The sequence below is a fragment of the Bos grunniens genome, chromosome 17 (genome assembly GCF_055505025.1).
Source record: "Bos grunniens cultivar Pamir isolate PY7600 chromosome 17, Bosgru_T2T1.0, whole genome shotgun sequence".
In the NCBI taxonomy this organism is placed as follows: domain Eukaryota; kingdom Metazoa; phylum Chordata; class Mammalia; order Artiodactyla; family Bovidae; genus Bos; species Bos grunniens.
This window is the reverse complement of record NC_141181.1, coordinates 49,600,105-49,672,193: the sequence shown is the minus strand read 5'-3', so window position 1 is coordinate 49,672,193 and position 72,089 is coordinate 49,600,105.

The window sequence follows — 72,089 nt, the reverse complement described above, 5'->3', positions numbered from 1 at the left end:
CTTCACGGTCCAACTCTCACATCCATACATGACCACAGGAAAAACCACAGCCTTGACTAGACGAACCTTTGTTGGCAAAGTAACGTCTCTGCTTTTGAATATGCCTACTAGGTTGGTCATAACTTTCCTTCCAAGGAGTAAGCATCTTTTAATTTCATGGCTGCAGTCACCATCTGCAGTGATTTTGGAGCCCAGAAAAATAAAGTCTGACACTCTTTCCACTGTTTCCCCATCTATTTCCCATGAAGTGATGGGGCCGGATGCCATGATCTTCATTTTCTGAATGTTGAGTTTTAAGCCCACTTTTTCACTCTTCACTTTCACTCTCATCAAGAGGCTTTTTAGTTCCTCTTCACTTTCTGCCATAAGGGTGGTGTCATCTGCATATCTGAGGTTATTGATATTTCTCCCGGCAATCTTGATTCCAGCCTGTGCTTCTTCCAGTCCAGCGTTTCTCATGATGTACTCTGCATATAAGTTAAATAAGCAGGGTGACAATATACAGCCTTGACGATCTCCTTTTCCTATTTGGAACCAGTCTGTTGTTCCATGTCCAGTTCTAATTGATGCTTCCTGACCTGCATACAAATTTCTCAAGAGGCAGATCAGGTGGTCTGGTATTCCCATCTCTTTCAGAATTTTCCACAGTTTATTGTGATCCACACAGTCAAAGGCTTTGGCATAGTCAATAAAGCAGAAATAGATGTTTTTTTTGAACTCTCTTGCTTTTTCTATGATCCAGCGGATGTTGGCAATTTGATCTCTGGTTCCTCTACCTTTTCTAAAACCAGCTTGAACATCAGGAAGTTCACGGTTCACATATTGCTGAAGCCTGGCTTGGAGAATTTTGAGCATTACTTTACTAGCGTGTGAGATGAGTGCAATTGTGCAGTAGTTTGAGCATTCTTTGGCATTGCCTTTCTTTGGGATTGGAATGAAAACTGACCTTTTCAGAGGACAGTTAAACTCTTTTTGGAAGCCACATCTTCACCCAAAATGAGTCAGCAATAGAGCAAGAGGGCTAGTTATTTCTAGAGTTGGGAGAGTCCATATTTGTTTAGAGAAATATTTAAAGTGCAAATAATACACCTGAAATGAATTCAACATTGTAAATCAATTATGTTTCCATTAAAATTTTTAAAAAAGGAAACTAAAAACAAATCTGTTCAGTATCAAGTTTAAAAATATTGCAAATAAAAAGTGTGCACCTGAGAAAATCCCCCATCATGCTTCACTTCTTGCATCACCCATCCGGACCCTCAGGCTCTCTTTATTCCTGGTGTCTGCATTCTCTACCAAAAATAGACCTGGATACCATCTCCAGCCAAGGAGAAGACATACATCGTTCCAAACTCCCTGATCGCAGGGACCTCCACATATAGTGGAGGACACAGATCAAGTCAAGGTCAATGCCATGCCTTGCCTTCCTATCCTAAATAACTCAGTGAAGTGAACTTTAGGAAAATTGTTTTATCTAAATAAAACAACTTGTCAGAACAAGTTAAGAATGGCAGCTATCTCTTTTCAAATGTCTGGTTGAAATGGTGTGTCCCTTGTTTCAACTCTACAGGGTTCCTTGCAAAATCTGATAATTTGGCTGAAAGGTTTATTTCATTACATTTACTGATGAGTGTGAAGGAAGAAAATTGAAGTTAGGTAAAACTGAAATCCCTTTTATTGTTAATTGCAGACATTTGTTTGTTTCCTTTCTCCCTTCTTTCCTCCCTTCCTTGCTTCCTTCTTTCCTCCCTTCCTTCCTTCCTCCCTCCCTGCCTCTTTTTTTTTTTTTTTTTTGTAAATCTGTATTTGTTTAATTGGTATTTTTTAAAGGTCAAGCAAGAGTGTCATGACTTTGAGAAATTTATCAGACTCATGGCCATTTTTTCGTCATTAAAAATACATTTAGTAAAAGCTGTTGCTATTTACCAGAAGGAAAGACTGCAAGAGAGAGAAGCAAGCACGTTTCGGAGAAAAGGGTGAAATCAAGGCCTTAGAAAGGTGTGTCTCTGTGAGGGACAAGATGATTTTCTCTAAAGATGGTCAAGTCCTCATCCTCAGAACCTGTGAATACGCTACTTTATTTGGGAAATGGGACTTTGCAAGTTGATTCAATTAAGAATCATGATATTCAATTATCTTGAGATGATTCATGGTTTATCCAGGTAGTACCAGTACAATCACAGAAGTCCCAATTAGAGGGAGGTGGGTGATCTGCCTCTTGAGAAATTTGTATGCAGGTCAGGAAGCAACAGTTTGAACTGGACGTGGAACAACAGACTGGTTCCAAATAGGAAAAGCAGTACGTCAAGGCTGTATATTGTCACCCTGTTTATTTAACTTATATGCAGAGTACATCAAGAGAAATGCTGGACTGGAAGAAGAACAGGCTGGAATCAAGATTGCCAGGAGAAATATCAATAACCTCAGATATGTAGATGATACCACCCTTATGGCAGAAAGTGAAGAGGAACTCAAAAGCCTCTTGATGAAAGTGAAAGTGGAGAGTAAAAAAGTTGGCTTAAAGCTCAACATTCAGAAAACAAAGATCATGACATCCAGTCCCATCACTTCATGGGAAATAGATGGGGAAACAGTGGAAAGAGTGTCAGACTTTATTTTTCTGGGCTCCAAAATCACTGCAGATGGTGACTGCAGCCATGAAATTAAAAGATGCTTACTCCTCGGAAGGAAAGTTATGACCAACCTAGATAGCATATTCGAAAGCAGAGACATTACTTTGCCAACAAAGGTTCGTCAAGGCTGTGGTTTTTCCTGTGGTCATGTATGGATGTGAGAGTTGGACTGTGAAGAAGGCTGAGCACCAAAGAATTGATGCTTTTGAACTGTGGTGTTGGAGAAGACTCTTGAGAGTCCCTTGGACTGCAAGGAGATCCAACCAGTCCATTCTGAAGGAGATCAGCCCTGGGATTTCTTTGGAAGAAATGATGCTAAAGCTGAAACTCCAGTACTTTGGCCACCTCATGCAAAGAGTTGACTCATTGGAAAAGACTCTGATGCTGGGAGGAATTGGGGGGCAAGAGGAGAAGGGGACGACAGAGGATGAGATGGCTGGATGGCATCACTGACGCGATGGACGTGAGTCTGAGTGAACTCCGGGAGTTGGTGATGGACAGGGAGGCCTGGTGTGCTTCGATTTATGGGGTCGCAAAGAGTTGGACACGACTGAGTGACTGATCTGATCTGATCTGATCTGGGAGGTCAGAGTCAATGATGTGACAATGAAAGCAGAGGTCATAAAGAAGATAGAACAAAGGCCAAGGTATGCTGGTCCATAGAAGCTGGAAAAGGCACGGAAAGGGTTCTACCCTAGAGCTCCACATGGAACACAGCCCTGCTGCACCATGATTTTAGGGCTTCAAGATAATAAATGTGTGGATTTTTAAGCTGCTGAGTTTATGGTGGTTGGTTATAGAAGCAAGAGAAAATGAACTCAAGGCCTATCCACCTTGCTGTCTGAATGCCAGAAAGCAGAATTCGGGCTCACACGTCATATTGGCAGAAGGAGCAGAAGTATGGCCATGAACAGCATGTTTATGTAACGAGATAACAACAAAAGCTGTCTTCAGTAACTTTCCTGGAAGGTCCAATGTTGAGACTCCCCGTTTCCAATGCAGGGGGTGCAGGTTTGATCCCTGGTCAGGGAAGTAAGATCCAATATGCCACAGTGCACAGCCAAAAATTAAAACAAAAACAAAAACCTTGTCTTCATGCAGTCCTTCCCATGAATCAAGGCACCATAACAGTGCATTGCTCACAGTGGCTCATTTAGTCCCAACAGTAAATGCGAACTAGATCTTAGCATCATTCCCACTTGCCAGATAAACAAAGTGAGGCCCAGAGACTCCAAGCACATAGCTTCAAGCCACACAGCCGGCAGAACTGAGTCATCACTCAGTTTGCGTGGTTCCAGATCCCATGATCTTCACCACTGCCCTGAACTGTCTCTTCTAGGAGACTGGGTTTCCTAGAACCCAGTCTGGTTTCTTAAAATTCAGGCTAAGAGAATCAAAAGGCCTGTTTGAATGAAGGAAAGGTCTGAATTATAGGGACTTGTGCCTTTTAGATGTCAAATCTGAACTTGCATGAAGATTTAACCATGATATATATTCAAGCAGAAGAACCTAGGATGCTTTTGGAAAGAAAGATGAGCAGAACCACTCTCTCTTGTAATTATTATTATTGTTGTTACTGTCATTTATATGCAAATAAAATGCCATTATTTTTAAAAATTATTTATTTATTTTATTTTGGCTGCACTGGGTCCTTGTTGAGGCTTGCAGCCTTAGTTGCCCTGGGACAGATGGAATTTTAGTTTCCTGACCAGGGATCAAACCCAAGATCCCTGAGTTGGAAGGCTAATTCGTAACCAGTGGACCACCTAGGAAGTCCCTATGATGCCATTTTTAAAAGTGCTACCACCTTAATTTAAATAGCCACAATCCTCTTTATTTCCTGGCTCTCCAAAGGCTTTCATCTTGGACAAGACAAAGGTTTTGTTGATCCCCAATTAAATTAGTCATTCCCAGATTCTGCCTCAATAATGGAATCCAAATTAATGGAGTTTTATGGACTTTGAAAAATAATGAAGGGCGATTGTTGGCTTGAAGTTAGGCTTGTAGATGTATGGATGATTTGGACCCCCTGCAAATGACTTTGTAAATATTTTAAAAATATTTTACTGCTCCTGGCTATAAAGATCCCTCTTGCTATTATGTTAAAATCTATTGAAATTAATGTTTAATTACACTGGAACTGCCTTTGTGATTTAAGGTAAAATTAAACTTTCACTATGTATCTAAATCTCTTTAAGATTCTAGCCTTAATCTTATCTCTTCTCTCCTCACTAATTTCAGCACATAACTCAGGGGTAAGCTGATGTTGGATTGGGGTGAGACATTGCTTACTTTTATGGGGTGTTTTCATTCATGTAGATGTCACTGTGTGTGCTATTTGTGGCTAGATTTGATAACATACAAGAAAGCCTTTGTTTGAGCCGTGTTCCGCCAGGGTAAAAGATTCCCTTTGCTGTACACTGGAAACTAACACAACAACTGTAAGTCAATTATACGCCAATATAAAATAAAAAGTGAGAGGAAAAAAAATAACTAAATCAGCACTTGCCCTTGGTGGTCCAGTGGATAAGATTGTGCTTCCACTGCAAGGGGTAAGGGTTTGATCCTCAGTTGGGGAACTAAGATCTCACCTGCCACAGGCTATGACCAAAAAAAAAAAAAAAAAGAACTGAATCAACATTCTCATCAAGATCTTAATTAGCCTCCCTAATCAATTACCAGGCTTCCCAGCTGACGCTAGTGGTAAAGAACCTGCCTGCCAATGCAGGGAGACTTAAGAGATGTGGGTTTGATCCCTGCGGGTTTGATCCCTGAGTCAGGAAGATCCCCTGGAGAATGAAATGGCTACCCACTCCAGTATTCCTGCCTGGAGAATCCCATGGAGAGAGGAGCCTGGTGGGTTATAATCCATGGGACTGGATTACACACAATCTGACATGACTCTCAGCTCTGCCTGTTTTTTTTTGTTTGTTTTTGAGAGCCTAATGCCACAGTTTCTGACTTCCTTCTTTATCCAAGGATGGGGAGAAGGGGATCTCTAAAGCATAAGGGGGGATGTAATTTTTGCAGAGCCCCTCCCAGCCACTCAGCTTCTGCCTGGAGACCCCTCCCACTTAATCACTTATTCATCAGCCTCCTCTTCCGCTGGGGCTGCAGCCCTGGCAAGTCTGAGTCTGAATGAAATATCCAAATGAAATATGGATGTTTCACCATACCTGGATGAAATATCCAAAGTTTAATTCCCCACTCTCATCGCCAAGAAGGTTGCCATTTGGCTCACATAGGTGAAATTGACCTTTCACATAATTTTGTCAGCTGATTCATGTGGTGCCAAGGTGTCAACCCTGAACGTGTTTTCAGTAAAAGTTGGCTTGGGTTCAAGAAACAGAGAGAACTTCTGGTCTCTGGGGTGGCTTGAGGAGGAAGTGCAAAGGTCACCTTCCCTATCTGTCTTTCTGTATATCTAACAAATAAACTAGCAAAATTTGCTGGAAGCCATTCTTTGAGTTTTCAAAGGATGGTAGCATCTTGTCACATAGATCTTTGTTCTGCACTTCAAAAACCGATAGAGAATAATCCTTTTTCACCATGTTCCCTCAATTCCAGACAATCATGAAGTCTGGAAAATTTTCAGGTCACGTGTGCTGTGGGTACCACACACCTGTCTGACTCCTCAACATCATCAAAGTATCTGGGCTAAATAAGTGCATCAGTCCTCTTGGAGAATTTGGAGCAGTTTCTTTCCACTCAAGATTTAGGGACATCAGCTTCTTGTTATTTTTTTTCCTCACAATTTGATTATATTCTGTTTTTCTCAATTGAATTCAGATAATTTCTTAAAAATGATTAATTAGCACCAACCTCATGCCTGGCTGGAGCCCCACAGTTCAGGTGAAGAGACGGCTATTGCGAGAGGGAAAGCTCTCACGCTTGTGAAATCCACTGTTTGCAGTTGGCACTGGCATTTCCCTTCTCTGGGCTGAATTTCCCTGAAAAGTGAAAGTGAAAGTCACTCTGTGTCTGACTCTTTGCGACCCTGAAGCTATCCTATATTTCTAGTAATTTCTCTTTGGAGGCTCCTCTGGGGAAGACTGAATGTCTAATAAATTAACCAGCCTTGATGTGACGACATGTCCTCAAATCGCTGTAGACTGTCAACCACCAGGACCGCTGCCATGGGCTTTTCTTGACCATTTGTCATTGTCTATAATTAATTACAGCTCTTTAAACCCAGGCATCCATTAGAGAGATAATGCATAATAAAAGCCTTTTATGTTGGATCCTCTATTTTATTGTGAGTTTCTCCCCTTCTCTTCCACCAGAGAGTTCCTGAAAAGTGTCTCAGTGTGCAAATTCTAATTATCGTTCTTAGGTCTTGTAAGATACTTTTTCCTCCTGTATGGGGATTCTTTTTTTTTTTTTTTTTTTGAGTTTCTTGATTATTATCTATTATTCCAACACAAAAGGAAACAATTAGATGAACACTGACCTTGGCTTGAGCAGAACATTATCATTGGGATAAATGCCAGAATGCCTACAGGGACCATCGAAGAAAGAGATGTTTTATTTTCAAGTGCAAAGTTGAGTATAAAAAATGAGAACAAGAAAGAAGAAAGTCCTTGCTGTTCAATTATGTAGCTGGAACAGGGCCAATTCTAGGGAATGGCTTTCTTAATAGGGGGTTCTCCTAATGACTGAGAGTTTGGTTCTAACTTTCTTCTTTCTTTCATTCTCTTTTTATTTAAGTATAATTGATTTAAATGTGTTAATTTCTGCTATACAGCAAGGTAACTCAGTGATACACATATATATGTATATATATGTATTCTTTTTCATGTTATTTTCAATAATGATTTATCAAAAGATATTAAACATAGTTCCCTGAATATAAATTGAATATAGTGGGACCTTTTTGCTTATCTCTCTTAAATATAATAGTTTGAATATGCTAATCCCAGACTCCCAATCCTTCCCTCCCGCTTGCTCTCCCCCTTGGCAACGACAAGATACTTTGATGATGTTGAGGAGTCAGACAGGTGTGTGGTACCCATAGCACACGTGACCTGAAAATTTTCCAGGCTTCATGATTGTCTGGAATTGAGACATGATTGTCTGTTCTCATTGTCTGTGACTCTGTTTCTGTTTCGTGGATAACTTCATTTGTCTCATATTTTAGATTCCACACGTGAGTGATATCATACAATATTTGTCTTTCTCTTTCTGACTTACTTCATTTCATACGATCATCTATAGATCCATCCTTGTTGCTGCAAATGGCATCATTTCATTCTTCTTATGGCTGAGTAGTATTTCATTGTATATATGTACCATATATATTATCCATTCATCTGTATGTAGACATTTATATTGTTTCCGTGTCTTGGCTATTGTGGATGGTGTTACTGTGAATGTAAGTGTGCATGCATCTCTAACTTTCTTGTGAACTGTAGTTTTGATGCAGCAGCAAACTTAGATGAAGCTGTTTGCTCTTGAAAAGTCACTGTTTTGATATTTGAAGAGAGTCGCACAGGACACTAAATAAAGTAAAAGAGAATTGATTTGAGTAAATGAAGTTCTTACTTCAACAAAGATGAAAATCTAAGTTTTTGCTTTGCTTATCTCAACCTCAGCTTCCCTTCTCTGTAGTGTGAAGAGGGCTGGATAAGATCCAGGCAGGTCTCCCAAGAGTTTAGTGGGAAACATGCATGAAAATTGTCCTAGCCAGATCAAAGCCTTCCACAATCGATGCTGGGAGACCATGAATATTGTATCCCTGTCTTGGAGTTTCAGCAGGTGTAATAAAGGTGTTAATGATTCTGCAGAGACATAGAGAACAGACTCTGGGTTGCCAAGCGGGAGTGGGGTGGGAGAGAGAATAATTGGAAGTTTGGGATTAGCAGATGCAAACTATTATATAGAGAATGGATAAACAGCAGTGTCCTATTGTATTGCACAAGGAACTATATTCCATATCCTGTGATAAACCATAGTGAAAAAGAATATGAAAAAGAATCTATACATATCAGTTCAGTTCAGTCGCTCAGTCATGTCCAACTCTTTGCGACCATGTATCACCACGGTGGAAAAGAATATGAAAAGAATGTATATATATATCTATCTGAATCACTTTGCTGTACACCAGAAATTAATACATTTTAGTTCAATTATACTTAAATGAAAAATAAATTAAAAAAGTAATGATTCTGAAAAGTCCTGCAGTAAAGAAACATGTTTAAATTTGCCTGAGTTTTCCATCCATTCATCCATGTCTTTCTCAAATATTTCCCAAGATGTTTCTTATAAAAAAGGAGGAGTGTGAATGGAACAATGCCTAAAGTATAGTTATTCAAATAAACTAGACACATGAGTGTCTCACACTTATCTGAGCAAAGTGTCACAACTCTGGAGAAGCCCTCATCACACAGGCTAATTCTAAAACCTGGTCTTGACTCAGATGGTCACAGAGCTGAGTGGCTATTGCTGGATGCCAGAAAGAGAGACAGTCTTTCTGCAAAAATAACCAGAAGATTTTTTTTTTTTAACCAGAAGGCTTTTAATCCTTGAATAACTGAACCACAGTAAATGAGGTAAAAGAGCCAGTCTTATTTGTAGGAGAATACATAAGACATTTTTTTCTAATAATTACCATTCACTTAAATGAATTAAACATTTGGATAAAAAATCCATAAAAAACTTGGAGCCAAGAGTGGAAAATTAAAATTCTTTTAAAAAAGTCCTCTCTCTGGTAATAGCCTTTAAGTCATTTTTATCCATCTTTGTGATCTGAAAAAAAAAATGTATCTTCATCCCATGCTGGACTTTTAGTGAGTTCAGTTCAGTTTCTCAGTCATGTCAGACTCTTTGTGACCACATGTATTGCAGCACGCCAGGCTTCCCTGTCCATCACTAACTCCCAGAGCTTGCTCAAGCTCATGTCCATCGAGTCAGTGGTGCCACTGACTCGTCCTCTGTCGTCCCCTTCTCCTCCTGCCTTCAGTCTTTCCAAGCATCAGGGTCTTTTCAAATGAGTTAGTTCTTCACATCAGGTGGCCAAAGTATTGGAGTTTCAGCTTCAGCATCAGTCCTTCCAATGAATATTCAGGACTGATTTCCTTTGGGATTGACTGGTTTGACCACCTTGCAGTCCAAGGGACTCTCAAGAGTCTTCTCCAACACCACAGTTCAAAAACATCAATTCTTCGGCGCTCAGCTTTCTTTATAGTCCAACTCTCACATCCATACATGACCACTGGAAAAACCATAGCTTTGACTTTTAGGGGCCATATTCTTTTAAGATGAAATTCTAATTTTAGATGTCTCCTGAATGATGGATCATTGTGGTAACTTTCAAATTGCCCTACATTTGAATCGAATTTTCTCTTCTGTCTTCATGGGTATTCTCTGTCATTGATCTCATGGGAACATATGTGTATGAATCCCTTTTGATTTAGGGGTTTGTAGAATATAAAATATTGAGCCTCTGGGCTTTGTACTATTTCTTTTCCAGGCATCATAATATCTAGACAAAAAATAATACTGAAAGGACCCCACAGAGATCCTGACTGAGTGGGCAGTGATGCAATGTAGCTATTATTTACCCAGGAGATATGCATAGATCTATTCTGTGTTCACCTATTAATGTTGAATTTATGTTGCTGAACATAAAGTCATAAAACGTCCCAGTTGCACTGTTTTATCAAAGAGGTGTTTCTTTATCGGTCTCTCATGAGTGATTTAAACTTCAAATTGGCATCAATTCATGGCAGAAGTGGGATGGGGCACTCAGTAACTGGAACTTAATTGTATCATTTGGTCCATTAGATGGCATTATCTGAAATGATTTCCTGGATCCTTCCAAGGCATGCATCAAGAGGGAACTCTACAGTCATACATTTGGGAAATGATTTAAACAGCTCTAAATGTCTCTAGATCTTTCTTGTCAGTTAGAAAATCAGTAATTGTGTTTTGCAGTGAAGCAGCTGTTCTTGTTCTGGTGTTAAGAAGTCACTTGCAAAGGATGACTGTTCGATTAGAATGTGAGAGCTTCTTTTGATGACCTCTCCTGGCAGGGATGCCATGTACAAAAGTTCAGGCTGTTGACTGAGTAAGAACACCCAGATGACAAGGCAAGAGAGGGCTGAGATTTAGTCCTCATTCAATGTGATCTTTTAAGGGTGGCTTCAAATTTCTTTCCATTCCTCCTATTGAGAGGTGCAGTCTGTGGTGCAATAGTTTATGAAAGTGACTCCTGGCCTAGGGATGAAGAGACTGCCTAGTAGTTGAAGAGGAGCTTCAACTATTTGTTTGAAGCACTTGCTCTTGTTGGTTGAGTGAGGGCTGCTCCCAGGTATGTTAGAGTCACAACACAAACTCCTTGATTTAGGGCATGAGTCAGCAAACATTTTCTCTAAAGGGCCAGATATTACGTGGGCCGAATACCATTTTTGTTGCTTCTTCTCCTCCCCACTCCCATCATACCTTTTTTCCTCCTCTGCAATCATAGATATTTTCTCTCCACTTTTCCCTGCCCTTTCTTCTTCTTTTCTTATTTTTTTTCTTTCTACGTGGATACAACTAGAGATTACCATGCTAAGTGAAGTAAGTCAGATGGCAGAAAGACAAATAGCATATGGTATCACTTATAGGTGGAATTGAAAATATGACGCAAATGAACCCATCTATGAAGTAGAAACAGACTCACAGACTTAGGAGAACAGACTTGTGATTGCCTGGGGTGGGGAGAGGGTGGGAGGGAAGGATGGACGGGGAGTTTGGGATTAGCAGATACAAACTCTTATATAAAGAATGGATAAACAGCAAGGTCCTATTGTACAGCACAGGGAACTACATTCAATATCCTATGATAAACTGTAATGGAAAAAAATATAACAAAAAGAATGCATATGTATAACTGAATCACTTTGCTATGCAACAGAAATTAACACAACATTGTAGATCAACTGTACTTGGTTTAAAAATATTAAAGAAAAAAAGGAAGTCACAACAGGAAAAGTCACAGCACTCTAAGAATGTTTTCTTATGCAGATACACACACATGGAAAGGTTTCAATGCACACAGATAGCTGAAAACCATTTTTTCCTGCAATAATGACAAAACTACTGTGACCAACCATTTGATACATTATGATACAGTTCTCTACCTCATGCTTTACATGTTTCATCTCATGGAGACCACCTCATGGCAGCCTTCTGGAATAAGATATTCCTATTATTGTCATTTTGTAGACGAGAAAATTCAGGCTTAGAGAGGGAAAGTGAATTCCTCAAGGTCTCAGAGGACCTAAGTGATGGAGCAAAGAGACACACCCCTTGTCAAAATCCAAAACCTGTTCAACCTGGATATCCACTAAAATGGGTCCAAAATGCCACTTTCCTGCTCATAACACACAGTGTGGAAGTAGAAGGTTAAAGCCAATCCACTCTATAGGGCATTTTTAGACTGAATTTGATTGTATCTTAGAAAATGTTATTACCATCTGGATGAACAACATTTATATGGTGTTTCAAATTCCAGTGATAATTAGGGAGTTTGGGATCAACGTGTACACACTGCTATATTTAAAATGGATAACCAACAAGGACCCACTGTGTAGCACAGGGACTCTGCTCAAAGTTATGTGGCAACTGGGATGGGAGGGGAGTTTAGGGGAGAATGGATACATGTATATGTATGGCTGCGTCCCTTCTCTGTTCCCCTCAAACTATCACAACTTTGTTAATTGGCTATACCTCAATATAAAATAAAAAGTTTAAAAAATTCTTCTTGGTGCATGAGAGGTAGTAAGTAGTTAGAACCATTGAACTGACAGTTTCAATTGGGAGAAAGGATCAGTTATTAAGGGCTAGAGATTGTAGGAGAGAAACATTTTGGTATTCACACATTCTGTGCTAATGCAACTGAGGATTTGCTCTTTACAGCTTAACAGAGAATAAAACAAATCACCCATAAAATGCAAAGGAAACATTTTCTCTAACAAGAAGTTTATTGAATATGCAAACAATTGAATATATAATAGGACTGACAATAAAATGAGTTTGGTGCATTCTCTTGAAAGAGGGTTTATCAGGTTTTGATAGAAATTTTGGCAGGAGGGTGTGTGTGTGTGTGTTCAAGTGAAATCCCTTTTTACTTCTACTCTAGAATGGTAATAATTATTAACTACTTGGTATACACCCTTCTTCGGAGAAGGCAATGGCACCCCACTCCAGTACTCTTGCCTGGAAAATCCCATGGACAGAGGAGCCTGGTAGGCTGCAGTCCATGGGGTCGCTCAGAGTCAGACACGACTGAGCGACTTCACTTTCACTTTTCACTTTCATGCATTGGAGAAGGAAATGGCAACCCACTCCAGTGTTCTTGCCTGGAGAATCCCAGGGACGGGGGTTGGGGGGGGCCCTCGTGGGCTGCCGTCTCTGGGGTCGCACAGAGTCAGACACGACTGAAGCAACTTAGCAGCAGTAGCAGCAGCATACGCCCTTCTTGATAATTTTTTCCATATGAAGTTTTTGCTTTCACATAAATGAGATCGCTGTTACTATTTGATATGTTTGGTTCATATTTTAACATATGATGAACAACACTCCAGATAAGTACAGAACTATCTAATTCATCCCTTTAAAAATTACTTTATATATATATATAGGTCATTACAGACTATTGAGTATCATTCCCTATGCCATAAATCAGTTCCTTATTAGTTATCTATTTTATATATCGTAGTGTATATATGTCAATTCCAATCTCCCAGTTTATTCCCCCCACCTTTCCTTGTTGCTAACCATAAGTGGTTTTAAAGGTTCTGTTTTATCAAATTCTGTAACTTCTGTTTTTCCTAGTTCATACTACACACCATTGACATCTTCATACATGGAGGTTGTGATTAAGACAAATTGTGATGGCCAGAATTTGGAGAATCCTGGGATGATTTTTTTGCTGTCCACTGTTAAGATGATACACATTTCATGTTGCTTACATCTTCTTTTCAATTCTTCCCTTTTCCCCTTTTCTAACTCTCCATGATTGTCTTTTTTATTTTCATCTTCCTTATTGGTTGGGAAACTTTCCATTGTATGGCTATTATTTCAGCTGTTGAAATTTCACTCTGTTGGGCTCAATTGTTCGTGGTCTTCCTGACGGTAATTTACTTATTACCAACACTCCCCCAAAGGATCCCTTAATTCCTGAAGGAGCAGGAACAGTCAACATCTGAGACTACACTTTCCCAAAATCTGTCTGTTCTTTGTTTTTTAAAGAAATTATTTATTTACTTTTTAAAAAAACATTGACTGGATCAGGACTTGGCTGTGGCATGTGGAATCTTTGCTGCATCATGTGAACTTTCATTGCAGCAAATGGACTCTAGCTGTGGTGCCTGATCTTGGTAGTTGTGGTACACAAGCACAGTTGCCCTGGGGCATGTGGGATCTTAGCTTCCCACCCAGAGATAGAACCCGTGCCCCCTGCATTGCAAGGTGGACTCTTAACCATCGAACCAGGGAAATGCCCCATCTTAGTTCTTTCTCCTTCCCACACCCATTTCTGTTCTTTCTCTCTTTCAAAGGTCCGCACCTTTCACAAGACTGAGAATCATCCGCAGTGGAGAGTCCTAAACATTATCACATAGGAATTACCTTGCTAAACTTCGATCGGGTGCTACATGCCCACAGTTTCCCATGGTCAGGAGTTGGGCCTGAGGACTTGTGTTTCTATGCAGTTCCCCAGTGATTCCTATTGCTCTGGGGCCACTCTGAGAGCCACTAAGTTAGACCTTCAACATGATCTCTGGAGATTATCAGCCTTAAAGAAGCTTTTTCTTAATTTTATTTTTTAATTTCTATTTTATATTGGAGTATTTTAACTTAAAACCTACCTAGTGGCTCAGACAGAGAAGGCGATGGCACCCCACTCCAGTACTCTTGCCTGGAAAATCCCATGGACGGAGGAGCCTGGTAGGCTGCAGTCCGTGGGGTCGTGAAGAGTCGGACACGACTGAGCGACTTCACTTTCACTGTTCACTTTCATGCATTGGAGAAGGAAATGGCAACCCATTCCAGTGTTCTTGCCTGGAGAATCCCAGGGAAGGAGGAGCCTGGTGGGCTGCCATCTCTGGGGTCGCTCAGAGTCGGACATGACTGAAGTGACTTAGCATCAGCAGCAGCAGTGGCTCAAACGGTAAAGAATCTGCTTGCTGTGTGGGAGCTATGGGTTCGATTCCTGGGTCAGGAAGATCCCCCTGGAGAAGGAAATGGCACCCCAATCCAGTATTCTTGCCTGGAGAATCCCATGGACAGAGGAGGCTGGTGGGCTACAATCCATAGGGTCACAAAGAGTTGGACACAACTGAGCAACTAACTCTTTCACTTTCTTTTTTAGTTGACTTACAGTGTTGTGTTCTCTCTGCTGTACAGCAAGGTGATTCAGTTATACATCTATATATATACACTCTTTTTAAAATATTCTCTTCCATGATGGTTCAGCCCAGGATATTGAATATAGTTCCCTGTGCTAAACACTAGGACCTTCTTGTTTATCCATTCTGTATATAAAAGCTTACATCTGCTAACCCCAGCGTCCTGCTCTGTCCTCCCCCAAACCCCTTCCCACCCTGGTAACCACCACACCTGTTCTCGATGTCCCTGAGTCTGTTTCTGTTTTATAGACAGATTCATTTTTGCCACATTCTAGATTCCACATACAAGTGGTATCACATAGTGTTTGCCTTTCTCTTTCCAACTGACTTCACTTCGTATGATAATCTGTAGTTGCATCCATGTTGCTGCCAATGACATTATTTCATTTTTCCTTATGGCTGAGCAGTATTCCTTTGTATATAGGTACCTCACCTTTTATATCTAGTTATCTGTTGGTGGACATCTAGGTTGCTTCCATGTCTTGGCTACTGTGAATAATGCTGCTATGAACATTGAGGTGCATGCATCTTTTTGGATTGTAGTTTTGTCTGAATATATGCCCAGGAATGGGATTTCTGGATCATATGGCAACTCTATGTTTCGTTTTCTGAGAAAGCTCTATACTGTTTTCAGTATATACAGTGGCTGCACGGTATATACAATATATATACAGTCTCTGTCCCAGTTTACATCCCCACCAACAGTGTAGGATGGAGAAGGCAATGGCACCCCACTCCAGTACTCTTGCCTGGAAAATCCCATGGACAGAGGAGCCTGGTGGGCTGCAGTCCATGGGGTGGCTAAGACAGTGTAGGAGAATTCTCTTTTCTTTATATCCCCTCCTGCATTTATTATTTGTAGACTCTTTAATGATGACCATTATGACTGCTATGAGATGATCCCTCATTTTAGTTTTGATTTGCATTTCTCTAATAATTAGCAATATTGAGCATCTACTCATGGGCCTGTTGGCCATGTCCAGACAATTTTTAGTGCTCTCTTACCTGGGAATCGAATGTCTTTCACCATCCTACCTGTATCTCCCATTTGCAGAGGCACCTGGTACCACCAGTTTGGGAGTGGGAGGGAGGGGGTGCGTTTGTAGACTAAATTACACTGTATTGTGTCATAGTTTACACCCCGCTGGCATGTGACTCCGTCATCGCTCTCCGTCTCAGTGTTCAACACCCTCCCAAGTTGCATTCCTGTTTTCTCCTCTTTCATTTTTTGTCCTTGTGCGTTGATATCTTAAAAACAAAGTCAACTTACTGGTATTTTAATGGCATTTGAGGAACAAACAAACAACTCCTTGCATTCATACTGTCATCTTTACCAAACATGGACTTTTTGAATTTAGGGAGGAAAATAGCCTGATTAATTTAATTTCCATAGGCAATGTTCTAACTGAGTGCGAAATTCCAAATGTGGTTATTGTTCAGTTCATTTCAGCGTTATTTTCAATCCCTTGAACTTACTGTTGGTCTCTCAATGAGTCCTGAGTGCTAATTTCTCTCCCTTTTAGTCCCTTCTATTAAATAACACAAAGACATAAAAAGTCAACCATTTCTATTCATGATGGCAAAGTCACTTTTTCCCCAAGTTGTACACAGTTTGTATGAAAGCCAAGGTTTTTGTGAAAAATGATAAAAACGTATTTTAAAAAGACCAAGCAAGAAAATAGGGACCTATTCTGTTCTCTGTCTGCTTAGACTTGCTGCAGAAATGGCTCCTCTACCCTTCAATCCGCAAATAAACTTCTATATCTTAAGGTGCCCCCATAACTTTTTTTGCTGTGGTCCACTGGGACGGAGGCAAAGATTAGAGCATGTTTAAAATGTTTATGTCTGTTTTTGAATTTGCATTGATTGAAGGGGATTCTAGATCAATCTGGCTTCCCAGGTGGCGCTAGTGGTAAAGAACCCACCTACCAATACAGGAAACATAAGAGATTCGAGTTTGATCCATAGGTCGGGAAGATCCGATGGAGAAGAGCGTGGCCACAAACTCCACTATTCTTGCCTGGAGAATCCCATGGACAGAGGAGCCTGGTGGGCTATGGTCCATAGGGTTGCAAAGAGTTGGACATGACTAAAGCAACTTTAGCGTGCACTGGACCAATCTGCTGCTGCTGCTGCTGCTAAATCACTTCAGTCGTGTCCGACTCTGTGCGACCCCATAGATGGCAGCCCACCAGGCTCCCCCGTCCCTGGGATTCTCCAGGCAAGAATACTGGAGTGGGTTGCCATTTCCTTCTCCAATGCATGAAAGTGAAAAGTGAAAGTGAAGTCGCTCAGTCGTGCCCGACTCTTAGCTACTCCATGGACTTCAGCCCACCAGGCTCCTCCGTCCATGGGATTTTCCAGGCAAGAGTACTGGAGTGGGGTGCCATTGCCTTCTCCAACATATACATTAGATATAGATATATTCTTTTTAATATATTTTCCATTATGGTTATCATATATTCTTTTTAATATTATTTTCCATTATGGTTTATCACAAGATATTGAATATAGTTCCCTGTGCTATACAAAAGGATTTTGTTGTTTATCCATTATATATATAATAGAAAAAACTAACTTTCTATCTTGACATTTCAAATGGCTATTGTGTATTGTAATTTCCTTGGCCTGTTTTTTATGTCTTACTACTTCTATTACTATTTACTACTATATTCCTATTAGCTGTTTCTCAGTTCATGTAAAATAATACATTCCCTGCAAGATGGTAGATTTTTTATATAATTTGAAAGCTGAATGCTAAGTGAATTACACCTAACAGATAATATTCTTCTGTTTACAAGTTTAAAATAACATTAGAAAAATACTTGCTTGTTGTCTTTTCAGAATATACACTTCAGTTGTTAACATCTTTTATAAAAGATTAGAAGTGAGAGAGAGAAAAAAAAATTAAGGTAAAGCAGGGAAATTTTACTCTTAGATGTAGATAATCTACTCTGTGGCTTGCAGACTAGGCATCTTGTATTTTATATTCAGTATTTGATTTTCCTGAAGCCACACAATATTTCACTCCATCGACCTTACCCTTTCTCTAATGTTATAACCTTAACATCATTTTTTCTGAGAATTACCTTTCGTATTAGCTAGAAAGGCAAAGCTTTATTTTCAGTTTTACAGTGATTGTGGACCTAGAGTTAAAAGAAATACCAGATGACTGTTGCTGTTCAGTTGCTAAGTCATGTCCAACTCTTTGTGATGCCATGGACTGTAGCTTACCAGGCTCCTCTCTCCATGGGATTTCCCAGGCATTAATACTGGAGTGGGTTGCCATTTTCTTCTCCAGCGGAATCTTCCCAACCCAGAGATTGAGCCCACACCTCCTGCACTAAGCCATCAGGGAAGCCCACCAGATGACTAAGAGGGGCTAATAAAATCATACAGACAAATTGCCGTCAATCTGGATGACAGGGGCCAAATATGTGATGAGCAATCCTCAGATTGCAGGGTCCACCAGCATTATCTGTGTTGGTGATATCAGACATCTGGGTATTTGCAAGCATCCTCACACTGGAATGGGTAAATTAAACCAAGCATCTGGTTGTTTGGATGAAATTTACACTATTCATATGGTACATATTTTAAGAGCATCATAGAGACCAACTCCAACCCTGCTCACTTTTCTGGTTTTTAGAAGCAGCAAGAACTGTACTACTGAAAATTAGATGGCATTTTAAAACTTGTAGTGGTGGATATCTTACTACACTCTAGACACCTAGGCCTTATCATTCCAAAACTCTTTTCTGAATTTCAGTTTTGGTACTTAATCCATCCTGGGCTGGCTGAAATTTTTATTCTAAACTTCTCATACAGAAAAAAAAAAGAACATTCTTATAGCAATACCTGGGGTTTCCCTGGTGGCTCAGATAGTAAAGAATCTGCCTGCAATGCAGGAGACCTAGTTTCGATCCTTGGGTTGGGAAGATCCCCTGGAGAAGAGAATGGCAACCTACTCCAGTATCCTTGCCTGGGAAGTCCCAAGGACAGAGGAGACTGGCGGGCTACAGTCCATGAGGTTGCAAAGAACTGGACACAGCTGAGTGACTAACACCTTCATTTTCGCTTTCAAAGCAATACACAGCGCTTTGAAGTTCCGCCTGGGATGTCTCTGTTCTGGGCTTTTAATAAAGTTCTTTTTTTCTTCCACTGGGAATCTGTTTCTTTCTGTTTTAAATATGTGCTTTAAAAGTTAATCATTTAATTGGCTGCACCAGGTCTTAGTTGTGACACACAGGGTCTTTGGTTGCAGCATGTGGGATCTAATTCCCCGACAAGGATGGAGCCCAGGCCCCTGCATCAGGAGCTCCAGTGGGGTCTTAGTCACTGGACCATCAGGAAAGTCCTGAGAATCTGTTTCTAGAAAGAATCCCTCCTGTTTCTGGGCAATGTTTTCTATTTATTAACATGCTTTGAAATGCAGCTGCTGCTGCTAAGTCACTTCGGTCGTGTCCCACTCTGTGTGACCCCAGAGACGGCAGCCCACCAGGCTCCCCTGTCCCTGGGATTCTCCAGGCAAGAACACTGGAGTGGGTTGCCATTTCCTTCTCCAATGCATGAATATGATCAGATGCTAAATCATGACATCTGAGAACCCTTCCAAACACATCTTCCTCTAGTGCCAAGAAAGGGGGGTGGGGAGACAGTGGCGGCAAAGCTGAAGCTGATGGCCTTGGAGACGAGATGATTGATTCCACAGCCAGAACTCTGGCTTTTGTCTCCCAGAAACTCTAGTTTGTGTGTGAGCTGAAATCGGAGCTGTATTTCCTCAATCCCACCCTCAGGACCTAAATATCCTTCCCTTTTCAGTGACTCTATTTGCTCCCACACTGCTCCTCATTTCTCATTTTCCAACCAGGATCCCAATGTGCTACTGAGTCCACCTGAATGTTTTTGCAGACCACAGCCATGGCCCAAGTTGGATGAGGAAGAAAGTCACTTCTGGGTTCAAAACAAACCAAACAAACCAAAAATCAATACAACAACACACTACAGCTATCTGTAGAATGCTATGGTAGCTGTATAGTCAAAAGGATTGTTGGATGACATAAGAAAAGGATGGGACTTTGTCACTGTTGAAATGGGTGATCCCGTCACATATCTATACTTGTGTTATATTCTCTTTCAGCATCACAGCTTTATTTCAGCTGTTTTGCAAGGTATTCTCCCAAAGGGAGCTCTGTGTTTTTGGTATCTGAAGCAGAGCTCAATGGAGAAATGCCTGTGTGTGTGTGTGTGAGTTTGTGTGTGTGAAATGTCATGTGTGTGTGTGTGTGCTCAAGCTGTATTCAACTCTTTGGGACCCTATGGACTGTAACCAGCCAGGCCCTCTGTCCATAGGATTCTCCAGGCAAGAATACTGCAATAGGTTGCTATTCCCTTCTCCAGGGGATCTTCCCAACCCAGAGATTAAACTCGAGTCTCCCATGTCTCCTGCATTGCAGGAAGATTCTTTAACTGCTGAGCCATCAGGGAAGCCCGTGAAATGTCATGGGAAACATCAACTTTTTATATATTTACTTATTTTTATTTTTTTGTACACACAGTGCTGGTCTGTGGTGCCACTTTCTAAATCTGTTTGTCCCTTTTTATATGACTTCGTGTGGACACGTTTTATTTTTTTAATGCAGTCTTTCTTTTTTATTGTTTTGTGTTTACTTTTGGTTGCACTGGGTCTTCGCTGCTGCACGTGGGCTTTCTCCAGTTGCTGTGAGCCGGGACTACTCTTTGCTGGACAGGCTCTAGGCACATGGGCTTCCAGAGTTGCAGCTCATGGGCTTTGTTGCTCAGTGGCATGTGGAGTCCACCCAGACCAGGGATTGAACCCATGTCCCCTGCATTGGCAGCCGGATTCTTAACCACTGGACCACCAGGGAAGTTGACTAGCTTTAAAAAAAACCTGTTTAAAAAAAGAATCTTTTGCCCACTTATTCTGCTTTGCACTGTTACCAATGCTCCCTGCTCTCAGCCTGCTCCTTGGTTGGGTCTCCTGCTACCAAGCTTGTTTCTTACCTAAGAAAACAGATCACCTCTTCTTCTAGGCTTGAAAGAAGGGAAGCTTGTTTGTCGTGGTCACCCTCCGCCTAGCACATGGATGTGCTACAGCAAAGCCTCATTCAGTGTTTGTTTCGTGAGACAGTGAAGTTGTTGCCATCAGGGTAAAGTAGGAAGAAATCCTTCATAGTATCCAAAGGACTTCCATTTTCCTAAAGCATGTGAACAGAAACACACAGACTCAGTGGGTCTATGATGTCTGCTAAGAAGCTGTAAAAACACCCTCCTAATCTAGAAAAATGGTATGGATGAACCTGTTTCCAAGGCATGAATGGAGACACTGCCATGGGGGATGGGCTTATGACGTACTGGGGGATGGGTTGGGTGGATCAAAGCAATGACATACATACACTGTCATGCGTGAAACAGACAGCTGGTGGGGAGCTGCTGCACAGCACAGGGAGCTCAGTTCGGGGCTCTCTGATGACCTAGAGGGGTGGGATGGGGGGTTGTGGGAGGGAGGCTCAAGAGGAAGGAATATATGTATACCTACAGCTGATTCACACTGTTGTACAGCAGAAACTAACACACCATTATAAAGCAACTATACTTCAAATAAAACCTTAAAAACAAACACCCTGCTAATAGTTGGTCCTGATCATTTGTGAATACAGCACCGCACGTCAGAGACATCCGTGTTGTTTGCTCAGAAATGTGTATCCATTCATTTGGGAAATTCTCCAGCCCTCTCTTCTAGACAAGTCTTCTTCTAGATGGGTCCATGTGGATTAACCTCAGGGAAATCTTCATCACGCATGTCACTTAGGCTTTGCTGTGGACACGATGCTGAGAAGGCTTGCAGGCATGTATTCTCACTAGGTGGCTTCTCACGTACTTGGCTTTATAGCGCATGCTTGGTTACCTGTCTTTTCCAAAAATTCTAGGAGTGTGCTCAGCCTCCCCTGCAGCTGTTGGCATGCATTCACCTCTTGAAATGAACGGGTCCTTTCAATGGTCAGCTGGCTGACACAGGTGTGAAGGCTGCGGTGTATTTAAGAGACAAATGCTGGGGTTCTTTTTCCTGTTTCCTAGGCACCATTTCTTCCAGAAATAAAGGACTCACAAAAGGACTCACAATAGGAGGAGGAAGTTGGCAGATCATTTTGCTCACTTCTTTCAATGTATTGGATGCTTGCTCTTTGATATGGCAAGATGTAGTACAGAAAATAGACCCAGGTAACTTGCAAGGCAAAGACGCTACAGAATGGCGATGGGCAGAGCTAAAAAGAAAGCTCTTTTCCAAATAGTTTTGCCTGATGAAATTTTAAGGATTTATTTTCTTCATTTTAATTGTGCAGCCTTCAGACATCTCCTCAAAATGACCAAAGGACCCCTGACCCACCCCAAAGTCTTTGCCTTTGAAAACATACTGGGAACATTTGAATCACTTTTATCTGAAAGCGAGTTCTAGTCATAAGTGTTTCTGACTACTTAGTTCTCCTAAAGCCTACAATGTTATTTATACCCTCTAAGATATTCACCTGAGACATTTGAAAATATAAAACCCTTCATAGGAAAACCAGGCTATTAATATTACCACATTATAAATTCTAGTTTCCCAAACTGGCATTTTTTAAATACCTGAGGCATGATTTTACACAGCAGTTTAGGTGATGCCTCAGCTTCGTGTTTGATTTATTTTTCTTTGAGATTAAAGGTGACAGAAGACAGCGATGAGAGGGTGTTTTTAAAATATCTCCTCTGTGCAGCTCATTCACTGTGGATTGACAACTCAGAGAACGAAGAAAAACATAAAGTCAAAAGGGCTGATTATGCAGATGCTGTACACACACTTAAGAGAATATCAGGCAGGAGAGGCTGTGATTATGCGGGACATGTCTGGGAAGAGAGTGCAGGCAAAGCAAAGAAACGATTTTACTGGGTCAAGGAAGTTCCCTGGTGGTCCAGTGGCTAAGACTCCTTGCTCTCAAAGCAGGGAACCCAAGTTCAACTTCTGGTTGAGGAACCAGATTCCACATGCCACAATTAAGACCCAGTACAACCAAATAAATAAAATAAATATTTTAAAAAATCATAAAAATATTGGGCCAATATAGGGTATTTCAGATATGTCAAAACTGTAGACTTTGAAAGTTTGGAAAGGAAAATAATGATTTTTATTAAAGGTAAGAGACAAAGAAGATAAAGTTAGTATTTAATGGTGATATTTTATTGTTGAATTTCTTTGATGGCTATGACTTCCCTGATGCCTTTATGGTCTGATTTTAGGATTATGTGGTGCTGTCTGGGCATATAATGTCTACTTGGGCTGAATAAAGGGCAGGATGCAGCATGGTCAGTGCGGAGGAGGGAGAGAATCTGGGATTTCAGGAGTATGGTCCAACCTCAGCCACTTCTAACTGTGTTATAAATGGAATTAATGATCACAGCCCTAGACTTCTATGGTGGTCCAGTGGTTAAGAATCCACCTGCCAATGCAGGGGACACGGGTTCAGTCTCTGGTCCGAGAAGATCCCACATGCTGTGGGGCAACTGAGCCTGTGTGCTACCCCTACTGAGCCCCCATGCCTAGAGCCCATGCTCTGCAGCAAGAGAAGCCTCTGCACTGAGAAGCCCAAGCATCACAGCTAGAGAGTAGCTCCCGATCTCCACGACTAGGGAAAGCCCAAGCACAGCAATGGAGAACCAGTGCAATCAAAAATAAATCAGCAGAATTAATGATCCCAGCCTTGAGAAACTTACAGGAAAGCTGGAGCACAATTATTTAATAGATAAAAGTAGAAATAGTGAATAGCAATAATTCATTGTAAACATGGCTTGAAATATTAAAGTGTTGTATCCATCAAAGGGAGCACTATTACTGAAGTCAGATCTGACTTTTCCCAAAGCTCATCTGTCTTCTCCACAGCTCCTAGTAAATAGCCAGTACCTGTTGGCTGGGTAAATACATGTAAATACATATTTGCATGTGTGTAGATAGATGGATAAATTGATCATTAGACTTTCCTCCACCTAAGGAATACTAAAATATCCTCTCTGTATATCTGTAAAGAAAAGGATTACTATTTTTATAAAGCTTAAAAAACACATAGTCACCCAAGAGTTTCCTTTTTAGGTTACAAAGTTGCGTCTTCTTGAGAAAGGCAAATACCATATAACATCGCTTATATTTGGAATCTAAAATATGACAGAAATGAACCTACCTGTGAAACAGAAACAGACTCAGGGACACAGAGAGCAGACTGGTGGCTGCCAAGGGGGAGGGGGTTGGGGAGGGATGGAGTGGGAGGTTGGGCGAGCAGAGGTGAACTTTTATATATAGACTAGATAAATGACAAGGTCCTACTGGATAGCACAGGGAACTATGTTCAAATATTCTATGATGAAATATAATGGAATAGACTAGAAAAAAGAACGCATATATACATGTACAGCTGAATCACTTTGCTGTACTGCAGCAATGAACACAGTGTATATCAACCATGCTTCAGTTTCTTAAAAAAGGGGAAAAAATAAAAAAGCCAAAATTATTTAATCTTTTTCTTCTTCACTGAGATGTTCACAATCCATATCCAGTCTGAATATACAAAGCATCCACATAAAGCAGCTGACTGTGCTTCTGATTATAATATTTTTGTTATTATTATAATTGCTTTTTAAAATAAAAGTAGATAGCCATGGTAAACGATGACTGTGGAGAAAAGTTCTTGAGGATTTTAATGAAAACTCTCCCCTAGGATAACAAGCCAAATTCCAGGCTGCTATCTGGTACTCAAGAGTTATATTTGTTAAATTAAAACTTTAAAAAATTAAGTGTGTAATATTGACTGGGGTTTTTCTTTATGTGGGGCGGATCCAAGGGATTCACAGAGTTGGAAGGAAGCAGGGTATGTTGGATGAGGCATGTGCTTGGCTGCTCCGAAGGCTAAAACCTTGAAAAAGATTCCACTTCAGGAAACATCTAGAAAAGAATAATCTTGTCCATGGAACAGAACAGAATGATATTCAGCTATCTTGTTCTTGTGCTAAAGGAGTATCTCGATGGTTCACAGGCATGGATGAGTGTCAGCATCACAAGAGTTTCATTGACAACACCCATTGTTATTTCCAGCATAAGAAATTGAGGGACTATTAGAAAAGAGAATTTGTACAGAGAAGAGAAACAAAGGAGGAAACTCCCATGCATTACAGTAAGTGCCCTACATACAAACGAGTTCTAGTCCGAGAGCGCATTCATAAGTCATTTGCTTGTAAGGCCACCAAAGTTAGCCCAGGTACCCGGCTAACACAATTGGCTATATAGTACTGTATTGCAATAGGTTTATAACACTTTTCATACAAATATGACATGAAAAACAAACAAAAAATAAACCATTTTTAATCTTACAGTACAGGACCTTGAAAAAGTATGGTACAACAACTGGCATCGAGTGAACAGGCAAGAAGAGTTACTGACCGGACGAGGGAGATGAGGTGGGAGATAGTAGATCAACAGCACCGTGAGATGGAGGGCAAGCTGTAATGTCACTCACACCTGATGTTGATGGCTCAGGTTCTGGCTCCTTGCTGGAACCAGATGCACAATCACATCTTTGAAAGTTCACACTTTGAAGGTGTGTATAGAGGGGAGTTACTGTACCTTTCTCTACCCTTAGCTCAAAGCACACAGCCCCTCCCTGGGGATCAGCATTATTTTTATAACAAGACTCTTACCAACCATCAGGGTGAAACATGACAAAGGAATCTGGCCTCTCTGGGCTTATTTGCTATTTAAATATCCACATTACCTACCATTATGTAAACAAACTCCAACCTCACAATGTTAGTTGGAAAGAGGAAAACAGCTAATTTGCCAATACGACTGACTTGCAATTTATTGTTATGCTCCATGAATTAAAACAGAAGCTTATCGGTAGATAACTAATAAGAACCTCCTGTATAGCATAGGAAATGCTATTCAATACAATGTAATGGCCTTTATGGGAAAAAAATAGAAAAAAAAAGGAGTAGGCATGTGTAAATATGTAACTAATCACTTTGCTGTACATCTGAAACTAACACAACATTGTAAATAACCTATACTCCAATAACGGAGAAGGAAATGGCAGCCCACTCCAGTATGCTTGCCTGGGAAATCTCAAGGACAGAGGAACCTGGCAGATACAGTCCATGGGGTTGCAAGAGTCAGACGGAACTTAGTGAATACACCACCACCATATTTCATTACAATATTTTTAAAAAGCAGAAGCCTATCAGATGACAGCAATTACTATTTAGTAAGAATGAAATTTTTTGTTTGGCAACTGGACCTCCATGCTTGGATCCACAGCCCTGACCTCAGGACACCAAGTTTCTGCAGCTGGTGGAGTTGGAGGTGCCCAGTCTTTGTGGTGGTCAGATACAGAAACACCTGCTGAGCCCCTGCCCAAGGACCTAGGTCATGGAAAGCCATTGAAAAAGACCCACTCCCCTGCCCGCCCAGCCCATATTTTTGCAATGAATCCTGTATTATCTGTCAACCTGAGACCATTGCATACTGTGAACCCATTTTGATTTCTGTCGTGGCAACAATGACCACATGGAAACAAATGACTGAATACAGCAGCCTGCAAATTGAAAGAAGCATTGAGTATAGTTCAAGGAGCAACGCTTGAAAAATTAACTATTAAATGCTGGTGTTGCATTTTTGTTTTTAAAAAGGATATTATTTTCTAAATATTATGGTTAAATATCCAGTTGTTTTTAAATATAAAAAGCATTTTAAAAGTTTGGAGTTGTTGGATTCAAATATTGCCGACAGAAAACATTTTCTGTCTTTCGGTTACTGAAAAATGATATTTCTCCAAAAATGCTGTGAATGTTCGCTGAGAATTAAGTGACTGTTTTCTTCTGAATTCTGACAGCCAAATACTTGAAAGATATTTACAGGAAACTTCAAAGCAGTGCAGCGCCCCCTAGTGGGATAACGAGTTAGTACATCTCTTCCTGCAGATGGGTTTGAGGAAGTTATTTCAACCCATGAACCCCAAAGATGCACCAAAAAACTTCAACCATAATAACCAAATACCCAAGGTTCCAAATTCCTTTTCCTGTATATTAAATAAAATTTAAATGTCCACCAAAATATTGCATGAGGCTCAAGCTGCCTGAAATCAAGCTTATTATTTTTGGCTGAAATAAATGTAAATTCCACTTGAAGCTTTCTGGGACTCCAGTATGCCTTTTGTGATTCCTCTGAACTCTGCTCATTTCTGTATAATATCTTTAATTCTTTTATCATAGTAAAAGTGTTTCTGGCAACGTTCTGTCACTGGGGAACAGTAAATGAAGTTAGAATTATTAAAATGAGTAATTAGAGGCAAATTCACTTTTATGTGTTTGGCAAACCTTGCCATTTGATAAAATTAAATACCTTGTCACATCTGAAATCAACTATAATTATAAACGATGGATTATTTGCAAGAAAGCAACACAAAAGTACCTTCTAGGCTGCTTCCAAACTTAGAGTACATGCATTAACAATATTGACCAATTATATATGAAATCTGTTCAGTGCGTCAGCACTGCTGGTGGCTTGGGATTTATTAGACTAAGTAATGTAAAATAGAATGAAAGAGATCAAGTCGTTTTTTATGAAATAATGGTGCCCATTAGGTCAGGTACTCTAAGTCAAAGTGGGACATTTCCTCTTTGTGGACATTCTCTGAGTTGTGCGTGGTATGTTTAAACTCTCATGATGCATTCACCCTTAAGCCTTAAATTAAAATAGCCATTCAGAACGATCAGACAGATTTGAAAAAGCAGATATCTCCAAGTGTAGAGAGAGAGTTTGGGAAGATTGGGAAAGGTCCCTAGGTGTCTGCAACTATCAGGTACTGTCTACCACTGGTGTGCTAGTGTGGGTCTCCTGAGAGTGGAGACCAAGATGGGACTGATTAGGGAAAACGCTTGAGGAACGATTGGCAGGAAGCCCGGGAAAATGGGAAAAGCCTTCAAATCTGCAAATCCAGTTGTTTGCGGGGTTGGGGAGGGTGTGCAGGAAGGGAGGAAGAGTGGGTAGAAGCATCTAAAATTCCAGGATGTTTGGAACATTCATAAAGGTCAACGGGAAACCCTCAAGCCAAAGATGATATTACAGGAACTCTGGCCTCCAGGGCAGCCTGCCTTGAGCTGGAAAGAACACTATTTGCCTCTTATCTTAAGCCAAGCGAGAGATAAAATTCTGAAAGTTTGCTCTGGAAGTTGTAGGGGCACAGGGCCTGGCACCAAAGCCACTTCTGAAAATGCCTGCAGGGGGCAATGCCGTGCTGGAACAGTCCACCTGGGATCACAGCAGACAGGCGCCCATGCAGGGAAGTAACTGCATCCTCACAGCTTGGAGCCAGCAGTTGGATATTCACCTGCAGTGTGAAGAGACCCAGGCAAGGAGGGCAGCTAAGTGTCTTGGGACTGGGTGGGGGTTGGGGATTCACCTAAGGAACATAGCCTGGATTGAGGATGCCCAGTAAGAGAAAGGCAATGGGGAATTTTCTCAGTGTGGGAAAACAATAGATGTTCAATGAATGTTTGCAGTGGTAAATTTATCTTGTTATGGTGTGTCAGTCACAAAAGCAGAAAGCACAGGTATTGCAAACGGAGGGAATTTAATTCAGGGAACTCGTTACAGGGGTGATGGAAGACCTTAAAGTCTTCCCAGAGATTAACAACTGACAGAAGAGAGACCGAGGGAGGCGATAATATCATTACAGCTAGAAGCCTGGGTCTTAGGCTATGCTATGAAATTCAGTTTCATAGCAGGTTGGCAGGGTTGGAGGAGTGGGGAGGGAGTGAGAAATGAACCCATTAGGTCATTAGACACTAACCCATTAACCCATTAGGTCAAGAGACACTCAGTTACTATCTGAGATGCTGCCCGGTAGTAGAGAGAGGACAAGGGAAAACCCCTGATTTCAGACTTCCTTCCACCCTCGCATCTTCTGCCAGGGTCTGTGTTGGACACATCTGGGCAGAAACAAGAGAGTCTGGGAAATGCAGTTCCCTGTGGTTTGGGTGAAGAGCAGAAGGGTGAGGATGGATCTGAAACCAAGCAGACTTGTGAGCAGTCCACACAACCTTTTAACAACAACAAGTGTCCGGAAACTTGTAGACAAAAAAGAAAAAGACCAGATGACAGTGACACAGGCTGCTGTTGGCAGCTGGCAAAAGGATACCATTCTCCACAGAGGGAGAATTTCATGGCCTTGATGTTCGGATCAGGATCCTAGAAAACTCAGTTCAGTTCAGTCGCTCAGTCGTGTCCGACTCTTTGCGACCCCATGAACCACAGCACACCAGGCCTCCCTGTCCATCACCAGCTCTCGGAGTTTACCTAGAAAACGAGACCATTTTTAATTTAGAACTTTTATAACAGTTCTGTGTATGAGAGATTTTGCATAATGTCGACTTATTGGAAAGGCAGGGGGAGGAGGCAGTTTTCCTTTTTGTTTAGTTTATACATAATTAAAACTCTTACTCTAGTGACAGTTTTCAAATTTGGCACAGCATCTTTTAATCTATTTAATATCAGAGAAGCTTTGAGGCTCTACTCTCTGGGAATTATGTAAACTTAGAAAAGCAAACAAAGCCCCAGTTTTACAGAGTCCCAACACAATTCTAGAGAGGAAAATATTATTATGCTCTTTATAGAGACACTGTCTTTGGGACAAAAATGAGCTCCAGAAATTTCTCTAAATTCTTCCAGTCCAGTTCCTTATTTGTTCCTTTGGACCAAGTCTTTGGATGGTTACATGATCCTTGTTTGGAGCTTTCTGTGGAAGGACATGACTTTCTGAATCACATGATAGGTGCTAAGATAGCAAACATTCTTGACAATTTGATAATGCTTGAAGTCAATATGCTTTTAAAAAAGAAATTGACAAGTATTTAGAGGAAAGGCAGAGTACATCTGTAGGTGGAAGAGTGATAAAAGACAGCCATTTCTCTCTTTTTACTTTTATAGTTCAGAATTGGGAAAGAAGTATGTCAAGGCTGTATACTGTCACCCTCCTTATTTAACTTCTATGCAGAGCACATCATGTGAAGTGCCGGGCTGGATGAAGCACAAGCAGGAATCAAGACTGCAATGAGAAATACCAATAACCTCAGATATGCAGATGACACCACCCTTATGGCAGAAAGTGAAGAGGAACTAAAGAGCCTCTCGATGAAGGTGAAAGAGGAGAGTGAAAGCCTGGCTTAAAACTTAACTTTCAAAAAACAAAGATCACGGTATCTGGTCCCATCACTTCATGGCAAATAGCTGCGGAAACAATGGAAACAGTTATAGACTTTATTTTCTTGGGCTCCAAAATCACTGCAGATGGCAACTGCAACCATGAAACTAAAAGATGCTTGCTCCTTGGAAGAAAAGCTATGACAAACCTAGACAGTGTATTAAAAAGCAGAGACATTACTTTGCTGACAAAGGTCCATCTAGTCAAAGCTATTGTTTTTCTGGTAGTCATGTATGGATGTAAGAGTTGGACTGAGGGCTGAAGAATTGATGCTTTTGAACTGTGGTGTTGGAGAAGACTCTTGACAGTCCCTTGGACTCCAAGGAGTCAAACCAGTCAATCCTAAAGGAAATCAGTCCTGAATATTCATTGGAGGGACTGATGCTGAGGCTGAAACACTAATACTTTGGCCACCTGATGTGAAGCGCTGACTCATTAAAAAAGACCCTGATGCTGGGAAAGATTGAAGGCAGGAGGAGAAGGGGATGACAGATGAGATAGTTGGATGGTATCACAGACTCAATGGACATAAAGTTTGAGCAAGCTCTGGAAGATGGTGAAGGACAGGGAGGCCTGGCATGCTGCAGTCCGTGGGGTCACAAAGAGTTGGCCATGACTGAACAACTGAACAACAACTTTTATCTCCCTGAGCAATTCAGCTCTGGTCCCCAGTTTGCATATGGAATTCAACAACAAAAATATCAACAATAGCAATGCCCTCATGGCTGCTCAGAAACACCCTCTTGGAAGGTCTTTATAGACACTGCTTCTGCTCTGCAGCTCTTTTTCTAAAATGGATTTCGTTAAAGAGCCTTTCACAGATGTCCTGATGTTTTCTGTTCCCATAACATGCAGGCACCCAGCAGTGTCCTGTTGGAGAACTTAAACTAGTCTCAGTCCAATGGGTGGAAAAGTGTGGGTGAGTGATGGAAATGAAACAAAGGGAGGAGCTGAGAGTCAAGGCTTGTGTTCCAGGAAGAGGCTGAGAGCAAGGAGAGACATAGGAGACTCTAAGAGCATTTGGAGAAACAGGTGGATGACGGTTCAGATAGGAGCCTGGGAGATGTGGAAGTGAACCTAGAGATGTCCTGCTAGATGGCGGGGGTGGTGGAAGTGGAAGGGAAGAGTCTAGAAGCCAGTGGGAAAGTGGAACATACGGGTGAAAGCAGTTTTGGGGACAGGGGGTGGCTGGGCATCCTTTTGGTGAACATTTTATTACGATTTTATTATCAACTCTTTCAGAGAGGAAACAAACTTACTGATAACACCTGAAAACTCACCACTTAGGCTCTATTTTCAAAATCAATTTCAGGCATTAATTTACTACCCCCACACAAACTTGGGCTTCCCTGGCGGCTCAGACAGTAAAGAATCTGTCTGCAATGCAAGAGACCCTGGTTGGGTCCCTGGGTCGAGAAGATCCCCTGGAGAAGGGAATGGCAACCCACTCCAGTATTTGTGCCTGGAGAATCCCTAGAGACAGAGGAGCCTGGCGGGCTACAGTCCATGGGGATGCAAAGAGTCAGACATGACTGAGGAACTAGGTACAGCACAGCCCAGAGGAGGCAGAAAAAGGGAGAGAAGGTGGAGGGGGAGACAAGGAGGGAGCCCCATGGTGTTTAGTGGGTTTTACTAGATGTTCTATGTCATTAATTTCACATCTGCAGTGACTGACAGTTTTTCTTGGGTTTTCCAATATTTATCCTTCTGTATTCTCCAAGCCTCTCTTGTTTTGCTTTGTTTGCTTATTGCATTGTTTAGGTATGCTTGCAAAATGTTGAATATTATGACAGAGGAAATTGCCTAAGGTTTTTTTTCTAGATTTCTGACATACTCTAATCAGAGTGAAGAAATTTATATTATTTCTAGCTCATTGAGGATATATGACTCATTGATGTTTTATTTTGCATTTTCTTTGCTTTGAGGGAATGTATAGAATTGAAACAAACACATTTTGGTAATCTAGTGACACGATTTTACCCTTTTTCTCCTCTTCCGGTATTTTTACATCAATAGATTTGACTGACGTTGTTACATTCTTGCATCTCTGAGAGAAGTCACCTTTGGCCCCAAGGAATAACTTTTAATACACTAAAGGATTTGATTTTCTGATAGGAGTTCACCCTTGTTACCTATTTTATAGATAAAAAGGATTACTCCCTCGCAGTCTTCTCAGATCATTGATTTTTCCACACTTTGTTGAGTGTGTTTTGTAATCTGTGTTGACCCGGGAAACCCCATTCGTACATTCCTTTTTGAGATAATCCCTTCTCCTGTTGACATAGACTGTTCTCAGGGGAATCCTTCTCCCCCAAGGACATGGTTTTCTCTGAAGCCTTAAGGCCATGGCTGACTAGCTCCTGCATCTATTCACTAGTCAGTTTGTAGACAAGGTGATGTATATCTTGCCTCTCCTCAGTTATTCTTCCAGAACAATGCTCCCACCCCTCCTAAAATATTCCAGCTTTAACACTCCAGGTAAACCACCCTTTCCCCTTCTTTGTTGTGGATGCCTGCAGACACTGTTTCATTCCTCCACAGTTCTGGAAGTTTTACCGCTAGCTCGCTTTCATGGTCTTTGACAGCCTTCCTTCATAATCAAGATTCAGAGCATTCAGCTCTTCAAGGAGGCTTTCTCATTAGACAGTAAGTCCCCCACCTATGAACCTTCAAGTTGCAAATTTTCAAAGATGCAAACGTGGGTTCACATGTCCAATCACATAAGGTTAGTCCACATGCCTGGTGTATGCCGTCACGTGTGTGCATCCTCTACAAGTGGGTACGCTTTTGTGTACTCTTTTGTGTACAAGTATGTATAGAGAACAGTACTACAGTATCTTTATTTCAAGCCCAGGCTGTGAGAAGCAAGAGAAAGAGCAGCCGTGGTGCAGTTAGTACTGTGCTGTACTTTTCAAGGTACATGCTGTAAGATTAAAAATGCTTTCTATTTTTTATTTTTTATGTATTATTTGTGTGAAAAATTGATAAACCTATTACAATACAGTACTGCATAGCCGATTGTGTTACTTGGGTCCCTAGGCTAACTTTGTTGGACTTACAAACAAATTGGACTCACACTGTCTTGGAATGGAACTTGTTTGTATGTATGTAGGGGACACAAACTGTAGTTGGTGTATGGAGTATGATAAACCTCTAAGTTCATAGAAAGATAGCCAGCCTTTATTAAATTGTTACTGTTTACTAGTGAAGTGTCATGGCTGACACACCATCAAATATCAAATTCTCGTACATGTCTGGGCAGTTCAGTGACTCCACTGATCAACTTGGCTATCCTAATCCCCATACCACAATCCTAATGACTTCAAAGAGGTAATGCATCCTGATTGTTGGCATAAAGTCTCCCCATTTTGGTTGTTTTCATTAAAATAATCATCTCAGTTGTTCTGGTCTTGGCAGAGTTGATTCCTGGGCTCAGTCTTGATGCCAAGATAATATTATTGAAGCTAATTTCTGTGAGCATTAGAATATATGAGAAGCATGACAGTCTCCTAGCAGAGGCGTACCATGTGGTTGGGTACCAGCCAGGGGTTTGGAGTCAGCCCCAGCCCTGCATTTCATCAGCAGGAAAATGCTGAACCCATGAAAATAAGTCTAATCATAGGATCGACCACATCTGTTACTTTCAAGCTTGAGATAACATCTGTTAAATTGTCCATGGAACATAGTAGATGTTTAATAAGTGATAGCTGATTTTATAATGATCTCTAAAATTCTGATAATCTTAGTAGTACCATACAGAAATATTAATTAGGATTAAAATAGCTAATGTAAATAAAGACCCAGTGTAAAGTAAAGCCTATCAAATATTAATTTTTGATAACTCAGGCTAATTTCTTTCATTAATTCTCTTTCCTTTGATTTTCTTCTTTTCTTTCTCTCTGCAAATCCATGTCATAAAAATAAGACACGATTTGGGGAAGAAAAGTATTCAAATGAACTTATACTGCCCTTTGAGAAAAAAAGGTAAATACATTTTTGGATAGGAGTAATCTTTCCCCAAATTTTAATCAATCAAATTCTTGGGGGTAGAGTTATTGTCAATAGTGTTGGCAGTTACAGAATTTTCTTTGAAAGTTTAAGACAAGTCTGTATTATTATGATAAAGAAGAGAAACACACAGAACCCGGAACTACTCATCTGGAAGAAAATAAATGAAGGCTGTGACTTCTCTGCGGTAATATTTTCTGATCTTTCTTCTACTAAACTTAAAAAAATAAAAATTGATTAGCATCTTGATTAGCGTCTACCATTAAATATGACTGCCACTTCAAATCTAAATAACTAAAAATATTTCAGAAATTAAAATGCCTCAAATAGAGATTGATCAATACTTTGAAATTTCTGCATTTCTTTCTGTAATTGACACTCCATTTTAGAGTTTCAGAAATTCTACCAGCTTTGAACAAAGCTTTAAAAGGAAATATGGATCAATTGGGAACAACATGCTTGGCTTATTTCATAAGGAAGATAGACTAGCTACAAATTGGTTATGTGATGTGGCATGTTATAAAATCCTTGTCAATATCTCTGTCTATATGAAATCATAAGATGGGATGATCCAATGGGGAATGCTGGAAAAGTCAATATGGTGAATGGGCTCTGCACATGTTTTACACTTATGCACACAGATAACCTCAGTTGCATACAACATGTGCACATATAAATGAGATTGTGCGTGCTTATTATCCTGTACGAGAAAATCACTTTCCTGAAGGAGAGAATGCAATTGATGTGAAACTGATTTGGGGAAACTTAAACCTCAAGTTGAGCTCCAGATGCCTTCCCTGATATAGATGAGTTGACTTTCATGTGTTGATGATATTCAGGGTTGGATTGATTGCCAGAAAGGTTAACTGTGAGTAAATATGATAACAGTTTGCTACACAAACTGTGTATGCACTTTAGTGAGCGGGGGGTCGCAGGACCAGGTGATTTTTAGAATTTGCTTTGATTTTATCTTCTTTGTAAGAGGAAATTTACTTTTAAAAAGTAGATTTAAAGTTTCATTGAGATTAATTTTATTTTTATTGTTAATATTGGATTAAAAAGAACTTCTGTTTCTAGCCAAGATGAAATAACAGGGTCTGAATTGGCCTTCCTTGTTTAGACAACTTAAATAAATGAAGAAAATATATACAAGAAACGGGAGTTTTGGACATTGGGCAGTGATCACTGAGAGAGGAGAAATGACAAAGGACTTGGATTCAGAATATGTGAGAACTCCTCCCAAGTAATATAAAGTCATATAGTCTCACAAAAAAATTAAAAAGATGTGAAATAAAAGCTTGTAATGAAGCTAAACATCATTATCCACAAAGGAAATGCAAATTAAAACCACAATAAGATACACAACCGGAGAAGGCGATGGCACCCCACTCCAGTACTCTTGCCTGGAAAACCCCATGGACGGAGGAGTCTGGTAGGCTGCAGTCCATGGGGTCCCTGAGGGTCGGACATGACTGAGCAACTTCACTCGCACTAAGATACACAACACTCCTACTATAATAATCAAAATTTAAAAGATTGACTGCAGGAACTTCCCTTGTAGTCCCATGGCTAAGACTCTCCCAATGTGGGGGGTACAGTTCAATCCCTGGTCAGGGAACTAGATCCCCCATGGCCCACCTAAGATACCACATGCCCCAACTAAAGATCCTGTATGCCACAACAAACACGGAAAGTCCCACGTGCCACTACTAAGACTGGGCACAAGTAAATAAATACTTTTTAAAAAGATTGACTGCACATTATTGGTGAGGCTGCAGAGCAACTGGAGAGTTTCCCTGGTGGCTCAGTGATAAAGAATCTGCCTGCCAAAGCAGGAGACGCAGGGTTCAATCCTTGGGTCAGGGAAGATCCCCTGGAGAAGGAAATAGCAACCCACTCCAGGATTCTTGCCTGGAGAATCCCCTGGACAGAAGATCCTGGCTGGCTTTGGTCTATAAGGTCACAAAGAGTCAGACACAATTGAACAGCTGAGTGTGCACACACACACACACAGCAACTGGAAATTTCATATGTTCCTAGTGGTGATATTAAAAATATACTCTCTTTGGGCTGCTTTGGAAACAGTTTGGCAGTTTCTTAAGAGTTAAGTATACACTTTCCTATGACTTAACCATCATACTTCGAAGTATTTACCCAAGGGAAATGAACGCACATGACTCTACAACACATTCTGTGTGATTGCTTATAGAAGATTTATTTGCAACAGCTGAAAACTGGAAACATCTCAAACGTCTATCAATAGGTCAACAGATAAATTGTAGTATATCCATCCATACAATGGACTTCCACTCCACAGTAAAAAGGAATAAAAATTTGCTACACCAAACCACATGAATGGATATCCAAACTAATATGCTGAGTGAAAGAAAGCAGACAAAAATGACTACATACTGCCAGGTTCCATTTATGTAAAAGTATGCAAATGTAAACAAATCTACAGTGAGAGAAGCCACTCATTGGTTGCCAGAAGCAGGAGGGAAGAAGTACAGAGGGACATAAGGAAGCTTTGGGGAATCATGGACATATTTATTTTTCTTGATTGTGATAATGTTTGATGGGTATAAATAAAAATTGCAAATTGTCAAAAAATTTCAAATTGTACACTTTGAAATTGTCAAAAAATTTCAAATTGTACACTTTATATATGAGTTATTATATGTGAATTATAAATCAACAATGCTATAAAAAAGAGGCAGTTTGGAAGGTTGATAAAGCATCATTTAGATGGGAGAAAATAAATTAGTCTATGTAAAATCACGTGTAATTAGGTAACTAAGTTGCTTATCTGCCATGCCAAAGTGACAAAACATGAGAAATTAAAAGTACTGCTTTCCGTAAGCAATTCACTTAGTAGCCTATCAGATTCAAATTTTTGATAGTCTGCACATTGCTTAAAGGAAAACAAAGTAAGGATTAATCATGCAATTTTTAGCTGAGGGTTGAGCTGATGAGTTTAATTTCCCAATTTATTTTTTGGAAACATGATTTGCATATATGAATACATAGACAGTTGTATTTTTCATATTGCCTTTAGTGTTATTTATACAGAGATAATATAATAAGAGATGCATTACTCATTTCTTCAGTCTCTGGGTGGTAGCAACTCTGATGTCTGGTGATGGTTTAGGTATCAGATGTTAGACTTGGGGTGGTGAAAATTTTTTGATAGAATAAGGGTCTCATTAGTGACTTTGTATGTATTCTGTTAACACAGAGGTTTTCTGCAAAGCAAAAATGATTTAGGTTTACTGTAAAAATTTTTTTATTGGAGTATAGCTGCTTTACAATGTTGTGTTAGTTTCTACTGTACAGTAAAGTGAATCAGCCATACGTATACATATATATATAGTGCCTCTTTTTTTGAATTTCCTTCCCATTTAGGACACGGTAGAGCATTAAGTAGAGTTCCCTGTGCTAAACAGTAGGTTTCTTTTAGTTATCTATTTTATACATCAGATCAGATCAGATCAGATCAGTCGCTCAGTCGTGTCCAACTCTTTGTGACCCCATGAATTGCAGCACGCCAGGCCTCCCTGTCCATCACCAACTCCCAGAGTTCACTAAGACTCATGTCCATCGAGTCAGTGATGCCACCCAGCCATCTCATCCTCTGTCGTCCCCTTCTCCTCTTGCCCCCAATCCCTCCAAGCATCAGAGTCTTTTCCAATGAGTCAACTCTTCGCATGAGGTGGCCAAAGTACTGGAGTTTGAGCTTTAGCATCATTCCTTCCAAAGAACACCCAGGACTGATCTCCTTTAGAATGGACTGGTTGGATCTCCTTGCAGTCCAAGGGACTCTCAAGAGTCTTCTCCAACACCACAGTTCAAAAGCATCAATTCTTCAGCGCTCAGCCTTCTCCACAGTCCAACTCTCACATCCATACATGACCACAGCAAAAACCATAGCCTTGACTAGACGAACCTTTGTTGGCAGAGTAATGTCTCTGCTTTTGAATATGCTATCTATGTTGGTCATAACTTTCCTTCCAAGGAGTAAGCATCTTTTAATTTCATGGCTGCACTCACCATCTGCAGTGATTTTGGAGCCCAGAAAAATAAAGTCTGACACTGTTTCCACTGTTTCCCCATCTATTTCCCATGAAGTGATGGGACTGGATGCCATGATCTCCGTTTTCTGAATGTTGAGCTTTTTTTTTTTTTTTTTTGAATGTTGAGCTTTAAGCCAACTTTTTCACTCTCCACTTTCACTTTCATCAAGAGGCTTTTTAGTTCCTCTTCATTTTCTGCCATAAGGGTGGTGTCATCTGCATATCTGAGGTGATTGATATTTCTCCTGGCAATCTTGATTCCAGCTTGTGTTTCCTCCAGCCCAGCATTTCTCATGATGTACTCTGCATATAAGTTAAATAAACAGGGTGACAATATACAGCCTTGATGTACTCCTTTTCCTATTTGGAACCAGTCTGTTGTTCCATGTCCAGTTCTAACTGATGCTTCCTGACCTACATACAAATTTCTCAAGAGGTAGATCAGATGGTCTGGTATTCCCATCTCTTTCAGAATTTTCCACAGTTGATTGTGATCCACACAGTCAAAGGCTTTGGCATAGTCAATAAAGCAGAAATAGATGCTTTTCTGGAACTCTCTTGCTTTTTCCATGATCCAGTGGATGTTGGCAATTTGATTTCTGGTTCCTCTGCCTTTTCTAAAACCAGCTTGAACATCAGGAAGTTCATGGTTCACATATTGCTGAAACCTGGCTTGGAGAATTTTGAGCATTACTTTACTAGCGTGTGAGATGAGTGCAATTGTGCAGTAGTTTGAGCATTCTTTGGCATTGCCTTTCTTTGGGACTGGAATGAAAACTGACATTTTCCAGTCCTGTGACCACTGCTGAGTTTTCCAAATTTGCTGGCATGTTGAGTGCAGCACTTTCACAGCATCATCTTTCAGGATTTGGAATAGCTCAACTGGAATTCCATCACCTCCACTAGCTTTGTTCATAGTGATGCTTTCTAAGGCCCACTTGACTTCACATTCCAGGATGTCTGGCTCTAGGTGAATCATCACACCATTGTGATTATCTGGGTCATGAAGATCTTTTTTGTACAGTTCTTCTGTGTGTTCTTGCCATCTCTTCTTCATATCTTCTGCTTCTGTTAGGTCCATACCATTTCTGTCCTTTATCGAGCCCATCTTTGCATGAAATATTCCTTTGGTATCTCTGATTTTCTTGAAGAGATCTCTAGTCTTTCCCATTCTGTTGTTTTCCTCTATTTCTTTGCATTGATAGCTGAAGAAGGCTTTCTTATCTCTTCTTGCTATTCTTTGGAACTCTGCATTCAGATGTTTATATCTTTTCTTTTCTCCTTTGCTTTTCGCTTCTCTTCTTTTCACAGCTATTTGTAAGGCCTCCCCAGACTGCCATTTTGCTTTTTTGCATTTCTTTTCCATGGGGATGGTCTTGATCCCTGTCTCCTGTACAATGTCACGAACCTCATTCCATAGTTCATCAGGCACTCTATCTATCAGATCTAGGCCCTTAAATCTATTTCTCACTTCCACTGTATAATCATAAGGTATTTGATTTAGGTCATACCTGAATGGTCTAGTGGTTTTCCCTGCTTTCTTCAATTTAAGTCTGAATTTGGCAATAAGGAGTTCATGGTCTGAGCCACAGTCAGCTCCTGGTCTTGTTTTTGCTGACTGTATAGAGCTTCTCCATCTTTGGCTGCAAAGAACATAATCAATCTGATTTCAGTGTTGACCATCTGGTGATGTCTATGTATAGAGTCTTCTCTTGTGTTGTTGGAAGAGGGTGTTTGTTATGACCAGTGCATTTTCCTGGCAAATCTCTATTAGTCTTTGCCCTGCTTCATTCTGTACTCCAAGGCCAAATTTGCCTTGGTGTTTCTTGACTTCCTACTTTTGCATTCCAGTCCCCTATAATGAAAAGGACATCTTTTTTGGGTGTTAGTTCTAAAAGGTCTTGTAGGTCTTCATCGAACCGTTCAACTTCAGCTTCTTCAGCGTTACTGGTTGGGGCATAGACTTGGATTACCGTGATATTGAATGGTTTGCCTTGGAAACGAACAGAGATCATTCTGTCGTTTTTGAGATTGCATCCAAGTACAGCATTTCAGACTTTTTTGTTGACCATGATGGGCACTCCATTTCTTCTGAGGGATTCCTGCCCACAGTAGTAGATATAATGGTCATCTGAGTTAAATTCACCCATTCCAGTCCATTTCAGTTCGCTGATTCCTAGAATGTCGACATTCACTCTTGCCATCTCTCGTTTGACCACTTCCAATTTGCCTTGATTCATGGACCTGACATTCCAGGTTCCTATGCAATATTGCTCTTTACAGCATGGGACGGATAAATATGTCAGTCGCTACCTCCCAGTTCATCTCATTTCCTCTTCTGCCCTTGGCGTCCATATGCTTTCTCCCTACATCTGTGTCTCTATTTCTGTTTTGCAAATAGATTCATCTGTACCATTTCCTAGATTCCACATATATACATTAATATTGGAGAAGGCAATGGCAACCCACTCCAGTACTCTTGCCTGGAAAATCCCATGGACAGAGGAGCCTGGTAGGCTGCAGTCCATGGGGTCACTCAGAGTCGGACACGACTGAACGACTTCACTTTCACTTTTCATTTCCATGCATTGGAGAAGGAAATGGCAACCCACTCCAGTGTTCTTGCCTGGAGAATCCCAGGGACAGCGGAGCCTGGTGGGCTGCTGTCTATGGGGTCACACAGAGTCAGACACGACTGAAGCAACTTAGCAGCAGCAGCATGTTAATATTAGGTATTTGTTTTTCTCTTCTTAATTCTTCATTCTATATGACACAATGAGATATCTTTCACTGCACACTGGTTAGAATGGCCATCATCAAAACAGTAAATGCTAGAGAAGGTGAGGAATAAAAGGGAATCCTCTTACACCATTGGTGGGAAAGTGGATTGGCGCAGCCACTATGGAGAACAGTGTGGAGGTTCCTCCAAAAACTAAAAACAGAACTACCATATGATCCAGCAATCCCACTTCTGAGCATATGCCTGGAGAAAGTCAGAATTCTAAAAGATACATGCACCCCAGTGTCCATTGCAGCACTATTTACAATAGCCAGGACATGGAAACAACCTAAATGTGCATCTACAGAGGCTTAGATAAAGAAAATATGGCACATATGCGCAATGGAATATTACTCAGCCATAAAAAGGAACAAACTGTGCCATTTGCAGAGATAAGGGTGAACCTAGAGACTGTCATATAGAGTGACTTAAACTTACTTTTACAGCATCAGTAAAGATGTTTAGTCACTATTGTCTTTGCATGATATTGTAAATCTGGGTCCGTAACATACGTGGTAAGCCCAACATGTTTACCCCTCTTGTATCCATAACTAGATATGAATAGTCAATCGTGATACTCTGACCCAAAACTTTGCTCTCCAAATCCCTCTTATCACATTGCCTAAAACAAAAAAGAACTATAGGGAGGGTATGCACAGGGGCTGAGCCCAGTTCACCACTTCAACTCTTCTGCAGAAGAAAGACTTCTGCAGACATCAACTGCTCTGCTCTTGTGTAGCTTGGCATAAAACATGTAATATCTGCCAATATCATGACACTTATTAAGAATAACAATGACAGTGTATTCCCTTTTATATAAATTCCTTTTTTATATACAAATGTAGTATATGCTTATTGTGATCCACACAGTCAAAGGCTTTGGCATAGTCAATAAAGCAGAAATAGATGTTTTTCTGGAACTCTCTTGCTTTTTCCATGATCCAGTGGATGTTGGCAATTTGATCTCTGGTTCCTCTGCCTTTTCTAAAACAGCTTGAACATCTAGAAGTTCATGGTTCATGTATTGCTGAAGCCTAGCTTGGAGAATTTTGAGCATTACTTTACTAGCGTGTGAGATGAGTGCAATTAGTTTGAGCATTCTTTGGCATTGCCTTTCTTTGGGATTGGAATGAAAACTGACCTTTTCCAGTCCTGTGGCCACTGCTGAGTTTTCCAAATTTGCTGGCATATTGAGTGTAGGACTTTCACAACATCATCTTTCAGGATTTGTAATAGCTCAACTGGAATTCCATCACCTCCACTAGCTTTGTTCGTAGTGATGCTTCCTAAGACCCACTTGATTTCACAGTCCAGGATATTTGGCTCTAGGTGAGTGATCACACCATCATGATTATCTGGGTCGTGAAGATCTTTTTTGTACAGTTCTTCTGTATATTCTTGCCACCTCTTCTTCATATCTTCTGCTTCTGTTAGGTCCATACCATTTCTGTCCTTTATCGAGCCCATCTTTGCATGAAATATTCCCTTGGTATCTTTAATTTTCTTGAAGAGATCTCTAGTCTTTCCCATCACTGCAGATGGTGATTGCAGCCATGAAATTAAAAGATGCTTACTCCTTGGAAGGAAAGTTATGACCAACCTAGATAGCATATTCAAAAGCAGAGACATTACTTTGCCAACCAAGGTCCGTCTAGTCAAGGCTATGGTTTTTCCAGTGGTCATGTATGGATGTGAGAGTTGGACTGTGAAGAAAGCTGAGCGCTGAAGAATTGATGCTTTTGAACTGTGGTGTTGAAGACTCTTGAGAGTCCCTTGGACTGTAAGGAGATCCAACCAGTCTATTTTAAAGGAGATCAGTCCTGGGTATTCATTGGAGAGACTGATGCTAAAGCTGAAACTCCAATACTTTGGCCACCTCATGCGAAGAGTTGACTCATTGGAAAAGACCCTGATGCTGGGAGGGATTGGGGGCAGGAGGAGAAGGGGACGACAGAGGATGAGATGGCTGGATGGCATCACCAACTCGATGGACATGAGTTTAAGTAAACTCCGGGAGTTGGTGATGGACAGGGAGGCCTGGTGTGCTGGGATTCACGGGGTCGCAAAGAGTCAGATATGACTGAGCAACTGAACTGAACTGAACTGAGTATATACTTATCAGGGAAAATTTGGAAAATACCAAAAATTTCAGAGAAAAATAATGATTGTACCTAATCCCACCACCAAGATAAAACATTAGATCCATTTTCAAGGGATGTTTTTTGAAATGCATGTATTTAATTTCTAGAGGCCAACTTTGGGTCATTCTTTCCATATCTCTACATACACGCACACTTTCCAATACCTTCTTGGACATTGAAATATAGCTATAATAGCTAATTTAATAGCCTTGCTCTACTTCTATCACCCGTCTTATTCCTGTGTCTATTTCTGTTGATCAATTTCCTTCTACTGGATCATGTTTTCCCATTTCTTTATATGATGAGAAATGTGAGTGTAGCCGGTTGTTAGCTGACCATGAATTCATGAATGATACTAATCACCTCCCCCCCACCCACATGAAATGTAGATCAGTTGTACCAGATCAACTTGGCCCAAATTGCCAGCCTATAAAATTGTGAGCAAGCTAATGATTGTGTGTTTAAGCAAGTAAAGATTTTGTTGGTTATCAAAAGCTAATTGTTACATCTAGTAAGTATTTATGGAAATGATGAATAAATATATGATAATGTCTCATAACTTGGAGAGACAAATTAGGGCAGGGGATCAAGATACAGACTAATATAAATAAACAATAAATGCTGAAGAGGGTATAGAGAAGAGGGAACCCTCTTGCACTGTTGGTGGAAGTATAAATTGATACAGCCACTGTGGAGAACAGTATGGAGGTTCCTTAAAAAACTAAAAATAGAACTACCATATATGATCCAGAAATCCCACTACTGGGCATATACCCTGAGAAAACCGTAATTCAAAAGGATACCTGCACCTTAGTGTTCACTGCGATGGTGTTTACAGTAGCCAGGACATAGAAGCCACCTAAATGTCCATCACTAATGAATGGATAAAGAAGATGTAGTACAAATATGCAATGTTGTACAAATATACAATCAGCTATGAAAAGGAACTTTCCTGGTGGCTCAGATGGTAAAGAATCTGCCTCTAATGCAGGACACCCAGGTTCAATCCCTGGGTCAGGAAGATCCCCTGGAGACGAGAATGGCAACCCACTCCAGTATTCTTGTCGGGAGAATTCCATGGACAGAGGAGCCTGGCCAGCTACAGTCCATGGTGTCACAAAGAGTTGGACGTGACTGAACAACTAACTTTTTGACTTTTGATAAAAAGGCATGGAATTTGGGTCATTTGTAGAGATGTAGATGGACCTAGAGTCTGTCATACATAGTGAAGCAAGTCAGAAAGAGAAAAATAAATGTATTAATGCATATACGTGGAATCGATAAAAGTGGTGCAGATGAGCGTGTTTGCAGGGCAGGAATAGAGACACAGAGAATGAAGGTGTGGATGTGGGTGGGGGGAAGGGGAGAGTAGGATGTTTTGGGAGACTGGGATTGACATATGTACACTGCCACATGTAAAATAGATAGCTGGTGGAAAGCTTCTGTGTAGCAAAGGGAGCTCAGCTCGGTGTTCTGTGAAGACCTAGAGAGGTAGGATGGGAGGATGCAGGTGAGAGAGAGGTCCAAGAGGGACGGGACATATGTATACACATAGCTGATTCACTTCATTGTACAGCGGAAAATAACATTGCAAGGCAATTGTACTCCAACAAGATAAAATAGATACAAGACAAAGTATACTGTAGAGCCCAGGGAGTGAGACCTATTATCTTATATTAATAATAATCTACAATGGAATATAGTCTGCAAAAGTACTGAGTCACTGTGCCCTACACCTGAAATGAATATCATATTGTAAATCAACTATACTTCAATAAAGACTCATAATAATAAATACTTCAGCTAATAAAAAAATAAAAAGACATTAGTCCAATGATTTGAAAAAAATACGTGACTAAGTTCCTTGACAGATTGAAAATGGGTGTCGTTTTCCACAAACGTGGCAGGTACCCAGCCTCCCAGGTTCCCTTGGTCTTTCCCACGTGTGTCTCCCTGGGTCTCTCTTCACGGCTTCTGTGTCTTTGCTGATGACTGTCCCCTCTCTGACTCAACCCACATTTAGAGTAGAATGAGACCACTTGGTTCTCTCCTTCTGCAGCTGGGGTAACTCCAGTCTCCTGGGGTGGGGCTCAGATCAGACAGACTAGGGGTTCACAGTTCCCACCTACTGCTGCCACAGTCTGTCCGCTTTGAGCTGTATTCATCTCACTTTCATTCTTGTGTGTGTGCTAAGCTGCTTCAGTTGTGTTTGCGACCCTGTAGACTGTAGCCTGCAAGGCTCCTCTGTCCATGGGATTCTCCGGGCCAGAATACCGGAGAGGGTTGCCATGCCGTCCTCCAAGGGATCTTCACAACCCAGGGATCAGACTGCGTGTCTGACGTCTCCTGCATCTTCTGCATTGGGGGGCAGGCTCTGTACCACTAGTGCCTTCTGAAGAGCCCCACTTCCATCCTTAACTGACCACAATAAAAATTGAAATAAAAGATTGTCATTGTTGATCAGTTTCATATTGCTTGTCCTTAAAAATATAAACAGATGAGTGTTTTCTAAGACTACTACACTAAACTAATTTGCTTTTCACTTATGAGTCTTAGCTTTTTCCTCTTCCAGAGTTAAGTCTCCTAGAAGAATTTGGAAAACATAGATTTTCTATGTCAGCATTAATTGTTCCATTCAGATTTGTCTTGCAAAAATTATAGTGTCACTAATCATTATATTAATAAGAATTAACAAATTAAGCATAAAAGTTCTCTGGAACATTTATACTGAGCTCTGGGGACTGAGTTCTTTTTTCTTCCTCAAATGGGATACATGGTGGATTTTATCAAATATTTACTTAATTTTAGATCAATAAATGCAATTTGGCTTCACTGAACCACATATCTGAGGAAAATGTCACTGCTCCAAGCTGAACTTTACCAGTGAAATTTGCAAGTAATGATCGAATGATATGCAAATTGTCATCAGGCAATTTAGTCAAAAGATTGGTGATGGAGTGGGAATATTACAGGTGCAGAAATTATCTGCTGTGAAACACACATCACTATTTTAAAAAGTAATTTCAGCAACTTGGAGAAATGAATACAAATTCCATTTTTTGATTATTGAGATGGAAGGTGTTAAAATAGGAAATAAGTCTAAGGCACTTAAGCGCCAATAAAAACTTTCTTCCTAGAAATTATCCTAAACTGATAGCCCAATTTTCCTTAGTACAACCTGGAAAACACTAGAGATTTGAGTTAATGAGTTATAAAAATGTGTGTGTGAGATTTCAGCCTGTAATCTGCTTGGAATGGAAAGTGTTGAGAGCACAGTGGTTAAGCAGGCATTGGGTTTGAGACTTGAGTGAGTAGTAGCGTGTGTTTCGATACTTATTAATCTCCCTCAGCTTCCACTTCCCAATCTGTAAAATGGAACTAACGTTTACCTTTTCTGTGGCAATGTCATGAAACAACATGAAGTCTCTACAAGTATAATGCCTGACACATAAGAAAAAATGTTTTGTAACATAAATGCTGCTATTGTTATTATTGAAGCTGGGAACAGTGAAACAAATCAATGTTTATATGCAATAAAAAACACGATAATGTCCATAATAAAAATAAGGTAAACAGTACACAGGAGCATAAAGCAGGGGAGGGGAAACTGAGTTTAGAATTCCTTTATCTTATAGCCTTTCTGTTCTTGTCTCCACAGATAGTCATTAAATTGTGTGTCTCTCTCTATGCATGTGTGTGTGTGTGCACACTCTCCATAGTTACCCAGTGCTTGTCTAAGTATATATAATTCTTTAAAAAATATCACTACATAAGGAATCACACTCTTCCTTTAGTTCTGATGCTCACTTTTTCTTGCTCAATTATAAATCTTAAAGAGTATTTCATACCAACACATATACGTATACTTCCATGGCTTTTTCTGAATCTTGTTCTCCATATTTTATTTCTAAGGAGGAAAGATCTCTACAGGTCATGATTTTCGTTTCTGCTAATTACATGACAGTGTACTAGGACGTCCACAGATAAGGTAGTTTTGACATTCAGATAACCATTCTTTGCAATAATCCCAGCTGGACTTACAAAAACCAGATAAGGAAAGCCACCCAGCTTCTTAAGATTCCAATAGAAATAATGGGGCATATTTTAAATCAAACGGTCATAAACTTTTTGTTTGAAATGTATTTCCTGTTTTAGCACTGTCGGGAAAGTCAATTACCTTTCTGAGATCTCATGCTATTTACTAGAGTTAAGATTGCAATTCCTGAAAGTCAGCTGGATACAGTGAATTTGAATTTGCTGTTCATAATGAATTTTTTAATCTACTAATCATGTAGCTTAGAACTTAGCCTTTTGTGTGTATTTTGGAGTCAGTGAAGAATAAATCTGGCAAAATATCTCCACATTTAAACTTTGCTATAATACAGGAACAAAGAAACTTACTTTATTTTTTAAAATTAATTTTTATTGGAGTATAGTTGATTTACAATGTTGTGTTAATTTCAAGTGCACAGTAGAGTAAGTCAGTTACAGTAAGTCCTCTACATATAAACCTTCAAGTTGCGAACTTTCAAAGGTGGGAATATATGAACTAGATCCCACATGCTACAGCTAGGAATTCCCATGCCACAGCTAAAGATCCTTCATGCCACAGCTAAGACTTAGCACAGCCAAATAAGTAAATATTAAAAAGCAAACAAACACATATAAACTATGAAAAATCCCAGGGCCTCAGTTTGTTCATTACCTGTTTAATCTTACTTCACAATATTATTAGGAGAGGAGGACCTAAATAAGAGATATGAACACTCTCATTCGTTAGGGAAAAAAATTTGGATAATAAAATTCACATACAAAAACTTTTATGTTTTGACACATGCAGAGGGAAATGAACGTGCAGACAAATTCCACAAAAGCTCAGAGGGGCCAGGAAACATTGCTCCCATGTTTGGATGGAAAGATAAGGCAACGGAATCAGCTTCCACTGGGTAAAACTGGCTTCCTCTATTTCACTCAAGTCAAACTCCCCATGTGTACAGTAATGGAGAGTAAAAAGTAGAGTAAATGTTGGAGTCGGGCCAGGACTTAAATCCGAGCTCTGGCGTAAAGAACATCTGCTTGTTGAGACAACTCAACAAGATGTGTTAGTGCAATGTAGAGCTCTAATCCTTAGATAGCAACTCTGGAAAGGGGGAAGGCAACCCTGGAGGGGCTGAGATGGACTTCCCGCCATCCTTGAAGAACGGGGACTCGGGAGAGAAGTGCCGGTGAGATGTAGAACAAAAACGATTATTTTGGAAAATTCTTCCAAACCTGAGTATATAAACTGTGATCCAAACCCATCCTACAAGTGAGAACTTGAAATAGCCTCCATGACCATAAGGTGTTTTTTCTTTCTTTTTTTTTTAACTAACTAAGGTAAAATTGACTACTATTATTTTAAATTTATTTTATTGTTTTATTTATTATTATTATTAATTTTACAGATTTTTTTCCTATGATCCCAGTTTCCTTAAGTACAGTAAGTCCCTACATATGAACATTCAAGGTGCAGACTTTTAAGGATGCGAATGTGCATTCCATCAGCATCAGGTGAGAAGTTGCCCCTTGCCCTCTGTCTCCTATCACTGACAATCCTCCAGCTGTACATCTCCCACCTACTCCCCCTCCTCCATCAGTAACTCTTCTTGCTTGCTCACTCGATGCCAGCCCCTGTGTGCCAGATGTGGTACTGTACTTTTCAAGGTCCTGTATTGTGTGATTAAAACTCCTTTTTTTTGTATTTCTTGTATTTGTTTTTTATGTATTATTTGTGTGAAAAGTGTTATAAACCTATTTACAGTACAGTCCTATGTTGCTGATTGTCTTAGCTGAGCACCTAAGCTAACTTCATGGGGCTTAGGAACAGATTGGACTTACGAATGCACTCTTGGAATGGAACTTGTTCCTATGTGGGGGACTTACTGTATCTGAAATAATCCTTCCTTTGTTGCTGTGCTATTAGCACCTCAAGCTTTAGAATAAATGGGACATTATTTGTTTATAGGAGGTAAAATGTGACCATCAACAAAATAAAAAACAACTTCTGCGTGGAACTAAATCCTTCCTTTCATGGCCTCCTTTCCTTATGTCCACTGGGTCATTTAGTAGGCAGCTTGTTGATTGCCTTAAGCCCCAATCTCCCAATACCTCTTTCTAAAACACACTCCAAGGTAGGGTTAAGTGAAGTTAATGTAATTGCATTTTTATTATTGTTATGATTGCTGCTTCCATAAAGCCAATCTAAGTACCCTGTTTGTTATAATTATAGTCTTGTAATAAAAGAACATCTTAAGGGAAGCAAACCCTGTCGCCCATCTAAGCTCAGATGGAATTTTATGTTAGAAATTAGCATCTCCAGGCTTTATCTCAAATTGAGCTGTAAGAACACCAAACATTCAAGGACCAAAGTCCTGGCATTAATCAAGGCCAACTTTGTTCTTTTTCTGAACCTTGCAGTGAGGGTTTTTTCTCACCCTTGCAATGAGGCTCCAAATTCCCACATTCTTATTAAAATTGTCCTCTCAAAAGCCATTGCAGGTGAGAATGTAGCAGCCAAATCCAGTGGTTCAGTGTCTCTACAATGATCAAAGTTTTCTAGACATTTTAATTTGCATTGTCTCCACCGGGATTATAAGGATTAGACTGTGAATGGCCAGCTGTAAACAGAGGGAGTCAAGAGTAAAATGTATTTCCTTGACTCTGCCCCTGTTCTCTCAGTAATGTAGTTACACCTTTTCAGGAATAAATAAATACACTACTACAATAAATAATCGTGTTTTGCCAAAACTCTTCACTATGGACCCATTCCTGGGTGGCCCTGCAGGGCATGGCTCATAGCTTCACTGAGTTATGTAAGCCACTTTGCCAGGATGCTTGCTCTTTGGAAGGAAAGTTATGACAGACGTGGACAATATATTAAAAAACAGAACATCACTTTGCCAGCAAAGGTCTGTATGGTCAAAACCATGGTTTTTCCAGTAGTCATGTATGGATGTGAGAGTTGGACCATAAAGAAAGCTGAGCACCAAAAAATTGATGGTTTTGAACTGTAGTGTTGGAAAAGACTCTTGAGAGTCCCTTGGACTGCAAGGAGATCAAACCAGTCAATCCTAAAGGAAATCAGTCCTGAATATTCATTGAAAAGACTGATGCTGAAGCTGAAACTCTAATATTTTGGTCACCTGACGCAAACAGCCAGCTCATTGGAAAAGACCCTCATGCTGGGAAAGATTGAGGGCAGAAGGAGAAGGGATGGCAGAGGATGAAATGGTTAGACAGCATCACTAACTCAACAGACATGAATTTGAGGAAACTCTGGGACATAGTGGAAGACAGAGGGGCCTGGCATGCTATAGTCCTTGGGGTCAGGACACAACTGGATGACTGAACAACAATAAATAATACTAACCTCTTATATGGTATCATTACTTTATCCCTGAAAATCTCCTACCAGTGATGTATTTACTTTCTATCACTTTTCTGTACCTGGGATCCTGAAACTGCTGTAACCTTGATTATCAAGCAATGGAACTGAAACAGATGATGGTTCTCAACCATCCAACAATTTCTGGATGCAGAATGTTATCTGTATTTCATAGATATAGATTTGGAGACCAAGTGGTGTGAATTAACTTTTTCAGAATCAAGCATCTGACGCAGCATAGAAGCGAAGACATGGAGGGGCTTAGAGAGTGAACCAGGTCTTATATGACAGTTATTTCACTGGAGATATTGGAGACGTGGGCTTGATCCCTGGGTCAGGAATATCCCCTGGTGAAGGAAATGGCAACCCACTCCAGTATTCTTGCCTGGGAAGTCCCATGGGTAGAGGAGCCTAGCAGGTTACACTGCTGCTGCTGCTGCAGCTAAGTCGCTTCAGTCATGTCCGACCCTGTGCGACCCCAGAGACGGCAGCCCACCAGGCTCCCCCGTCCCTGGGATTCTCCAGGCAAGAACACTGGAGTGGGTTGCCATTTCCTTCTCCAATGCAGGAAAATCAAAAGTGAAAGTGAAGTCGCTCAGTTGTGCCCGACTTGTAGCGACCCCATGGACTGCAGCCCACCAGGCTCCTCCGTCCATGGGATTTTCCAGGCAAGAGCACTGGAGCAGGTTGCCATTGCCTTCTCCGAGGTTAGAGTCTATGGGATCACAAAAGAGTCGGACATGAATTAGTGAGTAAACAACAATGACAGCAGAATGAACCAGGGTTTAACTCTTATGACAGTTTCTCTTACACCTGAGATCCACTTATGCCCTTTGTTCCACTGCATGAGTCCCCCAACCTATGTGTCTTGAGGGAGATCGGACGTCAGCAGAATCAGCAAGCCCCAAAGTTCTAGACCTCTCTCTTTAGAAGTGCTCCCTGGGTGGTGCAAATTCTACATTCCACCAGTAAACCGCGTCCTTTCCTATAATTCACCATTTAACTAACTATTGGTAAACAGTAAGTGCTTTTCAAAGCCTGAGGAAAGTAAACAAACTGTAAATAATGGATTTATTAGTTTAATTAGTTAATTCTCTCACAGGTTCTAGTGGGAATCCAGGAAGCCAAATGAAGCTGATTATAAATGTGTGGTTGACGAATAAAAGGCCAAGATGGTCAATTAATTAAAAGGCCCCAAGGACAAGCAGTAGCTGGGGATTTCCTTCATCTTGGAGGAGGAGGGAACAGCTGTCGTGGTGGGCGGTATATCTTCCTTTCCAGCCTGGAACCAGGTAGGTGCTATGGATAAATGTTTCTTGTTTGCTTGCTTGTTTTTTAATTTGACCATGCCCCATGGCATGTGCGATTTTAGTTCCAGACCAGGGATCAAGCCTGAGGCCCCTGCATTGGAATCATGGAGTCTTAACCACTGGACCACCAAGGAAGTCCTTGGATAAATGTTTTTAGGAAAACTCCCTTTCTTCTTTCTGTCAACTCACAGAATCCTCTATTCCATTTCTAATCCTGCTGATCACCAAATGTTGAGACCAACCGAGGTGTTGTGGGGTCTTCCTGGGATTACACCCCACCCTATGTCTCCCACCTCTTGTTTATAGAAAAGCTTTAGCCTCCTTGGCCTTCTCTGAGTTCCAAAGAGCAAATTTAATTAGAGAAGAAAATGCAGAAACAAAGGAAAACAGTCTAGCAAAACAAAATAATAATAGTTTAGCCTTGAAAGAAAGTCAAGCACTTTTAGCTCCTCCTCAAGAGGTGACTCAGTTGGTAAAGGATCAGCCCGCAATGCAGGAGACTAAGGTTCAATCCCTGGGTTGGGAAGATCCTCTGGAGGAGGACATGGCAACCTACTCCAGTATTCTTACCTGGAGAATCCCATGGACAGAGGAGCCCGGCAGGCTATAGTCCACAGGGTCGCTAAAGATTCGAGCACAACTGAGCGACTCATAAGAGTTATAGATAATATCCTGAGCCATATCTTTGAGCTGTTTCACAGATACTGAAACCCCCACCAGGTAGAAGAAGTTAACTGTATGCTGACCATCAGCACATAGACCCCAGACCTGTACAAGCAGAAAGTTAATGATTGAAATTCCTAGAACATTACCCTGTTACCAGAACTAAGCACCCTGAGGGAATTCAGGGTGGAAAAATGGGATACTGACCCCAGAGAGCTGAGGTGCATATCAAAGGAATGGTTTCAATGAGCCCAGACTTCCCATACATAGAAAAAGCACATTAACTTACTAACTTGAGAAATCTGTTTATTTTTTAAATAAAATTAACAATAATCATTTGATGTTCCAACTACCTGGCCTTCATTGCAAAATGTCCTGTGTATCCTGGCTCCTCCCTTACTTCTTTGGAGCTGTTCTTCAGAGCTGGCTGAGAGACTGTCTCCTGGGTTTAAGTCCTCAGCTTATCTGTCAAATAAAACATAATTCTCAACCTTTAGGTTGTGCTTTTTTTTCAGTCCATAGTTCCACCTCCAAGACTTTATATACATACATACATATTATATACTTATGCATATACACACATGTATATGGATGTAGAGATTTGTGTATGTGTCTTTATGTATGTAGGTACATCTTGGACATATGTACCAAGAGTCATGACATAAGCATAGGTGTAGCTGGACCACAGGTAGTTGGAAAGAGATGCAGAAAGAGGCAGATAGAGGTACATAGGCAGATAGAGACGCCTTGCTTGGTTTGTCTCCTCAGGTCCTATCCACACACCTCCTATCTATTGGCCCCCCCAAAATTCTTATTAAACAAACATACAGACACTAGATTTTCCTGCATGGAGAGCTGCTTATGTATTCATGACTGTGAGCTCGCTTCAGGGAAGGGAAATGTATCTATGCTTTTCTTTCCTGGTACCTGGCCTGTTGACCCTGGAAACTTACTTGTGTTTGATGAATATTTATGAAAACTGCCACTTTAATTAAAATATAAAAGCCTCAAGCTAAATTAATTGGACTGAAGTTTTCAAAAAAAGCCCACAGCCCACTTGCATTCTAGAAGATAACAAGTGAGGGGCAGAGGTTGTCTTTGTTCAGAGCCACAGAGAATAATTCAGGAGGTAGAGATTTCAGGAAGGGACACACCTTGAAAGCACGAGTTAAAAAACACACTCTCCGTCATGACTTGCTGGCCTGAATCACTAGGGAATAGGACTGGATCTAAGGGAGCATCCTCATAGTCCCCGCTAAGGAGGAAGCTGTGTTGCCCAAAGGCCAATGCCCGCATCCCATGGGCACACACAGGGCATCACCTCTGCTTTCAATCAATTACCCTGAAACTCAGAGGACACACAGACCTTCACCAACTTACCTTTCCAAACATCTGTTGCTGATGGGGAAACAAGGTACAAGTTTTGGTTAAGAACTGATTAAAAAGCCAATTTGGGGGAATATTGTTTTTCTCCAGTCTCTTATGGTCGTTATGTTGATTTTTTAAAAGATTTATTTTTATGTCTTTATTGGATTTTTTACAATATTTTTTCTGTTTTCTGTTTTGGTTTTTTGGCCACGGGGTATGTGGGATCTTAGCTACTCAACCAGGTACTGAACCCTCACCCCCTTGCTTAGAAGGGTGAATTCTTCTTTATTTTTAAATCAAGTTGAGAGTTGTATTTTTTTTAAACTTTTTATTTTGTATTGGGATGTAGTCAATTAGCAAACAATGTTGTGATACTGTCAGGTGGACAGCAAAGGGATTTAGCCATACATATACATGTATTCATTCTCTCCCAAACTCCCCTGCCATGCAGGCTGCCACATAACACTGAGCAGAGTCTTCTGTGCTATACAGTAGGTCCTTGTTGGTTATCCATTTTAAATACAGCAGTGTGTGCATGTCCATCCCAGACTCCCTATCCCTTCCCCCATCCTTCCCTCCAGCGACCATAAGCTTGTTCTCTTAAGTCTGTGAGTCTCTTAATGTTTTGCTAGTAAGTTCATTTGTATCATTTCTTTTTAGATTCCACATATAAGGGATGCCATACAGTATTTCTCAGAAGGTGGAACACCAGGGGAGTCCCTTGTTGATTTTCTTAAATCTTATTTTCTCACCAGAGTGCTTAACTGTATCTCCCTCCTCAAAGCCTCTTATGTCCTGGGTGCTGAGGAGGGGTCACCTGTCACACAGGACTTTCTAGACATTCTCTCCTGGATCACACCTCTGAGAAGGTTAAAGTGACCTAGGGGGTCCCCTCTATTTTCTGTCCAAATTTACATTTCAAGATGGCAGGTTGGGTCATCAGCACCTTGCTGATCTGGGGAAAGCAGAGTCACCCTAATTCTAAACCACCCTTTGAATCCCCCTTTCGTGCAGCATCTCAGCAGGTGAGGGCACCTATACTGGGATGGGGTACCGAGCCCTGGGTTAAGGCGCCCTGAGTTTGCTATGGGGTCAGCACCATCGCCCCATTGGAAAGGTCTCATCTCTTACGTCAATAAAGAAGAGACTCTTATTGTGCCGCTTAATTATTTATCTTTATTGAGCTTGAGGCTGTGTGTTCATAGGAAATTCATCCTTTTGTTACAGTATTTGAGGATAATTAGAAGGCACTAAACCAAATGAATGAACCATCACAATATTTTAAATTAAATATTACCAGGTAAAGACACTAGAGAGGATTTTCATTATTTAAAGACATAAACAGGCAGCGATTTCAATTATGTCTAACAATATCTCCTACTTTCAACATTAAAAAGTGCCATTGCATAAAAATAAATGGAATTCATACTATTGATGTGATTTTGAGGATAATTCATTCACTTTTCATTCACTTTATTGTAATCAGTAGAAATTTATCGTGGGCATTCAATTAAAAGTATTAAAAAGACTAAAACTTAAAGGTAAGAAAACGTTACTGTGGTGGATAACTGTAATTATTTTAATCATCAGAGGAGAAAAGTAATTTAAAAACTGAATGATAGGACAAGTGAAAATGTACAACCACATGAAAACTGGACCCCATATTCACAGCAGCCTTGTTTTTTATCGCTGGAAAGTGGAAATGACCCAAATGTCCACCAAGTGATGGATGGATAAACAAAATATCAAATGGACTTCCAATGGGATATTATTTGGCACTAAAGAGCATTTATTTGGCACTAAAACATCATGGAAATGTGCATAGGTGGACCCAAAAACCTCAGTAAGTAAAAGAAGCTAGTCACTAAATACCACTTACTGCATGATTCTATTTACATAAAATGTCCAGATTAGGCAAATCCATAGAGGTAGAAAGTTGGTTCATGTTTGCAAGGAAATGGAGTCAGGAAGGATTCAGGAGTGACTGCTAATGCGTTTTCTTTTGGGATGATGAAAGTATTCTCAGGTTAGATTGTGCTCTTGGTTACATAACTTTAAAACTCTACTAAGAAACATTGAAATGTATCCTTTAATTGGGTACATTGCTTGGTGTGTGCATTATATCTCAATAAATCCATTTAAAAATGGAATAAAGGGACTTCCCTGGCAGTCCAGTGGTTAAGACTCTGCACTTCCAATGCAGGGGTCACAGGTTTGAATCCTGGTTGGGGAACTTAGACCCCATATGCCCCAGTGAGTGGCCAAAAAATTTTTTTAAAAAAAGAACAATAAAAAATGGAATGAATGTCAAGTAATCACTGTTCTTGCAAAGCATCACAAATAACTTCAGAAAAGCCTATCTGATTTAAATTTTAGTAAAAAGCAAATCTAATCAAACTTCTCTATTCATGCTCAAAATTAGAGTCCTACTTACTAGTGTCTTTGGTTCTGAGTGTATTTTGGTTTCTCTCTTCATATATATTTTAAAATATTTAATTTTTAGGAAAAAAATTTAAAATATTAAATATATTATGTATCTATACACATATATGTTTAAATCTTTTTTCCCTCTTGGCAAAGATTCCCTTGAAAACATAACATCAGAAAATACATTTCAGTGGAGTCTTGATGGCCCAGCCAATACGAGGGTGATACATGCTTTCTCTTTTCCATTATGGTTTATCACAGGGTATTAAATATAGTTCCTCGTGCTATACAGAAGCACCTTGTTGTCCATCCATTCACTCTATAATAGATTTGATCTGTTAATCCCAAACTCCCTCTCCATCTCTCCTCCACCCACTTCTTGGCAACCAGAGGTCTGTCCTCTATGTCTATGAGTCTGTTTCTGATTCATAGATAGATTCATTTGTGTCGTATTTTAGAGTACACATATAAATGATATCATATGGTATTTGTCTTTCTCTTTCTGACATACTTAACTCAGTATGAAACCCTCTAGGTCCACCCATTATTCCATTCTTTTTAATGGTTGAGTAGTATCCTATTGTAAATATATACTGCATCTTCACCTGTTGATGGGGTATTTAGGTTGCTTCCACGTCTAGGCTGTTGTAAACAGTGTTGCTATGAACCTAATATGTTTTTGAATTACAGTGTTTTCCAGATACATGCCCTGCAGTGGGATCGCTGGATTATATGTCAATTCTATTTTATTTTTCTGAGGAACCTCCATATTGTTTTCCACTGTGGCCGCATCAACTTACATTTCCACCAACAGTAGGAGGGTTCCCATTTCTCTGTTCAAGAGGGTCATGCTTCTTGTCTTTTGACAGCAGCATTGCAGTGGACAACTTATTAAGGAATTGGCAACAAAGGAGACAGGTTTCTACAGATATTAATGCCTAGGTGTTAATGCCTCAGCCTTTAGACTATCTGTTTTTAGGACCTCCTGAAAATAACCTAGCCATTTTAAAACTCTTCAAAGGTTAACAGCAATTTGATTCTGACCTTTGCAACAAAATGAAAATAATTTATTAATAATGGTAATAACAACCTACACTTAATGGCACTGAACAAAGACCATAAGTTGTTGTATAAATACTCATTGAATTCCCAAAATAACTCTATTAGCTTGATTCCATTATTATGTCTACTTAAGTGGAGATAATTTGCTTTAAATTAATTTTTGAAAATTGAAAGTATTAAATGTAATTGCCCTATCAGCTTAACAAAAAGAGTTTAAAATATAATTCATTGTGTGTGTGTGTGTGTTTTTTAACAGTACTTGTTAACTCAGTTAATTTGGGATTTTATCAGTGGGGGTGGGTTTACATCAAATTTTCTTTTAGGGCACATCTGATAAATAAAGGTCTATAGATTTTTTTTTTTTTTATCGTTTAAAACCAATTTGCTTATCTACTCATTCAGTCCAATAGGAATGTCTGTTTGCATCTTCAAGTTGAAATTTTCCATTGACTGCTCTTTTCTCTTAAAACCCCTTACTTACTCTGTGTAGGAAATAGACTAATGAAAAGCTTTAATTCTGTTTCCATCTACTGATCCTAACTGCCCTTTCCTCCTTTAGTATCCATTTTATGTGCAAACTCTGAGCCTGTAATTAAGATACCCCAAATATGTGACACTGGACTGTCACATTGTTTCTTAAAGGATAATTGAGATGATAATATAACATCTTTGGAATCTCTCACTTTATGCAGACACACAGTAGGTTTTTAGCTTCTATTCTCATTCTGTTTTTACCTATAACATCTTCTGCTGGGCCCTGGGACAATGGTTTTGCATGTTTTAATGGAACTTAATTCTCACAACAACCCTATGAGGTAACTTCTATTCATACCCTGATTTCACAGATGTGAAGACTGAGGCACAGAGTAATTTTCCCAAGGTCATAGCTATATTAGATTGAGAAATCAGAATTTAAAACCAGCAGGGACTGTCTCCTTTGCAATAAACCAGTAATCTAGTGAGTAAACTAATTTCCTGGACTTTTGTGAGCCATTTTAGCAAAGCAGTTGAACCCGGGGAGAGGGGTGTGGGAACCTCTGATTCATAGACAGTTGATCACAAGCACAGGTGATAACCTGGACTTGTCTGTCACTGGTGTCAGAAGTGGGATGTGGGTGTCTTGTAGGACTGAGCTCTTAATCTGTGGGATCTGATGCTATCTCCAGGTAGAGTATCACAATTGAGTTAAATTGCAGGGCACCCAGCTGGCGTCCAAGAATTGCTTGGAAATATGTAGAAACCCTCCATACAGTGGAACTGGTCATTGGCACCCTAAGTAGCTCTCTCCACCCCAATCTTCCTGCCCTCCACTGTTAAGAGTCTGGGCGTCTTGTATTAACATTAATAGTTTCGCTACATCCTGTGAGCACCTTATAAATAATCATTTTCTTAAACTGTCTTTATTTGTGCCAGAGATAGCCTAGTTTTACTGATAAAAAAATCTTGGGTTGTCAGTTTTCTGTTCATTTCTCTCTTAACACAATAGAAGCATAAATGTTCAATTGCAAACCCCAGCGACTCTCTGCTTCCTTTCTACTGTTGCCTTGCAAAAGTCAAGTGCAAATTCTTATTTTCACCTTGTTCTGACGGTTCTAAATCCTTTGTTATGTATCAGTCAATCAGCTCTATAAAGATATGAAATATGCATCTGAATACTTCCCAGGTTCTGTATCAAAGCAATGCACACTTAACAGTCATTCAAAGCACCCTTGAAGTGTGCAAAACTCATTATTTGAAAGAGAAAAATATGTTCCAGCTGTGAATGGCTTCTCTCTAAATGATTGAGACAAAGGATATTCATACTGTAGAATGAATCAAAGAACACACAATCTGGAGCATTTGAAGATATTTCTGTGGCAGGGTGATACAGAACAGCACCGAAGACCTCTCTCAAGACAGTGTTGAAAACCTTGAGTTTTACCAAAAAAGACAGTTCTGTCTTTTAGCACTCTGAATCTTCTTTGTGCCCTGTGTGCTCAGTCGTGTCTGACTTTTTGCAGCGCTTTGGAGGAGCCTGCCAGGCTCCTCTGCCCATGGGATTCTTCAGGCAAGAATACTAGAGTGGGTCGCCATTTCCTCTCCGAGGGGATCTTCCTAACCCAGGGATTAAACCCACGTCTCCTGCATCTTCTGCTTTGCAGGCAGATTCTTTATTTCTGAACCACAGAGGAAGCCTTTTCTTTAGAGGTTGCTGAATTAGGCCATGATTCTAATGTTTATAATTTCCTAAATATTATGTGATTTACCAAAAAATTATTCATTTTTAATTACGCAAATGATTGCTAGCACTTTCTTGACCATTCCTTGCTTGCTACAAAACCTGGTTCTTACCCTTTAAAATGGCTATTGCTTTTTAAAAACCTTAGCAGGGAGGAGGGTTCAGGATGGGGAACACATGTATACCTGTGGCGGATTCATTTTGATATTTGGCAAAACTAATACAATTATGTAAAGTTTAAAAATAAAATAAAATTTTAAAAAAAGTAAAAAAAAATAAATAAATAAAAACCTTTTCTTCCTTCCTCTTTCTTTTTACCTCTCCTCCATGGTCCTCTTCTCTGAGTCATGCATTTTATGTTCTAAGTTATTCCTGAAACACTTTGGTTTTATTTTCTTGCAGTTTTGGGGGAGCTTTTTGCTTTAACTGTAGCCAGATGAATGAATGGTACCATAAAAGATATCAGGAATGCCTGGACCCCCATCCTGCCCCCATTATTAACAGGCTGTGAGACCTGGTATCAACTGCAGAACTGTGTGTATAAAATAAGGCACTATGACTCATTTGTGGAATTTTTTTCAGAGGAATAAATTTTTTAAAAATTAATTTTTATTGGAGTATAGTTGCCTTACAATGTTGTGTTAGTTTCTACTGTACAGCAAAATGACTCAGCTATATGGATACATATATTCTTTTTTGAATTTCCTTCTGATTTGGGTTACCACACAGCACTGAGTTCCAGGTTCTCATTAATTATCTATTTTATACTTAGTATCAGTAGTGTATTTATGTCCTTCCCGGTCTCCCAAATAATCTCCTCACCCTTGGTGTCCACACATTTGGTCTCTACATCTGTGTCTCTATCTCTTTTTTGCAAATAAGATCATCTATGAAGGCTAGTTAAAACAAATTCCAGTTATACATGGAAGACTTACACACACTTACTTGTTGTTCAATCACTAAGTCATGTCCAACTCTTTGCGATCCCATGGACTGCCACATGCCAGGCTTCCCTGTCCTTCACTGTCTCCCAGAATTTGCTCACACTCATGCCCATTGACTCGGTGACGCCATCCAACAATCTCACCCTCTGTCATCCCTTTCTCCTCCTGCCCTCAATCTTTCCCAGCATCAGGTTCTTTTCCAAAGAGTTGTCTCTTTGCATCACGTGGCCAAGTATTGGAGCTTCAGCTTCAGCATCAGTATTTCCAATGAATATTCAGGGTTGATTTCCTTTGGGATTGACAGTTTGATCTCCTTGCAATCTAAGGGACACTCAAGAGCCTTCTCCAGCACCACAGTTGGAAAGCATTAATTCTTCAGCACTCTGCTTTGTTTATGGTCCAACTCTCACATTCTTCACCTAAGGAAGGGGTGGACATATCAGCACAATTCTGTCCAAGGAAAGAAGGAAGGCTAATAACTGGATTGTTGGTCTAAGGAAAGAAATTTTGGTGCCTGCAGAGAGGGTGGCCAGGAAGTGCTGGTCTGCTGTTGAATCTCAGAAAAAGCCTGGAAGTGGAGGTGCCAGGTACCTTTTAACAGTAGCCCAGAGATGGAGCTGAGGAGGATGCTAGTTCACAGTACCTGAACAGGGACAATTAGACCCCACATCCACCCCTTCTGCTCTCCTTGCTGGTCGAGGATCTGCGCTCCACCAGGGAAGTGATAGGAAACTGAGATGGGGACTTGGCTTTGGTGAATATGTCCATACCCCCCAGAATGGGAAGGATTGGATGAAATAAGAAATGAGGGAAGCATCCCATGGATGGATTGGGGAGGGTGACAGAACACCCTTGTTCTGGATTCAGGGGTGAGGCAGGATGTTCGTTTTTCCCTTTATTTTGCCCAGAGACATCAATGTGTTGAGAGGCAGCCAAGCTTGAGGATGAAGATGACAACTCTGCCAACAGAGGGTCTGGAATCTTGGCACTTATTGGCTGTGAGACCATCCGTAAGTCATATACGGTGTCTGGGCCTCAGTTTCCTCGTCTTTAAATGGGCATAAGAATCTTGCCAACTGCATAGGACTGTGGGGAGAGGGCAAAGGAGGTAACAGACGCAGGAGGGCATTAGAACAGGGTCTGAGACAAAGTAAGTGCTGTTACAAGTGTTTGCTACAAATCATTTTTCTCCTAAATGTTTTCCAGGACACACACACACATGCACTGGCATGACTATGTGGCTGTTCATTTGATAATTAAAAGGAAGGAAGGAAGGAAAAAAGGAAGAAAGGGAGAGAGAGAGGGAGGAAAAACAAAACAATGGAGGCAGAAAGAAATGAAATCTGTCAAGAATAAATCAGATTTATGTCAAATATGCACTACTGTATGCAAAATAGACAGCTAGGGTGAAGCTGCTGTCCAGCACAGGGAGCTCAGCTCGGGGCTCTGTGATGACCTGGAGGGGTGGGCTGAAGGGGTGGAGGGAGGTCCAAAAAGGAGGGCATGCTGATTCACTTCGCTGCACAGCAGAAATCAGCACAACATTGTAAAGCAACAATACTCCACTACAAATATTTTTTAATAAAATGCAAATCCAATCACAATAAAAAAAGAAAGAAATCAGGAGCTAAGTAAAATGCTACTTTTGGGGGAGTGATGAGAATGGCATAGGGGCATGTCACAAGACTTTAAGGCCCTATCAGGGTGCCTAGTTTTATAATTGAGAATTTTATGGATATAGACAACTAGGGGAAACATAGGAACAATGGGTTTAAATGTTTTCTTTTCCTACATTACCCTGTCTGAAATTTTCCTCAAGAAAAGGTTGAAATAAACAGATAACCTTTAAGGAATTTTTATTAGATGTGGCCGGGACTTATCCGATACTATAAATCACCCCAGAGCACTTACTATCAGGGTAAGTGCTGATAGTGTGTGTGCACGCGCACACACACTCCTCTGGAAATGTGTTTTCAGTTTTTTATTTTCCTGATCATGACCTAAGTTTTCCTGGTATTTTGCAGGATGTCACTAACAGTACTTGTATTTTTCTGAAACTATTTGAATCATTTCTTGATTTCAATGAAAACAATCAGCACTTATTAATCGTAAGATTTAACTTGTATTTTTTTCCTGTTCATATTGTGAGCTTCCTTCAGCTTCTTATTTTCCCTTGATATTTGTAAATCAAAAGATTTAAGCATCATCTGCAAACTTTGTTTCATTAAAAAAAAAAAATTCCCTCCTCCAGACCACTTGTAAAACATTCAGTAATGCTAATCCAGAGGCAAGTCTGTTGGTGAGTCATTATCCAGAAATATTCCTTTTTGCTTCTGCTTTTAAAAAATGAATTATTTCCTCCTCCTGCTGCTGCTGCTGCTAAGTCGCTTCAGTCGTGTCCGACTCTATGCGACCCCATAGACGGCAGCCCACCAGGCTCCCCCATCCCTGGGATTCTCCAGCCAAGAACGCTGGAGTGGGTTGTCATTTCCTTCTCCAATTATTTCCTCTTGACAAAGTGCTTTTCCTGAGCCCAAGACTGTTAATGAATTGAGCATGTATGGGTGTCAGTCATTGTCAGAGGGTTTTGCATAAAAGTTAAATTAATTGGCTCCACTTACTCCCTATTTTCTCTGCTGTTTTTTGGAATCAATGAGCTTGTGATATGTAATAAAAAGCAAATGTCACTTTGTTAGTGTCTTATCATAAGTGGTGCCAACTGTCCCATCTATTAATATAATAAGTGGGCATGGCTGGAGGGATAGCTCACAGGCATTTCCTTGGGTTGAGGTGATCAATAACCTGGAAATAGAAGCATCATAAAACACACTTGATAAATGTTTCTCTAGTGATGGAATATATTTGGAGGATGCATTTTTGCTTGGCTGTCATTTCAGCCCTGCTTGCCCTGATGTCAATAAGACGTAAATAATTCCAAGCTGCTGTACCTCTATCTACGGGAACTGAGAGTTAACTTTGTGTAAAGTACTGGTAGAAACTTTATCTCATGAAATCCTGGTGGCAACATTGATAAGTTGCGATCCTTCCCATTTAATGATTGAGGGTGTGGCGATTACTGGACGTTGAAGATTGTCTTAGAGTCATGTCATAAGCCTCCGAGCTGGGCCTGGAACCCAAGTCTATCTGATGGTGAAGTCTTTACTCTTTTCTGTGCCATTGTCATCACTTAATTTCTGCAGAGATCGTGGATCTTTGTGGTGCTATACAATGTATGAGATGCATTCACCTGTCAATGGACTTCTGGGTTCTTTCCTTTTCTGGGCTATAGGCACAGCCACACCACTTTTATTTGGCCTTAAAAAGAAGGAAATCCCTATCACAACATTGTAAAGCAACTGTACTGCAATAAAAATCAACTGATAAAAAAGAAAAAGTATATGTATGGCTGAGTCCCTTTGATGTTCACCTGAAAGTACCACAACATCATTAACTGGCTATTCCCCAACAAAAAATAAAAAGTTCAAAAATAAAACAATATTAAAAAAAGAAAAATCCTAAAATAAATGAATGAATGAATGAATAAATAGCTGAACCCAGCATTCTCTATTGCATTTTATCTTGGTGAAAAAAGTAAAGGTATCAAGAAAAGGTTATCCAGACAAAATTAAGACCAGTACAGATAGATGTTTTAATTCAAGCATCGTCTGGTGCAATTGATTTATTTGAATCTCAATGGCAGTATGCAATTTCCCATTAAAATAAAAGCCTTTTTCACAACTAAAAAAAAAAAAAGAAGGAAATCCCACCATTTGTGACAACATAGATAGGCCTGAAAAGCATAATGCTACCCAAATATGCTTTGTGGGTTGTCAAAAGAAGGTTTATTTTGAAAGTCATTTGAAAGATGGTGGTTTAAGGGAGGAGACCTAAGACCCAAAGGCTGTAGATTTCAGATTCATATTTTTTCCAACTCCTACCAATGGTTTTGGGCATGCCGAAATTTGCCTTCTTTGATAATTTCTTTGGCAATTCCCAGGAAATTGGTAGATTCCTGGAGAAGGGATCTTTTCTCATAAGCCATCTTTGTTTTATTTTATTTTTTAAAACTGGTGTATAGTTACAATATTGGTTTAGTTTCTGCAATATAATGAAGTGGGGCTTCCCTAGTAGCTCAGTTGGTAAAGAATCTGCCTGCAATGCAGGAGACCTGGGTTCGATTACTGGGTTGGAAAGATGTCCTGCAGAAGGAAATGGCAACCCACTCCAGTACTCTTGCCTGGAGAATTCCATGGACAGAGGAGCCTGGCGGGCTACAATCCGTGGGGTCACAAAGAGTCGGACGCGACTGTGTGACTAAATTTCACTTTTCAATGAAGGGAATCAGCCATATGCATACATATATCCCCTACCCTTTGGACTTCCCTTTCATGGCTCGCCCTCAGTCCCACCCATCTAGGTCATCACAGAGCACCGACTTCAGCTCCCTGTGCGGTTTAGCAGCTTCCCTCCAGCTATCTGTTTTCAAATGGCGGTGCACAGCTGTCCATCTGAATCTGCCAATTCACCTCCACCCCTCACACACACACATGTCCATTTCCTGCCCTGTAGTAGAGTAAAACTTTATTTCCAGGAGACTGTGTTAGCTGGAGATGGGTATATATATATTTTAAACATCAATGTAGATGTAATATGTTCAACAAAGTGAAACAGGCTCCCCCAGAGGTGAAGAAGGGAGGGTTTCTAGTTTTTGCTTATCATCTTGCTGCAAACAGACATCCACACATGGAAATAGTCCCCAGCACCTCCATTACACCACACGCACGAAGCTTCCTTGGCAATATTTGGCCAAATTCGGGCTGATTATTCAGGAAGCACAGCTGGCTTCCATGCTGGGGAAGAACAAAGAAATTGCAGCTGGAGGAGGGGGAGGAGTTTTCTCGGAGAAAAACTGATGCCTAGTGATCAGGGCCTTTTTTTGTTTCTGTTTAAACTGAGGAAACCGGCTTCAGAGCTTGCCTTTGCCGCTGTCCACACTGGGAGAAATGCCAGCGCGAAGCAGGGGAGCATGCGCACCTGCTTCCTCTCCGAGCCGGCCCACCTGGGGGCCTCCCTGAGTACAGCAGCCCTCGGCCTGGCTTTCGCTATAATTTTGAGAGGCAACCCAGCCCTAGGAGATTACTCAGTGTAGCCTTGTTTTACAGAGTTATTGGGTTTCTTGTAATAAAATCAGTGAGTATCAGTGACATTTGATTAAAAAGTGACACTCTTAAAGACACATCCAACTTATAAACTGAATCCACCTGGGTGTCTGTTTTGTTTTGGATTTGTTTCGTTTTTTTGTTTGTTTGTTTTTTGATTGGGTCCTCCTAACGCTTCAGTACTTTGGCCACCTGATGCAAAGAGCTGACTTATTGGAAAAGACCCTAATGCTGGGAAAGATGGAAGGCAAAAGGAGAAGTGGGCAGCAGAGGATGAGATGGTTGGATGGCATCACTGACTCAATGGACGTGAGTTTGAGCAAACTCTGGGAGATAGTGGAGGACAGGGGAGCCTGGCACATTGGAGTCCATGCGATCACAAAGAGTCAGACAGGACTTATCAACTGAACAACAACGGCAACAATCTAATGCTTCACCATCCTGGCTTCAGTTCAGGAATGTTAAAAAATACTGACCTTCCCCCAGAAACATGGACTCACATTTTCTTTCTTTCTTTTTTTTTTGTTTGAACCCACCTTTCCAGGAATAAGATCCAGCCGTCAGTATTGAAACAAGAATGTTGAAACAACAGTTGACACAACACTAACTAAAAAAAACTTTGCAGGTGATTCAAATGTACAGCCAAGGATGAGAACCGCAGGCCTCATCCTTGGATTAAAATATATGTCAGGGCAAGTCTTGAGCCTCAGAAGAATACTGAGGATTTCTCTCATTGATAAAGTGCACTGACAATGACAGAAATCTGTAGGATGGAAGTAAACAAACAAACCTCAAGGTCCACAGTGCAGGTCTCATTTGTCATAGACCAGCCAACATCCCACCTGTGTGATGATAAGTGGCTTTAGTTGTGCAGGTTTCCCTGCCCTTCACAGTTGGGATCTGGGGGTTTCTACTGGTGATGATAAAGAATGGTTCTCAGACATTTCCATGGCAGAGGAGGTGAGTTATTACTCTGGGTTAAGTTTAACGAGGGAAAATATAAGGCTGATGAGATGCTTTGTAGGAAGATCTGCTTTTCCCAAAGTACTGATGCTGCTGGCTTAGTCTTCTAACCTTGCACAGGGATGAGAGGCGGAAGCTAAGGTTGTTTTATGGTCTTTGAGATAAAATGATCAGTCACAGATTTTTATTTTTTAATTAATTTATTATTATATTGCCATGCCCAGTGGCTTGCAGGATCTTAGTTCCCAACCAGGGATGGAACCCATGCCTTCTGCAGTAGAAGCATGGAGTCCTAACCACTGGACTGCCAGGGAAGTTCCCAAGTCATAGATTTTTAAATATCCATCTAATAATGTTGGGAACTTATCAAGTCTGTGAATGCCTATGCTCTTGGCCTCAAGGGATCTGGGTACCTGAATATAAGAACTGATCCTTCTTGCTCATTGTTCTTTTACTGAGAGATACTGATGATTTTAGAATTTTTAGTGACCAGTAATTCAAATTTGTCTGGAAATGGAAGTTTTCCCAGGATACAGGATTTTTCAGTTCTAAGACCATACCATCCACAGTTGGTCACCCTAACACTGCAAACTAGGTCTTTAATAGACAACCCCACAGATGCACTTGACTTCCTCATCCAAAGTGTGTGTCCGCTGCACACCAATTGTGAGTTTTTTGAAACTCTAAGATTATTCTTTATGGTAACTTGCCCCAAACATTCTTTGTTTTTGTTGTTTGTTGTTAAGTCATGTCCATCTCCTTGCAATCCCATGGACTGTGGCCTACCAGGCTCTTCTGTTCATGGGATTGCCCAGGCAAGAATATTGGAGTGGGACACCATTTCCTTCTCCAGAGGATCTTCCTGAATCAGGAATTGAACCTGTGTCTCCTGCCTTGGCAGGTGGATTCTTTTCCTCTAAGTCACTAGGGAAGCCATTCTGCTGCTGCTGCTGCTAAGCTTCAGTTGTGTCTGACTCTTCGCGACCCCATGGACTGCAGCCTACCAGGCTTCTCCATCCATGGGATTTTCCAGGTAAGAGTACTGGAGTGAGGTGCCATTGCCTTTTCCAAGGGAAGCCATTCTAGACTTGTCCAAATGATACAACCCCACTTTCTCCACTCTATACTTTTACATGGTGAGTCCTTTAATACTTTCAGGCTCCACTCAGGGCAAAAGAGTCTGTTCCATGAGTTTTAAAATTGGCAAAGGAGTGTGATTTGGTGCTTACAGGTGGCGTGCAGAAGCTGGTCTAAGAATGTTTTGAGGAATTTACTGCTGAGACATTCTCTTGTACTTTGATAAAACTGAGGAAGAGATAACTTTACTTAAAAGTATTCATCTTTGCTTTCTTGTCTAGTACCTTTGAGCTTCTGTATGTGAAGCAAACCTCATAAGATAGCCATTAGAAAAACCTGTTAATCAACCAAGCTAAGTTGATCAAGAGTACATCATTATCTATCTGATGTACATTATTATATATACAGATATATCCATTATTCGCACTGAAGTCAGGGACCACCATTTTGACAGCCATATTAGTATAGAAGGAAAAACAGTCAAGGGATCATTTTGGTAGAGTTTTATGGCCTAGGCTGGGTCATTTTTGGGTAGGTCTTACAAGGCAGGAAAAGAGTAGGGATTAGTTTGGAATTTGTGATCACAAGGACCAAAGTTTTGAATAGAGTCATGATGAGAAAACTGTAAATCATGGTAAGCAGGATATTTTAGCTTGTTTACAGTTTCATTCTGACTCGAGTATTCCTTGGAGCAAGAAGAAAGATCGTTTGTGCTTGTTTTGAGTATTATTTAATATAGGAACAAGAAAATATGTGTGGTCTTATTTAATACAGAAACAGGTCATCACCCTGGTTTTGATTCACAAGTCTTTTAATATTGTGGTCACCTATTGATTTTAGGGAGAGGACAGTATGTAGTAGATTTTGCTTTTCTCTTCAGAGGATTCTCTCGCCTGGGAAATATTATGTCAAATCTTGGTGGGTTCGTTAATGTTGAGAATAACTCCCACTCCCACAGGTGGTGAGACTGTGATCTGTCTGAAATAAGTCAAAAACTCTTCCTGGAATTTGATTTGTAAGCAGGAACATACAATAATTTTAAAAATGCTTGTAGGAACTTCCCTGGAGAACCAGTGGTTAAGTTTCCTTGTTTCCAATGAAAGGGGAGCAGGTTGGACCCATGGTTAGGGAATTAAAATCTCACATGCCATGTGGTGAGGCCAAGAATAAATAAATGGCTGTAGTTGATTTTTCCAGCTGGTTCATTTCTTTAATCCTTTCCCTAAAATTACCTTGTGACAGTAATTTTAGGGAAACCTAGAGTTGATCATATTAAGTGAAATAAGTCAGATAAAGACAAACACCATATGAAATCACTTATAGATGGAGTCTAAAAATGATACAAATAAGCTTATTTACAAAACAGAAACAGACTCACAGGCTTTCTGAGTTTCCCTTCAAGTACTCTCACATTGTATCAATTTTTTCTTTATTTTGTTGTAGTTATCTCAGTGAGTCAGAAAATTTGCCCCTGTTAGTTTAACCAGAAAGGGCTATTTGACACATTCAACAATTATTTACAATAATATTATTTTCTGCACAGCCCATGTACTATCTCTATATATCAATGTATCAATCTCAAGAAATGAATGCATAAGAAAACTACACTTGAGAATTAGCTACTTAACCATCTAAGCAATCTCTTTTCCCAGAGGTGGGAGATAATGTCCTTTTCATTCAGAAATATTTTTCATGTGTTTTTCTTTATTCAACCTTGATCTGAATTCCTGCCAAGTGCCAGGCACTGTTCCAGGGGTTAGGAATCCCAGGGTACTGTGCTCAGTTGCTCAGTCACGTCTGACTCTTTGTGACCCCATGGACTGTAGCTTGCCAGGTTCCTCTGTCCATGGGATTTTCCAGGTGAGAATACCAGAGTGGGTTGCCATTCCCTTCTCTTGCCATTCCCTTCTCCAGGGGATCTTCCTGACCCAGGGATCGAACCCTGGACTCTCACATCTCCTATACTGGCAGGCAGATTCTTTACCACTAGTGCTGCCTGGGAATACCACAGTATAGAGAATCCCTGTTGCTCTCACGGAATGCGAGCAAGGAAATATATGTCAAATAGCAATCAATTTTAAAGAAAAATAAAGATTAAGTATGATAAAGTGTGCTGGTAAGTGAGGAGGAGAGTTGCTATTCTATCAAAGGTGGGTCAAGGATGACTTTTTACTGAAATGTGATGTTTGGAGATTTCCCTGGTGATCCAATGGTTAGGAGTCCATGCTTCCACAGCAGAGAGTGTTGAGTTCCATCCCTGATTTGGGAACTAGGATCCTGCAAGTCTTACACTGCAGCTAAAACAAAAACCAAAACCTTTTTCTAAAAGCCTTTAGGCATCACACAGATATGCTAAAACACATACAAATAATCTCATAGCAAACAAAATGCATATTAATCATCATTAGCGTCAAAATAATGACAGAAACATTAAATACATCTAAAATGACTGATTATCTCCATAATAGTCTACTTTGATAGTAGACAGTGACAGGATAGGTATTGGAACTTCCCTGATGGTCCAGTGGTTAAGACTCTGTGCTGGGCTTTCCTGGTGGCTCAGTGGTAAAGCATTCATTTGCCAATGCAGGAGACATGGGTTTGGTCCCTGAGCCAGGAAGATCCCGCATGCCGAGGGGCAGCTAAGACCATGCGACAACACAACTATTGAGCCTGTGCTCCAGAGCCCACAGGCTGCAACGCCTGAGCCTGTGCGCTGCAACCACTGAAGCCCGTGTGCCCTAAAGCCCATACTCCACAAGAAAAGAAGTCATCGCAGTGAGAAACCCGCACACCGCAACTGGAGAGTAGTCCCCGAAAGCAATGAAGATCCAGCATAAGCCAAAGATAAATATATAATTATTAAAAAAATAAAAAAGACTCTGTGCTTCCAATGCAGGGGGCATAGGTTTGACCCCTTGTCAGGGAACTAATATCCTACGTTCCATGTGGGCCAAAAAAAGAGAAAAGAAAGTAGAGGTATTATCCAATGTTAGTAATAGTCTCTGGAAGAGAATCAATTCATGCAAATTTGGCAAGGAGGTAATCAATCAGTTATGCCTGAGGACCAGGATTTTGAACTCATTTTTCATATCTGAGCTACACAAGACACCTGGAAGACATCGTGACATAAAGAAGCCACAGCCTGTTTAGGAGCGGAGATAACACATGGATGCGTGCAGTGCTGTAGGAGCTGGTGATACCCAGCCAGCTGGGGTAGGGGGGCAGGCACCTTTCTAGGGAGGACTTCCACTGATCCTTGGAACTGGAGCAGGGAAAGAAGACAGAAGGTAAGGTCAAAGATGCTGAAACTTAGAAGAGATGAGGCTATGCCTGAGGATGAGGAAACTCACCTGTAAAAAGTTGGGGGTACCTTTTGAAGAGCGATGAGCCAGGTGACAAACAGTAAAGAGAGCTTATATCTTTTAAACATGGACAAGTGCATTCTTTCTTTTTTTCTCCAACTTTTAAAAAACAATTGGTTGTATTGGGTCTTAGCTGTGGCATGTGGGATCTATTTCCCTCACCAGGGATGGAACCCAGGCCCCCTGCATTGGGAACACAGATTCTTAACCACTGGACGGCTAGGGAAGCCCCAAGAGCACTATTTCTTGTAATCCTTTCAGGAACCCATGAGGGTACATACACACATACATACACACATTTAACCTCTTCAGATTTTAGTATGTTTTCTTACAGAGGGAAAAATCTCCAGAATTTCTGCCCCCACTACAGCTTTGTTCCTCAGCTCCAATGAGAAAAGAGTAAGTTTGGTGTTACATCTTGACTTTGTGTTTCTAAGTGTCATGAGTTTAATGACATTAAGACTGTGTTGGCCTCCAGGAGTAATTCTTACTGTAACAGATTTTTGCCTTTGCAGTGAATTCAGAAAGTAATCCTCAGAATTAGTTGCAACACTGGTCCTATGCATATTCCTAATTTACAGGTGATAAACAAAATGAAAAACAGGGAAAGTATCTTCTGTACAGAAACATTTCCAGCTAATCGTGAAGAAGACATATTGGAATTAGAAAGTCATCATTCGGAAAGACTTATCTAGATCAGAACCATCAATGCTGAGCCCACTTAATGTGAGATGGTTAAAGATGGCACCGCTGGACCCCACTGGCCAACCAAAACATTTGCCTGCACG